The sequence below is a fragment of the Dipteris shenzhenensis genome, chromosome 20 (genome assembly GCF_047967505.1).
Source record: "Dipteris shenzhenensis isolate YYH24624 ecotype China chromosome 20, Dip_SZ_1.0, whole genome shotgun sequence".
NCBI lineage: Eukaryota > Viridiplantae > Streptophyta > Polypodiopsida > Gleicheniales > Dipteridaceae > Dipteris > Dipteris shenzhenensis.
The window spans coordinates 6503438-6564385 of record NC_141615.1 but is presented as its reverse complement, the minus strand read 5'-3'; the positions used below and the strand labels follow the sequence as shown (position 1 = coordinate 6564385).

Genomic DNA, 60948 nt, shown 5'->3' with positions numbered 1-60948 from the left:
GTTTTTTCCCACAGAACCTTCGAATTTTGAACTTTCAAGATGCACTTACCGAAACCCAGATTGCAATCAATCAATCATTCAGCAATTGATAAGCTGTACCTTAGATGCAGAATTCAACATGAGGCATTGCTCATAGCAAGTACTTCTAGTTAACTGTGTTTTAATTTTACATTTTCAATTGAGACCCTATACCTAGAAAGAACTTACTACAGAGGTTAAAAAGGGATTGACTGGATACCCATCTTGCATAAAGAAAGAACAACCTCACAGCTCCTTTACAACCTCCTACTCTGGCCAAAAGGGGGGGAAAAGCAAAAGATTACTTGAAAATTATAATTTTGCTTCTAAAAATAGCAGGGGAAAGACAAATGTTGAGCTTATTTAAATCCAGCAATGAATTTCTCATGCAAACTAGATGTTCCCTGCTGGTGAGATTACAGAACGTAGTTCTGAAGAGTGTCAGGGATACATAAAAGACAGGAAAGTACAATATGGACAAATATTACAGTAACAGTACCATATCCGCATGGCTGTGGTAAGATGGAATCTTGGAGAAAACATTTTCAAGGCAACATGCATGTATCAGACACATGCTTGGAATCTCTAACGGAGATCTACCCTTTCCAACCATCTTTCCAGCGTCTCAATGCTCCCATCACCTCAACAGGATTGGTGAGGCCAGTCGCACCCTGTTGTCAATTTTTTCTAGTTAGTTGCAGCATTGTCTGTGTACACAGATGGAATGTAAAGCTTTGAGTTTGAATTTTTCACAAAAAGGGAGCATAACTTTCCTAAATAGTAGTTCTTACAGCCTGAAATATGCTTTAAGAAGGACACATAGTAACTGCAGTTACTTCTTTTGACTAAACTTATGAAAGGCCACTTTGCATGCATGGCCACCGACCAACCCACTCACTCACCAACACTCGCCCCCAGACCGACATGCACCCCACATTACCCACACAACCACCCACACCTGCACACACATGTGACACCTTCCATGCACCAGGAGTAGGGACCTGAGTGTGGTGTGGGAGGAATATACTTGCATGCCAAATTTTCTAAAGAGAAGGGGCTAAGAGTGAGCTTTTCACTGTACCTGAATTGACTTAGTGTTGACACGCATAAAAGGATTTATCTCTAATTCTTCCCCAATTGTTGATGGTACTGTGGGTTTGTTCTCCATGCGCTGTTGTGTGGCCCAAGCTAGCTTTTCTTTGATTGCAGGGTTGTCTGGCTCAACCTCCGAAGCAAATTTAAGATTTTTTACAGTATCCTGATGATCTCGTGTGCAAAAAACACCAAAAAACATAAAAACCAGAATGTTGTGCAATCCACGATTGAAAAGTAAACAGCAACTCAAAAGCTTCAACAAGACAACAAATATGAGCCCCATTACTAAATCAGTTTGAGTTTGACCGGACTTTCAACACAACATCCTTTTCAGGACGTTTCCCTCTCTGAAAGAAAGCTTCAGTGTTACACGGATATAATATAATATGTGAGCATGAATCTTAATAGTAACCTTCACGGGATGAAGATACATACCTTTGTAAGACTAGAATAAGTCCAATCATACAAATTTAGATTTTTTGTTGTTCTAAAGACCAAAAATCTACACAGAAAATAATAAGGAAAATGAAAGAGAAGAAAAAAGAGGTAAACAAAAACTTTTATGAAAAACAAAAGGAAGACATACTTAGCAAGCAAAGCAACACTTATGTCGTCATCAGTGCCGAAGCATAAGCATATTCACGGGATGAAGACCCTGAAAGATGCCTAATGTGGTTAACAGAATCTATTTGGTCTGTTGTGAGGGGCACCTTGCCATGCAGGCTCCTGGCCTCAACATGACTCTCCAGATACCTTACTCTCTGCGACCATTTGAGCCTCATTTCATAAAGGAATATGCCTGATGTGTCTCTTATCCTATCATAGATCATAGTCCTGGGTCTTAAAAGAGTAACAATTTAGTGGAGGCACACTTACCATCTACACTGCACAACTCGCTTTCTTTCAGAATTGCATCTGAAACTTGCGATGGGCTGCCGGGGGAAAGGAAACAAGCGAGGGTCATCTGCAGATGCTCTATAGAGCAAGTGTGCTTCCTGATAATTATTTGCGGTTTGTAACATAATATAGTGAAATGTACCTTGAAAGAAGTATCCTCAATGGCAAGAAGACTCCGTAAAGTACCTTGTGTACACTCTTGACTTTGATCTAACTTTGTTGGGTCAATGTCCCACCTGAGTCCCCAAACGAGGAGTGTGCTACAAGGGCACATGTAGGGGGAGTGAGAAAGAGATGCTTTTTGTGAGTGCGCCTCTCAACTGCAAAATTGGAGTCCTATACTTCATTCCTTGACTCCTTTATCGAACTAAACAAACCCCTTCCTGGGCAGCCATATGGGCCACCAAAACCACCAAAGCTGGTTGTCCCACAGGCCTCCATCAGGGCTGTGAACATGTCCATCTTCAGGGCTGGCTTTGAGGCACAAAGATGCTTAGCCAGGGGCCCATTCAGAAGGCAGAAGAGCTGGTACAGACCCAGAAACGAGCAGAATCCTAGAACAGTCTGTTTGCAGGTCAGCAGGTTGGCAGAGTCTGGCAGCAGTGTTGCAGACATGGTTGGACCAGTGGCAGACTGCCATGTGGCATGGTCAGCCAGTAACTGCAGTAAACATGCACAGACTGGTTCGCCCAGTCTGTGGCAGGCCGGTTGGACCTGTATCTGTTTGGCCAGATCATCAGTCTGATTGGCCAGACTGGATGGCTTCATAGCCTATTAAAGGCCCCATCGAGGGGGCATCCCTGCTCTACTGGTACATACATATATGCAGTAGGAGAGTACATGTGTGAGCAGGAGAGAGCAGCGTGCAGAGCTCACCATAGAACAAGCTACCGAAGCCTATGAGAGGCACGAGGTGATCTAGGAGGGGTTCTACAGTAGAGGAGCATACAGAGCTCGTATACCTTCGCGGATGTTAGCTGAAGGTATTGGTACACTTTTGGAACGTCTTTTGCACAGATTTCTAGAGCTGTAGGTGAGATCTATTTTGGCTGTACATCTGTGTACTCTCTCTGATCTGAAAGTGCTCTCTATATCTTCTTATGCCCAAGTCTTGAAGTGAGATAACTAGGTGTTGCACTTCTGCACTAGATGTCATGCTTTCTTAGTTGGTGATTGCAAGGACATTCATTTTCTACCTCTCCTGTTCGGGCAGATTTTGCATATTCTTTCTTCTCTTCGGACCCTCGGTCTTGTCCACCTTCCCTTTTCAACTTCCACGTCATGTGAGCTGGTTCTCATTTTGCATATTGGATGCCTTTTGAACATGGATGTCTTCTCCAAGGTATTTTTGCATCCCACGTGGAGGGTGAAAGCCTTCCAGACATACAAAGGGAGAAGTCTCAAGGTGGAGGCATTCGGAGCTATCTGCATGTCTTCTGAACACATCAGTGCCTCAGGCTCAGCAGAGATTGAGATACTCATAAATGCAAGAGACAAGGAGCATTCTACAAGATGGTTCATTAGCATGTTGCTGAACAGGGAACAGGGGGGATTACATAGTACCTTGGCAGGCTCAAGAGTTAGACCTGAGTGGAGTTCAATGAGAGTTCAGTACCTGAGGAAGCTGGGTGCAGTTCCAAAGGATGATCGAGTTGAAACAAACCCAAGATGCTTGATACTGTGCAAGGTCTGGTCTGTTCTTGGATTCTAAGGAGGACAACTACATAGACATATTGGCGCCTGGGTATCTCGAAGACTCTGGAGTGCATGTGACTTAAACCAGTGACTGTACCAGTGTTTCAGACTGGATTCGGTTGTTCAAGTACAATGCGGAGCAAAACCTAGAGATATGAAAGTGCGACTTCATGAACCAAAATGATGAAGACAACCTCTACTTGTTCCTGAAAGCTTCTGCATGGGAGCTAATGGAGCGGTTCTTCAGCCTGGGTATTGAACCACGGTGTGTCATTTAGAGGGGGTGTTGGAAATCTAGGGTCCTCCAAATGAGCAGTGCAATTGGGCTTGACATCTACCAAATGTTGGGTGTAGATTCTGCCACACGACACATGAAGGGAGAGTGAGAGAGACTGCCACGTGAGCACATGGTGAAAAATGTATGAGTGTATATATCATTGAGAGCTAGCTGTAATGTGATGTGATTAATGCATCAAATGTGATGTGCCAGCTCATGTGCAAAAGTCTTGTCAACAAAAAATTCACGTGTAAATCAAAAGTAAAAGGTAATGGTATATCATGATGGTTTGAGCTAGTTTGTTACCTATTCCTCTTCTTAGGATTATAAAGATTGTATTGTAGGCTCATTAATCATGAAGCATGTCCAGATACATGCACACTTATCAACTATTACAAATCCATTGGATTTTGAGTCAATGATGCAGATACAGTAGGATAGGTGATTTGAGCTTGGTTTCAGATGGATAGAGAGGGGTGCTACTAGATATTTGATATGCCAGGTAGCATAGACCTGGAGAGGAGGAAATTACTCTATTGGAGTTCCACTACCTTAGCCCTAGCTAGGCAAGCTGGTTGTTAGAGGACTTCTTTCTGGCAATGAGCCTTGTAATATCTTTTTCACTCAATAGATTCAGAGGTGCACGTCCCTTAGAGACATTGAAACTCCGGATGCAAAGGATAGGCGGATTTCATGTGGAATGAGCTAGTTGTTGTGGCCACTTCAGGCAGAATTAGGGTTTCCTTATGGGACGCAGTGGCTAGGAGAGCTTTCTTCATTAAGGGAGTGGGATCGTGGTTTATCTTTCACATATACAGCCACAAGGCCTTTATGGCACTTCCACTTTTCCGGATTAGTTATGCAGCCTCATTTCTACATGATTTTGTATGAGTCTTGTACACGATTTTATCCTAAATTTTATGTAATTTGGCTTAATGGATTTTTTTATTTTTTCGGTGGAGGGAAAAAGTATATCCAGATCTTTCTTGCTATTGTACTTGTGAGAATTCTCCCTTATTCAAGCCACATCAATTTGTACACCTACACAATAAAAATTATGAATTATAGAGTCTTTGCACAACAACCGAACCACTTCAAAGTTTGCCATGGAGCTTCCCTTAGAGGAATACTGAGAGTTGTAACAAATGTGTTATTGTTGAAGGGATACCAATTGCTTCTTTCAACAATGTTAGTAACTTGATCTTACGTTATATATTCTTTTGTAGTGTTGTCATTCTCTTGTATTTTCAAAACATTCAATTGATTTTACGATGGAGTTGTGATGCTTCATTGTTTGCATGATAATGCATGGCAATGTCTCAAAAAGGGATAAAGTTTGTTGATTTCTTCTATCCAATTGCTTTTGCTACTCAAAGGGGCTAGTATTTGCTCAAGTAGAGAACTTGTGACTTGTTAATTCAATATTATCATCAAGTGGCCTCCTTTTATCTCAAAATATGTGTCTTATAAGCCTTTGGCAATGAGGATGTTCTTGAGCATAAAGGCCTAAACTGAAGGGTTGGCGTGATTCAACTTGTCCATCAATGCTCATAGAACCAAAGCTCCCTTAATAGGTGCGATGTCAAGAAGCAAGTAAAGAAACCCAAAAGATGACAAATACACATAGAGTGACTTAAGTAAAGAGTGCACGTGTGCTTTGCTAAAAACATGGCTGAAATATGATAGCAAAAGGCACAAACAGGCTTTAATTCACTATATGCCAACCCCATAAGCATAGTCGTGCATTCAAGTCCATGTCCTTTTAGAATCAGCCCTTTCTTTCCATTACATACACACATATTTAACCTTAATGTGGCACAAATCTCTAGGTTTGAAGGAGCAATCTTGCATTTTTTTGCAAAAAGAGTCCATGCATGGGTATGAACAAACTCAATAATTTCAAGTAGGACCAACCTATGATCAAATCGTCGAGGAGAGGGAGGGATCCAAAACAGACAATGACCAAAACGGCTAGAGCTTCCATACTCAATTTGGAATCAAGTATTAGGAATGGTCATAATACGTAGGAGATGATTTCATCTATTTACCCATCCTTAAGAGTTTATGAAGATTCCAGACCATTTAAATAGAGTTTCTCTCCTCGTGCAAATTCCACCTTTTTGCAGCGTGGATTTACATGGTTGTAGTTGTATCTTGAGCCCTTTTAATGCTATCATTTGCTACTTGTAGATCAGAGAATACATGCAACTACGAACAAAAGTTAGGTTGTTAGATGCTGGTTTGGGAGAGACTAAAATAAAATCGTATAGTCTTCACAAGCAGTTGTAGCTTGAACAAAGAGAATGTGGACTATTTCCTTCTGTTAGAAAATACCCAACAGAGGGTACACGTAGCGGAAGACTTATAGTAATGCCCTGGAGCTCACACAGTGTGCGGTGTCGGTGTGGAATCACAGACTTCTTTACTTATGTGCATACAATAGGTGTGCAGACTCATCAATAGACAATGAACCAACCAGATAGAGAAACCACCAAAAATATATATTTCCGTCCACAAATATGGACACAATACAAAAGAGACAGATCCAGAGTCCCACCAATGATGTGGTCCTCTGATCTTACCACAAGGTCCTTCTCCTATCTGCTGGCTATCTCTAGACTCGAGCCCGCGTGCTCCACCTGGAGCTTCTGTAGACTTTCCGTCTAGATCCCTTCCACCTTGCTGTCTTTGCACCAGCCTAGGTGGGCAGCACTCTGAGCTAGGTCTGCAGCTCTACAGCTCTCTTGTCACCTTCTGGATAGAGACCCGCAAGTGGCTGATCTGCTGCTCCTTCTGCTCCCTGAACTGCTGCACCAAGTGATGATTGAATGAGGCCCAATGGCCTCTTTATATAGGCCCCAAGGGGGCTGGCAAAATACCGACCAGCCTGCTACAGACTGGCCGACCAGTCTGTGGCTGGTCCAGCCCTAAAAGGGCACACCCCCCAGGGCTTTTGGCCCAAACTTCCAAGGCCCTTTGGCCCTCCATTCAAGGCAAGGGTCCAGCCTATATAAGGCCTGCCTCCTGCCCACTGACAGCCACATTTCCTGCTCCACATCTGGGCCTGCACATCCTGCCATATCTGTGCCTCTTCCCAGCCGCGTGTCCTGCGCTGTACACCTGTACATCCTGCTGTCCTGGACTGCCTGTACTCTGCCATCATCAGGATCTGTTGCAGGCCCTTCACCTGCCCACTATCCTCGCCATGCTGACGCCATCTGCAGGTTCCAATCCTGTGAGGTGCTGCCCATGTGGCAGCCCCCTCTCTTTCTTCTCTCTTGGGCACATCCTGCCCTAGGTCTCCCTCCCCCACGCACTCCTCATTTGGGGGCTTACAGATGGGGAGGTGACCTTTCCAACACCTTCTTCTTTAGTCCTAGCCTTTGTCACAGTTGAGTCTTCCCTTCACCTCCAGAGTACCGATAGAAACTCTGTACGAATACCTTTGTATTAACGGATGCTCATGTATGTGTGGGTGTGTGGATTTGTATTTGTATTTGTGAGAGCATATGTTTATACTATGGTCTATGCTCATCGTTGGGTGTTGATGATGTCGCTGGAGATGTCATAGTAGGTAGTCCCTCATATACGTGATAGATGGTGTTCAACCTTATGAGTGACTAGCATGAGATATAAACAGCACTATGTGTTGTGTTCCTAGAGGATGAGTTTGGCCATGCTCCTGGATTCATCTAGATATACTTTTCATTGCAGCAACATGCTCATGTGTACAAGAGGACCAAGACAATGTCTTTGCAGTGGTGGAGCCATTGGCGCTATTGATTGTAGGAGGGAGCCACCTGTCCATGTTAGAGACACCATCTCCTATGCTTCTACTTTAAATAGGAGAGCATGTATGTATTTGATTATGATGCCTTATTATCTCTTCATTCATGGTAGACACGTTGCCTCTTCAAATGATGCTTCTTAAGCATCATGTTCCTATCCATTTGAGAAACCACAAGAGTCAATCATACTTTAGCGTATTGAATTGAGAATCAATCTGATTTTTGTTCCTTCCATATTATGTGACCTAACATATATGATTCAATTTCAAGTTAGAAAGTGTAGGATTAAAGACCCATCAAGGGATATGCTCAGCATATAGTATAGCATGCTTTGATTATGTCGAAATTTTCCACGAGTATAGATTTGCGGCAAGTCAACTATATAATTTCCATTTTTGCACGATCATTTAGTGGATTTCAAGAAAATGTGATACCTTTGTGATTTTTCATTTACGGTGAACACCTCGGTCACACAGTCTAATTGTATGTGAAAAATAAGTATTTAGCTCCACCATGGTTAGGAACATTCATAGATTCACATACATACCGGACGTAAGCCGCAATATCACTTGCACACACACACTAAGCCTTTTTTCGGAAATGGAAAACGATGCAACTTTCTTTACGACACCCTCGCAGAAGGCTTCTCTTGAAACAAATTAAAAAATAATTTGAGTTAGGCTTCTCTATTGCAGAATCTGAAAGGGACCGTCATACCGCATACCAAGCTTTACATACAGCCTGTCCTTCCCCTTCTTCTTTTTCAGCCGTGAAACAAGAGGGACGAATTCAAAATGTCAGAGTGACAAAGAAGGAGAGTATGTGTCAAATGTTTGCAAGGATACTTAAAATACGATGGGATTGCCTAACAATTCATATTGGAATGGTGTTGCCAAAAGGAATGACACAACATTCATGGAAATGACTCCTATATCATAAATACAAACATTGGTAGATATCACTCTTTCTTGGGCATTTGTTGGGTATAAGCCCAAAGACACTCCAGCATATTCCCCCCCCCCCCAAAAAAAATAAAGGTCAAAGCTTGACGGCAAGGGGACCCACTGTCATACCACATAAGAATTTCAGACTGTAGAATCCCACCAGTAGACATCTTATCTTTCAGGAGAGTGAGGATGCAGCCCAACATGCCACATGAAGATGAGTCACGACTCCTTTGGGTATCGTGATTGTCTTTCGGCTTGACTAAAATGCCACATGAGGATGAGTCATGATTCCTTTGGGTATTGTGATTGTCTTTAGGCTTGATGAGCAGCCTCAAGTTCAAGAAGATGCTATTGCTTCAATTTTATCTGATGAGCACCCTATATTCTAGATGGACAACCTCCACTTGCTTCACATGATGCTCTTCTTTTGCAGCCCATTGTTGGGACAGCAAGAAGAGAGAAGGGAGTGCCAAGATGGTACTATACCAGTCATGCAGGACAGCGCAAGTCCATAGGCTGTTACAGGGCCAGGACAGGAACAGGCGCCTTTAGAGGGCCCTATTTATAGGCTGCACTGGTCGGCAGTACAGCATGTACTGGTCGGCAGTACAGCAGCCAGTACAGGGGCAGGTACTGGTCAGCAGTTGGCAGTACAGTGCATTAAGTACTGTGCACAGGCTGGGTCGGCCCAATCTATGGGGTCTGGTCAGCTGCAGCAGCAGTCTGTTCAGCAAGTTTCCAGCCCTTTCATAATTTATTTTGGAGCAGCAACCCTAAACTGTATTGGGCATCATCTGGTAGATACCTAAAGCCTGTAGCAGAGTACATGTGAGTGCAGCCAGACGAGCTCAACATAGAGCAGCTACCAAAGCCTGTATGAGGCATGCAGTGATCTAGGAGGAGTCTAAAGCAGGAGGTTCGGCAAACAGAGCCTGAGTTTGGTGACCTACCTCAGCGTAGGTTTGCTGCAGTGTTGGTACAGATTTGGTAGATTTTGTACTTGGATTTGACATCTATATATGACATCCTGTTTGGGCTGTACATCTATGTGTACTTTCTTCATATCAGAAGTGTTCTCTATCTACATCTGTGCACAAGTTGAACTGAGATAAAGTGGATGCAGTGTCCTAGCACATCTACTGCTCATGTCTTGTGTTCTCAGTTGGTGATTACAAGGACATTGATATACCTGCATGTTGTTTTAGCTTTGCTACGCGATAGACAAGCGTAGGTTGTTTTCCAACAGTTTGGTTCATCCACTTAAAGGCAAAAGTGTTGTTGGAACAAAATGGATGTACATGATGAAATAGTGCTCAAATTAGACAATGGACAAAGTATAAAGCCCGTCTTGTTATTAGGACAAGTAGAGGTCTTCTCTCTAGCGGTTAGGATGCGACAATCTCTCCATTGCTTCGATAGTCAATTTATCAGGTTGATGTCAAAACTGCCTTCTCAATGGGAATCTGCAAGAGGAGGTTTATATGATGCAGCCCCAAGGTATTGTGGTATCAAGGAAGAGCCTAAGGTCTTTATTGGCTGAAGCAAGCACAAGAAATTATTGTAATTCAGTATAGCTGATATTTGTTTTAGGTTTTTTTGATTTTGGACAAGGATTTTTTAGAAAATCATTATATTCACAAGTAAAGTACCATTGAGTAAAGAATTATTCTAGGAAGTATTCTTATTAGGGGGCGGTCCTCATTCACACTCCATGTGGTGTTGCTTATTGCTATATCCAGTTTTACTAAACCCAACTCCTTCGATGCATTGCTTCTCTCCAATCTTTAATCCCTTGGTAGAGAGATTACCACATGCAAAATGAAAAAGAGGCATGGGGCCCAAAGCTTAGTTGACTAACTGAGTGTACTAGATGAGATCAAGAAATTTTTAGCCAATGATCAATTTCTTGATAATGTCCATCATCTTTGCCAATCTCCCAATTAAGCATGTCCCCTTCAAAGGGTCTTTCCAAACAATAGAGAAATGGGAGTCATGCTCTTAGCCATGCCTCTAGCAATAATCCTATAAGGCACATTGAGGAGGGTCATGGGTCTCTTGTCTTTGATATGCTTATATTTCTGTTTCTTTGGATCCAAGATATAGATCTCACTCACATTTTGGGATAACCCCATCAATTTAAGTTTCATAGCCATTCTTTCTAGCAATGTCCCAGCATGCATCGTGCAACTCTGTTGGTATCCCATCAAGACCTGGAGCCTTACCATTTAAAAGGTTTGGCAATCAAAATTTGTGAGCAAAATATATTAGCTTTTCCCATAAAGTCGCTTAAACTAGCATATGCCCAAAGCAAATTTTGTATTACTGAGTGACCTATTTTGTTTGATCCAAAGGAAAAATAGATGAGGGATGCTCTTGATACTTGTTCAATGCAAACAAAGCCTTTCAAACTATAGTTTCACATTGCAATTTCTATTTAACGTGATGGTATAGTTATTAGGGAAGAGTCTTGGCATGATGGCATAGTTACTAGGGAAGGGTCTTGGCATACTTGGGGAATGGAAGCCAACTGGGTTGCTTCTTAAGTTGGGTGCCCTTGTTCTCAAGGCAGGTTAAATCGACATGCGCCAAGGGGTGTTGGAATTATCACCATAATTCATGGTAGTGACCAATGTATGACCAATAAGTGGGTTAGGGGCACTTTTCCCTCATTAGAGGTTTTTTCCCCTAACCACAGTTAGAACCCCTAACTACAGTTAGTAGTTAGGATAAGGTTTTGTCAGTAAGACAAAACCTTAGTCTTATATCTTCTTTCTCTCTTTTTCAATACACTCGTGTGGTTTGCTCTCTCTTGCTCTCACCTCCATTTCCTTTCATTTGGTATCAGAGCCCGTGTGCTTTCTTGCAAGCCAACCCACTGTACAGCCTGCTTCTCTTCCCTCTGCCAGCCCGCCATCATCTTCGTTTGCACCAGCTCCCGTCTGTACGTTGTACGGTCAACCAAGCTGCTCCGTCCATACGCCGACCGTACAAGCTCCATCCATACGACGACCGTATAAGCTCCGTTCGTATGCCGACCGTACAAGCTCCTACACCCTACGTACCTCTTGCGCTCTCATCCATACAACGTCTATATGTTGTACGACGCCCGTACCCTTCTGCTCATGCCGGCCTGCTGCTCTTTTCGGCCGTATAGTACGGACATGTTGCCGTACAGTATGGATTTGCCCGTACGCTGTACAGCACCCACACGTAGCAGCTCAAATTTATAGGATCCAGCTCTTGCAATTGGTATCGCACAGGCATCTTCAATTTCGAGCATTGCACATGTGCCTTGCACTAAAGTTCTGTTTGCAGGTGAAATTTGCAAGAACAGTGTGGGATTGGATGCATTTTAGCAAGAAATTGCTTTGTGAGACAGTGCTTAGCTGATTTTTTTGGGGGCAAAAGTATTTTGCATTTGGGCCAGTGTTTGGCACTGCATCAAGCCAATGTCTGGCTAAGCATTAAGCAAATTTTGGGGCCAGATTTCAGCATTGGGCATTTTGCAAAATTTGGGGATTTTTGTGGATTTGCCCCAATTTCGGGTCAATTTTACCCCGCAATTTAGGGCATTTGGTCTTGGACACTCATTTTGCAGGATTTGGGGCATTTGGCCAATTTACATGAGTTTTGCAGGCACATTTGACAGAGTTGGTGAAGAATTTATGCTTTTGGGCCGATGCATTTTAAGCCATTGATTGGCTAAGTCAGTGAGCATTTTGGGGCTGCCTCAGTATGCCAAGAAGGGACATTTCCTCTCACGTTTGCTGCATTTTGTTTTCTTTGGCAGTTATGGCTCAAAACAATCCGAATGAAGTGTTTGGCGTCCTCACACGGGAGGATAAGTTGCATGGTACCAATTACTCTTTATAGAGTTTTATGGTACGCAATCTTTTACTTGGCAAACATTTGTGGAATTATGTCACTGGGGATGAGACACGGCCAGAGCATGTGGTTGCACCTGCCACTCCTGCTCAACAAGGTGGAGGCAGGGGTAGAGGACAACCTTAGGGTGTAGGACAAGTGCTAGGTGCAGTGGCTGTTGCAGTTGTGCCTCCCACACAGGAACAGAAAAGGTGGGACTCACGTGATGCACAAGCACTTTCAGTAATCTCTCTTTCTGTCAAAAGGTTTATTATTCCGCACATTCGGTCATGCAAGACCTCAAAGGCAGCTTGGGATATTTTGGAGAGTATGTTTGCAGCCCGCAATGATGCCAAGGTCTCTTTCCTGAAGAGAGAGTTGACTAATATTCATATGGATGAGGGTGACTCTATGTCTGAGCACCTCACCAAACTCACGATTTGCGAGAGCAATTGTTGAATATTGATGAGATCATTCTAGATTCAGAGATGGTTACTACCACTTTGAATTCTCTTCTCGAGTCTTATCTTGGTTTTCACACCTCATTGAACTTGTCTTTGAGGGGGGGTGGCAACCCTCTCACCTTTCATGAGTTGATAGGACTTTTGTTGCAGGAAGAACATGGCTTCATAGGCTGGTGAGCATGCCATGCTTTCGAAATTCAAGCCCAAAGGAAAGGCGCAGCATAAGCAGCATGCAAATCAGCCTACACATCAGCAAAAAATTGACTCTGGATAGCCTTCTCAGAAGGCTAAGAGTGATGCAAAGAAGCCCAAGAAAAAGGGCGTTTGTCATTATTGCAAGAAGCCAGGGCCCAGATCACTACATAGGAGAATGCAAGAAAAGAATTACCAAGGAAAAGAAAAAGAATTCAAGCATGGCTGTCACAGATTCAGCTCCTCATGCACATGATGGTGGTGATGCTTCGGCCAACTTAGTGGAAGAAGACTATGCCTCTTTGACTTGCATTTCTCATTTTCAGGTGGCTGCTCCGGATACTACAGCCATATCTAAGGATGACTCTTACGCTTTTTTGACTTGCAGTTATAATCCTTCTAAGGATACATGCACTTTCAATGTTAATGAGACATTGAATAATTGGTATTTTGATAGTGTGCCATCAAACATATCACTTCCAGAAAAAGTTTGTTTGATTCTCTTCATCCATCACCCGCTGGCAAAAGGGTGTCTTGTGCAAATGATTCTTCTTATTCAGTTTGTGGTATTGGTGTGATTGTACTTATAGTCACAGATGGCACAAATTTCAGAATTCATGATGTGCTTTATGTACTTGGAATCAAGAATTTGCTTTCAGTGTCCTCTCTCAATAAAAGAGGATTTTAGGTTGTCTTTGAAGATGACAAGTATGCAGTTCAAGATAGACAAGATGATTATGCCTTGAGACTATTTGGCACGCTGTTTTGTGGTCTTTTTCAGCTTGATGTTTTTGGAAAAAGATCAGATAATGCACTTGCAATTTCCACTCCCACTGTTGCTATGCAAAATGCGGAGTAATGGCATGCCAAATATGGACATATGAGTTATGGCAGCTTGATGACACTTCAAAACATGTTATGGTTGATGCTTTGCCTCCCTTGAAGTCACCTCCCCCTCATGCCTATGAAGGATGCATACTTGGAAAGATACACAGGTTTCCCTTCAAAAAGAATGGTGCAGTAAGAGCTATTCAGCTCATTCATAGTGATAGGAATGAGCTGAACAGCAGAGATAGCAGAGACACTCTCATTTCTCTCCCTCTCTCCCTCTCTCAACAGATACACTAGGGCTCAGGACAATCGTCGGGCTGGACCCCCCCGAAGGTTTTTATTCATCAGAGAGAAATCAAGTACATGAGTTCAGCGTGGAAGCTGTTCATACCAAAATCCAAAACGTGACCTAATTACATGCCACCAAGGGCAACTCTGGAGTCTTCGAAGCACTTGGTCACGCGAACCGCCTCCTAGACTCTTGTTAGGCTCCATTGCGCTTAGGAAAATCACTCTTCCTAGTACCTCCAACAATTAATTAAAGCGCACCACCATGGCACCCATTAACTGTTAGCGCTTTGCATGCAAATAACACACTGTGGACTAATTCTAGTCACGGTGGGCATCCCCATTGAACACATGTGCACACATAACAAATATAAAAATATATATTTATTCTCTCGTTGACCAAAGTCAACGCTCTTGATCATAATTAGGGGCTTTGGCCAAGGGTCAAGGCGCCTTAGTTATAGTCAAGTCTCTCCAACCCAAGTTGGCACATCTTGGTTAACCGTAGTTAACCCTCTTGGCTTCATTGACCGAAGTCAGCTCTGTGGTTCTCTGGTTAACCGCAGTTAACCCTCTTGGTAATAAACCAAGTCTCCCCAACCGAGGTCAGATTTACTTGACCAGAGTCAAGTATCTTTGACCGTAGTCAATTGTTTGACCATAATTAACACAAATGGAAAACTCTTTAATTATGATCAAATAAATGGTCAATTGTACTTTAACTTAGGATACTTGCATTGTGGTGGCATCCCCTCGGCTTCTATTCAGTTGACCTCAACTAAAAAGCTTCCTTGTAAACATCCAAAAGCTGTGGATGATCGGACAACATGCCTTCATCCATCCACTTGGCATCCAATGCCGTATAATTCCTGAATTTTACAAGATATCTGTAAAACTCTTTGCCTTGAGGGCCTTTGTGTACAGTATGGTACACAATCTGTTCTGGCTGAAGGACCTCTTCCAGCTCATCCACTTCTGCCGGATCCTTTGATACTGGCTCTGTAGGCTCTGGCCCCTGGAATTTCTTTAGAAGACTCACATGGAATGCATTGTGAATCCTCCAATGCTCTGGCAATGCTAATCTGTATGCAACGTCATTTATTCTTTCTGTTTGCCTTTAAACTTGCGGAGCCTAGCTTTCTCGAACTTCAAAAGTACCCAATCCCCTTCCTTGAGATCTAGCTGTCTCCTATACTTATCTGCAGCTCTTTTATGCTTCTCTTGAGACCTTTCAATTGCTGTCTAGACTTGGCTGTAAACTGTCTGGCAGTCTCTCACAAACTGATAAGCTGCAAATATTTCATCCTTGGTCCTCAGGATAGGTGGCAAAATCACCTTCCCATAAATGACCTCAAAGGGGGCTTTCCCTATAGAGCTGTGTACTGTATTATTGTAAGCAAACTCTACAAATGGTAGGTACTTTTCCAAGTCTGAACCTTGGTCACCCGCGTAGCATTTCAGCATATCCAATGCTGTAGAATTCGCTACTTCACTTTGACCATCTGTCTGGGGATGAAAAGAAGAAGAAAATTTCAGATTCGTTCCCATATTATCAAATAAAGCTCTCCAGAATAGACTGGTCATTCTGGGATCTCAATCACTGACAATGGACTTAGGCATACCATGGTGCTTAAAGATCTGTGCCATGAAAAGCTTAGCCATATGATCTGCCTTTATGGTTTTGCGAACCAGAATGAAATGAGCTTGCTTACTGAATCTATCAATGACAATCCAAATCCCATCATTCCCTGACTTTGATCTTGGCAAATCAAAAATGAAGTCCATTGTAATACTTTCCCACGGTGCCTGAGGCACGGGAAGAGGTATAAGTAGGACTTTCGCCTTTCGTCTATCATACTTAACTTTTTGACACGTAAGGCATTCAGTAATAAACTGATGTATATCTTTCCGCATCCCTGGCCAAAAGAAATCTCTCTCTAGTGCTAGAGTTGTTGCTGTAATTCCTCTATGTCCAGCATAAGGAGGTGCATGGCATTCCTCCAAAATCTTTTTCCTCATATCCTGGGTGATGCATAGGCAGTCATCTTTCATTAGATACCCATCTTTCAGGGTATAGTGACTGGTGGACTGCCCCTCTTGCATTTGCTGTAAAATCTCGCCAAAATCTGCATCATTAGCATATTGCTCCCTCATGCCTTCCAGGTCCTGATGATAAGCAATAGTTACATTGTTGACGTGGGGTCTTCGAGACAAGGCATTTGCCACTCTATTCCGAGTCCATGGAGTATGGACAATCTGAAAATGATACATTGACAGCATATTTGCCCATTTCATATGCTTCTCGCAAAGCTTTGTCTGAGTCAAAAAGTATCTTAAACTTTGGTGATCTATTTTAACTGTAAAATCTGCACCCAAAAGATAATGCTTCCATGTATGGATGGCATGGATTACAGCCAATAACTCTCTCTCATAGATTCCCAGATCTCTTTGTGCATCCCGGAGTCTCTTGCTCTCATAGGCCACTACATGACCATTCTGATGCAATGCAGCCCCAACACATTCCCCACAAGCATCACAATCCACATCAAATGCCTGATACAAATCTGGAACTATTAAGATTGGCTCTGTGGTCACCCTCTCTTTGAGTGTGATGAAGGCTGTCTTTTGAGGAATTCCCCATCTGAAAGCTGCATTTTTCTTAGTAAGATCGTGGAGAAGAGCGGCTATATCCGCAAAATGCCTGATAAATCTTCTGTAGTAAGAACACAGGCCTAGGAAACTTCGAACTTCATGGACAGTTTTCAACTCTGGCCATTCGTGAATGGCACGGATCTTTGCCGGATCCATCCGTATCCCATCTTTGGATATTATATGCCGCAAGTAATCTTTGGATATTATATGCCGCAAGTAATGGATTTCTTCCAGGAAGAATTCACTTTTCTTGCTGTTTGCATAGAGCTGATGATTTCTCAGCTCTTGAAACACTATAGCAAGATGTTCCTTGTGCTCTTCTTTGGATTTAGAAAAGACAATTATGTCATCGAAGAAGGTACCAGTGAACTGTCTGTAGGGTCGGAAGATACGATCCATCATCCTATTGAAAGTAGCTGGGGCATTTGTCAATCCAAAAGGCATCACCAGATATTCATACAACCCAAAGTAGTGCGGAACGCTGTCTTGTGCACATCCTGAGGCTGTATCCTCACTTGGCTATCCTGCTGAAAACTGAAGCTCCATTCAACTAATCATAGGGAATCTATTCTTGATGGTCATTTTGTTCAGTGCGCGGTAATCAACCCACATACGGAATGAACCATCTTTCTTCTGTACTAGCAGTATAGGGGAACAAAAAGGAGAAGAACTAGGTTGAATCAACCCCTTGGACAACAAGTCCTGCACCTGAGTCATAATCTCTTCTCGCTGAGTTGCACTAACTCTGTATGGGGGCCTATTGGGTGGCTCGCTGCCAAGAATGAGTTCTATGCCATGATCCTCAAGTCTCTCAGGGGGTAGCTTCCCTGGCAAAGAGTCAGAAAAGCAATCTTTAAAATTTTCAATAAACTGAAATTTATTCTGATCTGCCTCACTTATTTCAGCATGCATTTCCACATCTCTCTCTTTTACAAAAATCATGTAAGCTGAAACTGCAGACTTTATTTCTTTTCCAACAGAACTATTTGATACAATAGGGATAGTTTCCCCTCTATTCCTAGCAACCACACGATGTACTTTGCCCCTATGTACAAACTCCAGCACTCTTTCAAGAAGAGTCAACTTCACTGCCTTGCGATACCCAAGACTACATCATGATGTTTCAGTGGAGAAATGAAGAAGTCTTCCTCATCCACATAACTCTGTACATGAAGACGGAGCTTCCCTATCAAGGGAGTGACTGGCACAGGGTTCCCACAGAACATCTGATCGGCATCCAAAACCCTTCCCAACTCCTCCGTCTTTATTCCCAGTCTCAGGGCTAGGTCCTCTGATATGAAATTATCAGTAGCCCCTAGATCAAATAAAATCAGCGCTTGCTGGTCTCTGACTTTGCCCCATGATAGCAACAATTCTCGTTCTTCTAGGTTTGAAACATGACCCAGTATGTCAGGAATTCCTCCTGCCATTGGCTTTTGCGGTCCCCGTGGCTTCTTTGCCTCTTTTCCCTTCGAAGTTGAAGGCTTTTCTGGGCACTGGGCAGCCACATGCCCCTCTTTCCCACACTTAAAGCATTTCCCATCACTGCGGAATTCAGCTATCTGTTCAAAAGTGAATGGGGATTTGCCTTTATATTACTTTGAAAATTGAGTACCCCTCGGCTTCTGAGACAGAAACCCTTTCTTTTCAACCTTGGGATACTCTTTCTTTTCTGATTTTGAAAAATCAGTTTTCTTTCTTTCAGCACGTCCTGCATGCAAGGATAGTACCGTGGATGGATCTTGTAACGGCACAAGACTAGCTACTAAAGCTGAATGCATAAGGTCTTGAATGTTCTTTGCCCCCAAAGCATTCACTACTGCCTGAATTCTTGGACTCAGACCTGCTCTGTACTTTCTCATTTGGATTCCTTTGATGATCTTTTTGAAAGGTGCAACCTGCAAATAAGCATCCCAAAACTTTTGGTTGTACACACCCACTGTATCTCCTGCATCCATATGCAAACTGTCCCAATCTTGAAGAACATGGGCTCTAAATTGTTTAGGCATAAACTGCTGATAGAAGGCTTTCTTGAAGTCCTTCCACCTCTTTGGGGCTGACCCATCTGTGGTCTGTGCACTCCACCATGCACTAGCTGTCGCTGTCAAGTGCAAACTGACCATTCTTAACTTGGAGGATTCTGAAAACTTTTATGTACCGAATGCAGCATCAAACTGCCTAATGAACTGCAATGCTTTGTCTGTATGACCATATTGTCCATTATAGGTCATAAACTTGACAAATTTACCTCCCTCTTTGAATTCCTTGGTCTCTCTGAAAGACTTTCTCTTCCTAGACTTCTTGTGTTTCCTTCTTTTCCTGGATAGTTTATCTGATAAAGAAGAAGATACAGAAGTCGAGCTCGAGGTAGACAGTGAAGGGCTGGGAGATCGGTGATGATGCCTCGATCTCTTCCTGCTATGAGACTGTCCCCTATGAGATCTCTCTCTCTCTGGTTGTACACAAGAGTGTGCCTCTCGCATTGGCACATGATACGCTACATTAGGCATAGCTTCTGCTTGAAACAAATGCTGAGCTCTTCGATCCTTTTGAGATTTTCCATCTCCTCAATACGAGTGCGTACCATCTGCTCAAATTCTTGCTGATTTTGCCGCACACTTCTCTGTCTTGGATGTGCATCCCTATCTTGTGAATCCCACTGGATAGGTGATTGGGCCATTTTCTTACAACTTGTCTGACATCTGCAAGTTTCTCACACACACTGTGTATGCAACTGATGCACGCAACCTTTGCTTTTTAAAGAGAAAAATTACCTCAACAAGAGGTGTCTTGCATTCACAATCTATGCCAATACCGGGCTGTCAACTCAAGGCATATACCCACAAGGTTGCCAAGGTTGCCCCTTTTCTAGCTGCTGCAAAAAGCAATGAGTATGCATCCGATTCCCTTTTTCTGAGCACAAAGGCATGCATCCCTTTTTTTTGTGTGCAAATCTCGGATTTCTGCTTTTTCTGACAGTAAATACTCTCTCAGATAAGTGAAAACTGCTAGCAGAAACAGTCTATGCAACTGTCCTTTTTTTTTTGGGGGGGGAATAGTAACCAAATGGGTAACTACTGGTTACTCTAACCAGAGTGATTGGTTCTGGTTTGGTTAGTCTGCAACTAGACTAACTGGACTGGTCACAGCCTGGTTACAGTGACCAGACTGGTCTGGTTGGGTCATCTAACTGGACCTCTAACCAGTCCACTAACCAAAGTTAGGTTAGGTTAACCTCAAGTCTGCCACCTCAGCTGTCTAGCTGGCACTCCAGGTCAGCTGCCACATGTCCTGCCACGTCATCCACTGAGCTGTCTGCCAGCATGGACTGCCATGTCATCCACACGTGTGCCACGTCAGCACCTACACATGCATGCCACCTGGCTGCCACGTCATCCCGCACGTGTGGTCACCACGTCACCTGTGTGCCACGTCAATATCTGAGCTGGCTGCCACGTGTACTTCCACGTCACGTGCCTATTGTTCATCTGCCACATCATCTCTACTACTTGGCTGGGCGCCACGTCAGCGCCAACGCCAACGTAGCAACCCTGCAAACTCTCAGGAAGAATTAAACGACGCCATGACACCTGCCGGAGATTGACGTGACGCCTTCTGAATCCCGTCGGAGAGAACCTTCCGTCAACCTCTAGCCGTTTCCAGCCCACACCTACGTGAAGACTTTGCCATAAGACCACGTCAAGTTGTTCTCTCCAAAAGCGCTCACTCTGCGTAGACTTCTGTAGGTGCTCAATAGTTCCACCGGTGCTCACATGAGGCGGAAAGTTATCTTTCTATAGGTAATTTTATCGCCATAGCGTAGCCTCCTCGAGTGCTATCGCCTTCACCAGGGTATGCAAATTGACACAGGAAGCCAAAGATCACCTCAAGCGTTCACGCGATACCCAAGCAGCTACTTCGCTCATTGGCAATTTGATCACTTCTATTTGCTTTGACTCTCCGTCAGAAGAGTCATTATGCCGTCATAGACATGAGGCCCCAGGCCTACCAGCTAGCACCCCTTGTCTCCACGCCATCACCAGCATATCTTGCCTCAGGTCACCGTACGCTTTGCCTTAATTCACGCCTTGCTATTGGATCGTCACAGCCTAAGAAGGCCATGAACCTTGGCTCTGATACCAATGAAACCTTTCCCATAAAAGACAGCAAAGAGACTCTCATTTCTCTCCCTCTCTCAACAGATACACTAGGGCCTAGGACAATCATCAGGTTGGACCCCCCCGAAGGTTTTTATTCATCAGAGAGAAATCAAGTACATGAGTTCAGCGTGGAAGCTGTTCATACCAAAATCCACAACGTGAATTATTATTACATGAGCTCTCAGGCTCCCCTTCTTGGCAACAAGCCACTTGTCAATTTCTACATTACTTTCCTACTAAGGGCATTTCTGAAGTCTTCGAAGCACTTGGTCACGCGAACCGCCTCCTAGACTCTTGTTAGGCTCCATTGCGCTTAGGATAATCACTCTTCCTAGTACCTGCAACAATTAATTAAAGCGCACCACCGAGCACCTATTAATTGTTAGCGCTTTGCATGCAAATAACACACTGTGGACTAATTCTAGTCACGGTGGGCGTCCCCACTGAACACATGTGCACACATAACAAATATAAAAATATATATTTATTCTCTGGTTGACCGAAGTCAACGCTCTTGATCATAATTAAGGGCTTTGACCAAGGGTTGAGGCGCCTTAATTATAGTCAAGTCTCTCCAACCCAAGTTGGCACAACTCTCCAACCAAAGTTGGCACATCTTGGTTAACCGTAGTTAACCCTCTTGGCGTATGCCAAGTCTCGTTAACCGAAGTCAACACTCTCTGACCGTAGTCAACTCTGTGGTCCTCTGGTTAACCGCAGTTAACCCTCTTGGTAATAAACCAAGTCTCCCCAACCGAAGTCAGGTTTACTTGACCAGAGTCAAGTATCTTTGACCCTAGTCAATTCTTTGACCATTAAAAGAACTCTTTGACCATAATTAACACAAATGGAAAACTCTTTAATTATGATCAAATAAATGGTCAACTGTACTTTGACTTAGGATATTTGCATTATGGTGACAGATGTCTACGGTCCCATAAGGACTCTTGCATTGGGTGGTTATCTCTATTATGTCACATTTATTGATGACTACTCAAACTACACTTGGGTCTATGGTTTAGAGAAAAAATCAGATGTGTTTAAGCATTTTTAACAGTTTGTGGCAAAAATTGAGAATGAAACACGACTCAAGGTGCAGATTCTACGCACGGATAGAGGGGGGGAGTCTATATCTCATGAATTTGAGGCTTATTTAAAGGCTCACCCCTCATCAAAATGGCAAAGCTGAGCAGAAGAATAGAACTCTTATGGAGATGGATAGATGAATGCTCACAAGCAAAAAGTTGCCTCACAGGTTTTGGCTTGAGGGTCTCATGTGTGCCAACTATGTTTTGAATCGGGCTCCCACCAAGGCATTGAAAACAAAGACTCCTTATGAAGTTTGGCATGGGAGAAAGCCTTCAGCGGAACATTTTTGTGTCCCATGTGCTTGTTGAGTTTCGACATAAGCTGTCAAACAAGGCACTTAAATGCACATTTGTTGGGTATAGTGCAGAGAGCAAAGGTTACCATCTCTACAATCTTGCTACATGCAAGATTTTTGTCAGCAAAGATGTAATCTTTTCAGAAAATTCAGCACATACACAAGCTGAATTTAATGTGCCAGATTCTTCTACATCAGATGATGTTTTTGAGGGATTACTACCCATTAATGGCTTTGGGTTCCGCATCTGACATCCCTGCTCAAAATCGGCATTTACAGCAAGCTCCTCCTGTTCCACATGCCCCGATTCAGCCACCAGCTGATTTAGTCCCTACACATGCAGTGGAAGATTATGTCAGGCAAGAGATTACAGAAATACACGCAGCCAAAACTGTTCCGAATTGGCTGCTCCAAAACTCTCAGGGCAAGAAGACTTGATGCTCCTTTGCCTGGCAGAGCTCGTAGTGTAGCAAGGCACTAAGGGGGGGCTCTTTCTGTTGAATCAACTTATACACGTACTCTTCGTGATGAGAAAGAGCCTGATACTTTTGAAGAAGCCAATGACAATGTGCATTGGATGCATGCCATGAAAGATGAGTTGCAGTCTATTGAGAAAAATCAAACCTGGAATCTTGTGGATTTGCCACCAGGAAAGAATGCCATAGGTACCATATGGGTTTTCAAAAGTAAAAAGAAAGTCAGAAGGGTCCATTGATAGGTACAAGGCACGGCTGGTTGCAAAATGCTATGCTCAGAAGAAGGGCATCGATTATGAGGATACATTTGCTCCTACTTCCAGGATGACCACTATCAGTATGGCTGCACATTTTGATTGGAATGTTCATCAGTTGGACATAAAAAGAGCCTTTCTCAATGGAGACTTGTTGGAAGAGGTTTATGTCAAGCAACCTCCTGGCTTTGAGTTTTCGGGTAATGCACATAAAGTTTGCAAGCTAAATAAAGTTTTGTATGGGCTGAAACAAGCACCACCTGCATGGTACTCCAAGATTGATGCCTTTCTGACCAGCAAGGGGCTTCATAACAGTCCAACTAAAAGTACCCTCTACATCAAGAAGGATGGGGGGTTAGTCATCAATCTTTATGTAGATGGCATGCAACACTGCCACCAGACTCTGCCCACCTGCCAACTTTGCAAACAGACTGTTTTCTGCAGACCCCTCATGTCCATCCCAAGACCTGTACAGGCTCTGCCATGTGGTCACCTCTTTGATGGGTCTGTACCAGCTCTTCTGCCCTCTGAATGGGCCCCTGGCTGAGCATCTTTCAGCCCTACAGCCAGCCCTGAAGATGGGCCTATTCACAGCCCTCATGGAGGACTGGGGGATAACCAGCTCTGGCTGGTTTGGTGGCCCATGTGGCTGCCCGAGGAATACGTTTGATTGCTGCCCACATGGCAGCCTGTTTGCTGCACACACCAGTGACCTATTTGTATGCATTTGATGCTATGGTGATCAGATATTTGCCATCCTCCAATCTATGATGACACCTATTCTTCTGTTCTTGTATCAACTTTCATCTGCAAGGGGGAGCCTAAGCTAATGTATGTGATGCATATTAAAATGGCAGCGGAAGATGCAAACAAACTGAAATTATAGAGCCACACAGAGAACACTAGAGATAACAAAATGTACCACCACTGGTCTGCTGTAAATCAGCCCTTAAACCAGGGCAGCAGCTGAAATACAAGATATCTTGAATAAGATAAGAAAACAGGAGCTGCAGGAGAGGCTGAACTGAAGCAGAGAAAAAGGGGGGGACACAAGAAAGCTGAAGCCTGAGAGCACGGAGGCAGGAGAAGCCTGAAACGAAGAGGCAGGGGCCTGGAGTGAAGAGGCTAGAGGAGCCTGAACTGAGGAGGCAAGAGCCTAGAGAAGAGGAGGCTGAAGGAGCCTGGGTGAAGAGGCAGGAACCTTGGAACAAGGGAACTGTAGAGGCCTGGAGCGGGGAGGCAAGAGCCCTGAAGAGGCAAGATCTGCTGCGGGAGTGTGGGCAGCCAACTGAGCAGCTGAGAGGGGGCTCTGAGGGGATGGTCAGGAGCAGGCTGTATGCTGGAGCCTTGAGGAGCTGCAAGAAGTGATGGAGGAAGTGAAGGGAAGGAGGCCCTTTTATAGGGCAGGCCAGGGGGGGAGTCGGCCAGTTTGGCTGGACCGACCAGCCTGGTCGGTCAGGCCAACTGGGCCGACCAGCTGGTCGGCCAGCCTACCCCCTCTGGCCCCCCTTGCTGCATGGGGGCTGGTCGGCTGGCCACGCCTGGAGATGCTGATTCTCAACACCCCCTCTCAGCTCCAGGGTGTGGCACAAGACCCAGAGAGCTGGTATGACGTTGGAGAAGGGGAGGAGAAACAGATTTGGTAAATATGTCGACGACGTTGTCGGAAGTGGTGCTGAATAGGAGCACAATGGTACCGTCAAGAACCTTCTCTCGCATGTAGTGGTACTGAATTTCAATGTGTTTTGTCCGAGCATGAAAGACCGGATTGCGAGCAAGGGCAATACAGCTTTGATTGTCACAAAAAAGTGTGGTAGAAGTGGATTGCTGAAAACCACAATCGAGAAGAAGGCGCCGAAGCCACACAGCCTCACAGGTGGCACTACACATAGCCCGATACTCAGCCTCGGTGGAAGATAGGGCGACCGTGGGTTGGCGTTTACTGGACCAGGAGATAGCCGCAGAGCCAAAGGAGAAAACATAGCCCGTGGTAGAGCGGCGAGAATCGGGGTCGCCAGCCCAATCGGAGTCACTCCAACCTCGGAGAGTGAGCGGGGAAGGAGAGGAACCACCGGCGGCATAAAAGAGCCCGAAAGTAGAGGTCCCCTAAAGATAGCGGAGGAGACGTCGAGCAGCTTGCCAATGAGAAAGCGAAGGGGTTTGCATGAAGGTACTGAGGGTGCCGACAGAGAAGCCGAGATCCAGTCGAGTGTTAAGTAACCAAAGAAGAGATCCAACAAGCTGGCGGTAGAGGGAGGCATCAGGATAAGCAGTGGACCCAGAAGCAGAGAGTTTAGCGTTGGGATCCATGGGAGAGGTGATGGGCCGACAGTCAGCCATGTGGAAAGTTTCGAGGAGCTCGTGAACATAGCGTTGCTGAGAGACAAAATACCCCCTCTTAGTCTGCCAAATCTCAAGACCCAAGAAAAAATGGAGAAGGCCCATATCCGTCATCTCAAATTCAGTTTGAAGAGCAACTTTAATGGCAAGGATATGATTGGTATGACTCCCGGTGAGGATTAAATCATCCACATAAAGAATGATGAAGGTATGAAGCTGTCCTTCATGAAAAAGATAAAGATTGGGATCAGCCAGAGAGCGAAGAAGTCCTTGGCGGCAGAAGAAGGTATCAATACGCTGATTCCAGGCTCGAGGAGCTTGCTTGAGACCGTAGAGAGCCTTGCGAAGGCGACAGACCATGAAAGGAGAACGAGAATTAATGAAGCCGGGCGGCTGATCCACATATACCTCTTCATGAAGATCACCATTCAAAAATGCAGATTTGACGTCCATTTGAAAAATGGGCCACTGATGGTGGGCGGCAAGAGCGAGGATCGTGCGGATGGTGCTCATCCGGGCGGTAGGTGCAAAGGTCTCCCCATAGTCGATGCCGGGTCGTTGGGCATAGCCTTTAGCCACCAGCCGAGCTTTATACTTGTCGACAGAACCATCAGAGGCGTATTTTGTTTTGAAAATCCACCCGACACCAATGACGGAACGATGTGAGGGACGAGGGACAAGGTCCCAGGTGTGGTTCCGAAGAAGAGCATGAATTTCCGCTTCCATAGCCTGTTTCCAATGAGGCTGGGCCAGAGCCTGAGGAACGGTAGTGGGCTCACGAGTGGCGAGGATGCGAGACATAAGGGCATAATTGACATGAAGGGGATCAGAAGAGGACGGTGGGAGATGGCGATGAGAGCGACGAGGTCCATCATCAGGGGGTGGTTCGGAGTAGGGATCCTCAAGACCGGAGGAGCGGAGAGTATCAATGAGCCATCGCGGAACACATACCGAGCGGGGTTCCAAAGGAGGAGCAGACGAGGGTGGAGCCGGAGAAGGAGGCGGAGGAGAGAGAATAGGAGGTGATGTACCGGGGGACGAGGCAGGTGGAGGGAGAGAGGGCTTCGGGGCATCGGACGGATCTCCAAGAACAGGAGGAGAGTCGGAGGATGTCGGAAGAACCTGCTCGTCGAAAAGAACATCCCTGCTCACGGAGATAATGCGGCGGCGAGGATCATAGAGGCGATAGCCAGTGGAGACGGAGTTGTAGCCTACGAACAAGAGCTTGTGGGACTTAGGATCAAGCTTTCCACGATCAGATTTAGGAATATGAACATAAGCATCACAGCCAAATACCCGAAAATGGGAAACATCGGGCTTAGATCCATAGTAAGCCTGATAAGGGGTCATGCCTGGGACTGCTGATGTCGGAGAGCGGTTAAGAGTATAGATGGCGGTCATCATGGCCTCGGCCCAAAGAGACTGAGGGAGTTGACTGTGAGTGAGCATGGTCCGAGCCATTTCAACACCGGTACGATGTTTACGTTCAACCACACCATTATCAGAAGGGGTACCTGTGTTGGCAAATTCCCGTGTGACACCATGACTACTCAAGAACCGATCAAACTCGAGAGAGGTGAATTCACCACCTTTATCAGCACGAAGAATTTTGAGGGAGTGATTGGATTCTTTTTCCACCATGGCTAGCCAGGTCTGGAAACGACTGAAAGCCAGATCCTTGTGGGAAAGAAAATAGATCCAAGAGTAGCGACTGAAATCATCAACAAGGAGCATGTAGTACGAGGCTCCCCCAAGGGACATAATCTGCATAGGGCCACATAGGTCGAGGTGAACAAGACCAAGCGGAACAGTGGCACGGCGAGAGGCATGATGAGCGAACGGCTCGCGATGTTGTTTGCCCAATATGCAAGAGGGACAGAGACCTTGGCGAGTGCCGACGTTAGGGAGGCCGAGGACAAGCTGATCACGGAAAGCATGATGAAGAGCATCAATGTGTAAATGACCAAACCGATAATGCCAAAGGTCGCCAAGAGAGGTTCCTGTAAGGGAGGGAAGGGCAACAAGCTTGTAGATACCATTAGTAGAATGGCCGGTCCAAACCGGCTGTCCGGTGGCACGATCGCGAATGGTGACAGAGGCTGCTTCAAACTCAACTTTCATATTGTTTTGACAAATCTGATGAACCGAAAGGAGATGAAAGCCGAGAGACGGAACATAAAGAACACGAGAAGAGTGTTTACCCCCTTTGCCATCAGGAATAATATCAAGAGAGCCCTCTGAATGAACAGGAATAGAGTGCTTATCGCCGATGCAGACACGACCAGAATGAGGAGTGAGATCCTGGAGCAGTGAGGAGAAGGGGGTCATATGCCGAGAGGCCCCACTATCAACAATCCATTCACGAGCATCAGAGCTATGGAGAGCCAATGACTCTGCTGCAGGAAGGGGGACCGAATTTAAGAGCTCAAGGTGAACAAATGCAGGAGTAGGGGTAAGGGAAGCATCAGCCGCAGCGGCCAGAGGTGCGTCAGCTCGTTTGTGTTTGCGGTAGGGACAATTGCGCCAATAATGGCCAGGAGTGCCACAGTGATTGCAATTACCTTTAGGAGCAGGACGGTCACTGGAGGGATCTGAAGGAGGTGAGTTATTGGCAGAGGACGGGGCATTCTTGGATCGTGATTTGGGACGATGGGCCACAAGAGCCTCAGAAGAACCATCAGAGGTTTTAGTGAGCTGTTCCTCCTGATCCATCATCATGGGGACAAGTTCCTTCCAAGTGATGGTGCTGAGGCGGCCAGAGGTAATAAGAGAAGAATAGAATGCTGCATATCGACTGTCAGTAATAACATGAGATAAGAGAGTAATAGCCATATCTTCGGAGGAGATAGCCTTGCCTGCATGGAGGATGTCCTGATGCATGCTCTGCATTTTGTTGATGTGGTCCCGTATGGAAGGAGAAGTAGTTGGATCGAGGCGACGAAGCTGAACTTCCAAGGAAATACGTTTCATGGGAGTGACGCGAAGATACATGCCATCAAGAAATTCCCAAATAGCACGTGCAGAAGTAAGATGCTTGATATGATTGAGAACCCCTGGTTGACAATTGAGAAAGATGAACGAGCGTACACGAGCATTCAATTTATCCCAGATAAGAGAAGCATGTGGCTCCTCCTCAGGTGACGGACGAGGGATCCCAGGATCAACAAACTCAGCAAGATCATAAGATTCCAATATACAGACGCCATCTGAATTTTCCAAAGAGAATAATTGGTCCCATCTAACTGCCGAGCATCTGGAAATGTAGGAAGAGTGGGAATACGTACAGGCTTGTCAGACTCTTGAAAGAAACTGGACATAGGGGATACGCGAAGATCCGGAGTAGAATCCTTTGTTTCATCAGCCATAACTGAAAACAGGGAATGGACAGCAACAAGGGGCTGAAGAAAAGATCAAGGTCTAGAACAGGGCTGCCGACAGGCAGCAAAAAATATATATATAGGGAGGGGAGAAGAGAGCTCTGTAGTCAGTGGGAAGGAGAGTTGCTGACGAGGACAAACTTCTTCAACTTCATCAATATAGAAGTTCCCAGATCAGAGAGTAACCTGGTGCTCTGATACCATATTAAAATGGCAGCGGAAGATGCAAACAAACTGAAATTATAGAGCCACACAGAGAACACTAGAGATAACAAAATGTACCACCACTGATCTGCTGTAAATCAGCCCTTAAACCAGGGCAGCAACTGAAATACAAGATATCTTGAATAAGATAAGAAAACAGGAGCTGCAGGAGAGGCTGAACTGAAGCAGAGAAAAAGGGGGGGACACAAGAAAGCTGAAGCCTGAGAGCACGGAGGTAGGAGAAGCCTGAAACGAAGAGGCAGAGGCCTGGAGTGAAGAGGCTAGAGGAGCCTGAACTGAGGAGGCAAGAGCCCAGAGAAGAGGAGGCTGAAGGAGCCTGGGTGAAGAGGCAGGAACCTTGGAACAAGGGAACTGTAGAGGCCTGGAGCGGGGAGGCAAGAGCCCTGAAGAGGCAAGATCTGCTGCGGGAGTGTGGGCAGCCAACTGAGCAGCTGAGAGGGGGCTCTGAGGGGATGGTCAGGAGCAGGCTGTATGCTGGAGCCTTGAGGAGCTGCAAGAAGTGATGGAGGAAGTGAAGGGAAGGAGGCCCTTTTATAGGGCAGGCCAGGGGGGGAGTCGGCCAGTTTGGCTGGACCGACCAGCCTGGTCGGTCAGGCCAACTGGGCCGACCAGCTGGTCGGCCAGCCTACCCCCTCTGGCCCCCCTTGCTGCATGGGGGCTGGTCGGCTGGCCACGCCTGGAGATGCTGATTCTCAACAATGCATCAGTCTCATACCTACTGAGACCATAAGCTTCCGTACTCCTCTGAACTCCTGATTCAGCTTAACTAGATCATCAGGTCGGTTGACGAACATGCACTATGAGATTAGATTGCTCTACTTTCCCACAAGACTTCCATGTCCACACGCCATCTTCAACATCTTCAGAGCATAGCATTGCTGTGTGAAATAGAGAGACAAAAGTACTTAGAAAACCATGCAACTTCCAGCCGATGTGGCAAATTGCAATCAATCGTGTAGCATTTCTCATTTTCACATATTGATAGATCTTTGGTCCAAGTTTCAAGTAAAATCTAGCTTTAGTTATGTGACCTAGAAGCATGCATGTCTAGGACCCAATTAATTGATTTGGCTTATCGACAGTGATCGAGGTTTTAAAGATACAACTAAATTTCACTCAACTAAATTTAATAAGTGCGTCATATGTCAAAAGTAGCGCACAGTTTGTCTTGGTTTAGCCCTTTCTTTTTGCTTTTTTGTGATAAACCTGGCTAGCCTACAGGTTGAATGACTATCCAGGAACCTTTTCTCCCACCCATACCCCCTCCTTTCTTCAAAGCATGCCAGGATAAATTTTGCCACCTAAACTCAGTGTTTCCCTGATTTCCAAATTCCACGTGAAAATCGTCAGTCTCACTGGAAAATTGCTTCCAAAAGAATGATCTTATCCAATGCAGCTATCAGGATATTGTAAGCTCACAATATTGTTGAGAGATTCACTCTTATGGTCCAACGGAAGAAAGAATCCTGACAAATAAAATCAACCTTTATCTCCTATATTACTGATACTCCATATAGATAACAAATACATCATGTATGTGGAATGTATTGCAAAGCATCCTGCTCCAAGGTCACACCAAATAACTACAGTCACCATACGGCATTAACGTATCATCACTATTCAATGGCCCCCATCGATCTTTCACCAGAATCTCTTGGTGTGAGATAAAAGATGATATTGCATTAGCATGTAAAGAAGAGAGAAAGTATTTTACGTGAAAAAGGATAGAAAGGGAAGGAGAAACCTCATGCCCACAGAAAACTTGGGTGCTTGGAGATAAGACAGCCAGCTTCTTACAAAGAGAATAATGCATCTGCTCTGCTGTGCCTTCAAAAAACTTGCCGCAACCTCCAATAAACTGCAAAAAAATATAATGGAATGAAAAAAAATACAGTATATATCTAGATGATTCCAGGAACATGCCCAAACTCATCCTCTAAAAACACAACATAGTGCAGTTTCAATCTCATGATAAATCACTCATAAGGTTGAAAACCATAAACTCCATCACGCATAGCAGGGACTAGCTACTATGACATCCCCACTGACACCATCAGCACCCAACAGTGGGTGTAGACCATAGTATAAACATATGCTCTCACACATACAATTCCACACACCCACACATACTTGAGCATCCATTTATGCACAGTCTTCGTACTGAGTTATAAATCAGGACTCCGGAGGTGAAGGGCAGACTCAACATATGCTCTCACACATACAAATCCACACACCCACACATACTTGAGCATCCATTTATACACAGTCTTCGTACTGACTTATAAATCAAGACTCCGGAGGTAAAGGGCAGACTCAGCCATGACAAAGGCTAGCACTAAAGGAGGAGAACAAAGTTTCCAAGGGCACACAAGTACAGCTTTCACTCATGCTTCTTTCTTACCTCTTCCCATGCTTTCCAATCACTCCTTAAGTACCCCTATCCCCCCCACCCCCCCAAAAGAGAGAGAGAGAGAAAGAGAGAGAGAGAGGCTCCTTCAGAATACTTAATCCAAGGTTTGACCATCAGGCCCATGAATCGCGAGCCATGGATTCTGAAGCACCTCAACTCTTGGTTTCCGCAGCTTACAAATCTCTATTGCCTCAACACTCATGAAATGTTGAACTCGAGGCAAAACTCGAGGCAAGAAGAATCAGATGGTCTTAAACATGCTTCTGGTTCCACGATTTTAACCACGTAGCCAAACAATAGAACATAATTAGCTAAGATGGTGTGTTATTTTATAATTGCTAGATAAGGGGTGCCCAAAAAGGTTAGGTGAAATCCATTCAAATTCAAATTTGTAGCGATTCAAGGGAGAGGAAGAGGGGAAGGGGGAGAGGGGGAGGGGGAATTCACTCCTCCAATCATTACTCTTAAATACAATAATTACATGGCAGCTTGGCACAAAAAGTCTGCTAAAAGATTGTGAACTAACAACAATCTCACCAAGGTATCCCCAGTGAAAACAGCTGTCTCGCCTCCACGATCATTGGTTACATTGTAGCAGATGTGACCCTTTGTATGACTAGCAGAAATTACAGAGCCAATAGACACTCAGTTGCATTTCCATTCAAATTCTTAGCTAAAAACAATCAGTGAAGGCTTGAAATCAAACAGCACTCTTGGAAAGATTTAAACCTCCTAATGATTTTTGAAGTGCTTAGTACATAGGAAAAAAAGCCTGATGCATGTCCGTCTTGATTATGGCCTGCTGAGCTAGGTGAAAAGGACACTATAACCAGGCAGAAAAAATGCAACAAAAGAACCAACACAAAAGTGCAAAATGGTAAAACATTCCCTATTGTCCTAAATGACGATCCACACAGTTGCTTACTTGTTGATGAGTTTCCTAATCCTATGCCTTTTGAAATAAAAAACACAAACATTTCATACGCCATGAGTAAGAGAGTTTCATCTCTAAAGTGGAAACTTTGAACAAAACGTGATGTCTATGCTGCTGCATACAAACATAAAACACATGTGCTTGAATATGATACAATCAAATGTTGAGAAAAATGAGACTGGTAGAGCATCCTTTCATAAAGGGATACAATTTTAGGATAAGAAGGAGGTACCTCAAGGCCAGATTGTATAGATAAAATACATATGTACATGCATATATTTATGTGTCTACATATACATGTGTGCATTATGGATGCATGCATGCATGGATGGGTGGGTGATGCAATGATATGCATCCATGCATGCATGGGTGGATCTATGTATGTGCGTATGTATGGATGCATGGATGGATGGTTGACGCATGGACAGATGCACACATGCATGGATCGATATACATATCAAATGCATGTATGCATGCATAGATGGATGGATGGATGCATGCACGCATGCATAGATCTATGTATGTATGTGTGTATATATATGCATATGTATACATGCATGGTATGCATGTATGTAAGCATGGTGTGGATGTATGCATGTATGTAAGCATGTGTGGATGTATTGATGCATGTCCGTGTATGTGCACACCCAAACGTGTATGCACACACTCCTATGTAGGATGGATGGATGGACACGTGCATAGATGTGTGTATGTACACATGGTTGTCTATACCCAAGTGTGCATGCACACGCTCGTGTTGTAGAATGGTATAGATAGATGCATGTATCAATATACATATATGTGTGCTCGTGTTGTAGAATGGTATAGATAGATGCATGTATCAATATACGTATATGTGTGAATATATGTATGGATGGGTGAATGTATGCATGCATGAGAATGTAGTATGTATGCATGTATGTATGTGTATGTATGTCATTGTACAATATGTGTGCACATGTATGTCTATCTATGTGTGTATGCACGCATGGTAATGTAGTATATATGCATCTATGTATGTGTGTGTTGATATCATTGTATGTGTGTGCTTATGCATGCATGGTAATGCAACATGTATGTGTATGTACGGGTGCCATTATATGTGTATATGTGCTATGCGTGCACATGTCTTTCTACCTATATATATGTAGTTGTGCCTGCACATGCACATTTGTGTGTGTATTATCGTGTGCGGTGCGTATTTATTATCATATGTCAACATCTAAGAATATATGGATGGATGGATGGATAAATTGATACATACAAGCATGTTATCTCTATTTACGTGTTTGCATGTCTAGATGCATGCATGTGTATCTTCACATGTATTTGTCTTGTATATATGTACGCATGTGTGAACATATGTGTGTATGTTTGTAAGTTTCTATGTACATATTTGCAAGAGTACAATACATGATTCCCAACGTTTAGCAATTCCCATTTAGTCCAATATTTACAATGGAAAAACCCTGTATATATGTATGTATGTATGTATGTATATAGGTAGGTAGGCATGTATGTATGTACATACGTATGTATGTAGGTAAGTACGCACACAGCATGAAGTCCATATGCATCTTTACATGTGTGTGTGTGTCCCTTCAATCTGAAATAAAGAAGTCACTTCAAGATGGATATGATTGAAATTAATAGCAGATCCTGATAGGAAAGCTGAAGCAAGCCCCAAGGTACCTTTTTGAAAGCTGGTACATCAACTAGCTTTCTCTCATGAAGATTTTGCAGAAGAACCAATATGAGAAATGAAGAGATCTTTGGGTGCCGATCTTGCACGTGGCTGCTATGTTATTCACATAACAAGCACAATGCAGAAGCCTCTAATGAATGGACATACGTTGGACGAGAACACACAGAGATCGTTGGGAGTGAAATTGTGCGAATTGCTGCTGTGTCAATCATTGACAAGCACAATACCACAAGGTTGGTGAACACTTTCAACTAGTCGAGCCTAACAAAACATGTACCTGCATAGTGCATAATACAGATATTTGTGCCTTCTAGAAACTAAGACTATATGCATCTTTCTGTACACAAGCAGCTGAACAACACCACTTGAATGGGACAGCAGTCCTAAGAAGATAACCATGCAAGAGTTTGTTGAAGTCTTGATGACGTCAATTGTTATCCAGTCATATGAGTATCCCAGCAGATACTATAACGTGATCATTTTCTCAACATACGCAGTATCACAAACAAATTCTTCTTGCAAGGTCTTAAAGAAAGTGAACCGTTTAATTAAAACCAACCAAAAACTAGCTGCAAATGAATTGTTTCTATGACTGGGCCATGCACTGATAAAAACAATCCATGAAAGGTCCCATACGTTTCCAATGGCAACATCAACAAGAACAGAAAAGTAAATATCAATACAAAACAACAGCACACCATGGTGTATGTAAAGCCTTTATCCTAATGGTGTTGCCCAAAGAGATTTCATCTCCATCTTGTACTTCATCTGTCTGACCCTGAACATTGTCCTTTGAGCCTCCATATACTTTAAGGCCAGGAATTAGCTTCTTTATTTTGTCATTGCCTCCAGCATGATCCCTATTATCACCCAAATTATAATGAAGTGTTAACAGAACTGTAGGCCATCTCTCTCTCTCTCTCTCTCTCCCTCTCTCTCTCTCTCTCTTCCTGAGAGTATTGGTGGATGGAGTGATTATCAGACCCCATTACTTGAAGGACATACGAGTCTCAGACACCTTGAGGATCACCATTGGGCAGATGCGGCTGTCATCCTATCAGCTGAGGATTGTGCAGAAGAGCCACAGGTACACCCAAAGAGCAACGTATCTGTAGACTATGCACATTGGAGGATGTGGAGACAGAGGAGCACTTCCTGTGTACTTGCCCTGTATATTATGAGATCCGAGGATGATGTCATTGCTTGTATCACGAGGGACACACGTTTGGGCCCCTCTCCCGACAGATTCCAGGACCATGTTGGCATTGGTCTCTATCTGATAGAGATGCAACGGCATAGAGAGACCTTGTTGCACCATATCAGTGAGTAGGAGGAGAGACTGAGCTAGATCAAGCCCAGCGACATGTCACAGACTTTCACACATTCAAGTCTGCCCGGAGTAGAGGAGGAGGAGATAGATGATATGAGGGCTGATTGGTTCAATGGGATGGGACAACGACGAGCAGAGATGCAGCCAGAGATACAGGAGCCACACACAATGCAGAGACGGCCCAGAGTGCCCATCACAGCTATATTCCGGGGTATTGCATGATCAGAGGTGTTGCTAATCGACATGACCTGCTGGATTCAGAGATCACGAAGACCATGCGCCCCCCGCCTGCAGAGAGAGATGACCCAGCAGACACAAATACAAGACATTTCGCAGCTCATAGGAGAGCCACCTAGGCAACGGGTTAAGTATTTTGACTCTCAGATTGAGTACTAGTTTTGATTCTTGTATTTTGAGTTTGGTTTAGCATAGTACTCAGCAAAGGACCTTGGCGAGCTCTCTGCTTCATCCCACCGTGGCTTGTATGCATAATCTTTATGATTGTATTTATGCCTCATAGGCCCGTGAGCCTCTCGAAGACGGTAATACCCCTCTCTCTCTCTCTCTCTCTCTCTCTCTCTCTCTCTCTCTCAGTGGTAAACCTCTCTTTCCATATGCAAGAGGTTGCGAGTTCAATTCTTGGCAGGTGCAACAAAGAACATTCTTTATTATATGCGGATGACATAGTCCTTATGTCATCTTCAGCAGAGGGGCTGCAGAGGCATCTAGAGGCCCTACAGGTGTTTTGCAGGAAGAGAGACCTGACAGTCAACCTTGGGAAGACCAAGGTCATGATCTTCAACACCTAACGTGTTGTGCTGCACCGACATAGCTTCACCTACAATGAGAGCACTTACTCAGATCACACAGACATGGACGGGACACACAGGGAGCCTCATCTCAGAGTATGATTACGGAGTTCTTCCAGCCATACCACACAAATCACCATACCACTGGGAGTCGATGAGGTAGAGATCCAAAGCCAACGACACAACACACAGATTATGCTTGGAGACATCCCTTCCATGTTCAGGAATACAGCGCAACCAACAGAGGCTATTGTGGCCCTTGTCAGAGCTACCGTTAGCAGACCACACCGGACCACATCGGACATCCACAGATCTAGAAGGGATTAGGCTGCACTGGGCAGGAGAGAGGGAGGCTGTTTTGAGGGGAACTAGATGAGGAATGAAGGCAGCCCGCCCCTCCTTTTATAGGGGGCTGTGGGAGCGTGGTAGGGCTGCTGACCAGCCAGTCGGCTGGTTGGCTGGCTAGTTGGGCTCACTTCCCCGTCCTTTTGCTACCTAGGGAGGGACACAAGGCAGCCTTCTCCCCAACCCTTTTCCCTGATGAAGAGCTGCCTAGGGGCCCTTTTGGGGATCCTTCCTTGGCTTCTCCTGCCCCCAAGCCTTGGTCCAGCCCTTGGGGGCCCTTTTGCGATTCTACCCGAGGCTGAGACCTAAGACGGAAACACTAGCCTACTGTTCTTCAGTGGGTACTAGTGAGCAAGGACTTAACTTCAGACTTGACGTAAGGCTGAGAGACTAACCTACATAGCTCGTGCTTGACTGTCCCTAGACAAGGGCGCACAATGGGGTCACGACATATGACAAAATATCCTATCATAGGAGCTATTTGCACTTTGTGACAACACTGGATTTGACGTGATATGATGATGATGATGGCGTTATGACTATGTAGCACTTAGAATTTAGCATGGATGATGATGCTTGTTTTAGCAACTCCACCCTTTCAACTTGTTGTATCAGGTTCTCATAGTCTCATAGACCCATTGGTTACAGGAGATGCAGATTCCAAAGATACTGATTTGGGGGGTGATGATCCTACACGCGTCCATCAGAGGGAGAGTTTGTGCCCTAGGAGGCAATTCAGATTAGGTTGAGAGAATGATCGGGGTGAAGCAAGGATGCCCCCTCTCACTGACTCTCTTCAGCCTTTACATTGATGAGATCACTTCCTTATAGACCACCTAGGAGGCGAGGGATCACTACTGACTAAACTAATGATACAGAGACTGCTATATGCTAATGACATAGTCCTCATATCAACGGAGGGACTACAGAGACATCTAGAGGTGTCCTGCAAAGAGAGAGAGAGACTTGACAATTAACCTTGGGAAGACCAAGGTTATGATCTTCAACACCTTAGGCGCAGTGCTTCACCGACAAAGCTTCACTTAGGTAAGCCAGAGGAGATAGTGCAGTCCTACACATAATTGGGAGCAGTCTTCACACGGAGCGTTTTCATGATGACTCATGCAGCAAGGGCACGACTCACAGGGGGTAGGGTGCTTTGACCCGACTAGAGAGACACTGCTTCCACGCGCACTTTCAAGATCCACTGACGAATAGTGAGGCCGACTACCATGTATGTAGCACCTTTCTGGGGGAGCGATCTCTCGGCAACAAAGTGGAGAAGATTTGAGCGGCTATAGGTGATTATGAGGTAGATCTATTGTCACCAAGCTGTAAATATTCTAAAGTCAAAGCATAAGTTGACCATTTATTGATCGTAACTAACGAGTTCTTCGTTTATTTAATAATGTTCAAAGAGCTACTTATTTGGTCAAAGTCTTGACTCCGTTCAAAGATACTTAACCTTGGTTAAGTAAGCCTAACCTCGGTTAGAAAGATCTAGCTTCGGCCAAGGTGGTTAACTATGGTTAACCAAGCAATTAAAGTACTGACTTCAGTCTAAGAGTGCTGACTTCGGTCAACGAGACTTGGCTCACGCCAAGAGGGTTAACCTCATTAACCAAGATGTGCCAACTTCGGTTGGAGAGATGTGCCAACTTCGGTCGGAGAGACTTGGCCGTAATTAAGGCGCTTTGATTGTCGGTCAACGCTCTTAATTATGACCAAGGGGGTTGGTCTTGGTCGACCAAAGAAATTGTTCTATGTTTATGTGTTGTTTGCCTAGTGGGGACACCCGCAGTGACTAGGATTGGGCCAACGATTATTATTTGCATGCGAAGCGCTAACAATTAATGGGTGCTATGGTTATGCGCTTTACTTGATTGTTGCAGCTATAAGAAAGGTTCCAGACTTGGGCATTGTGGAGCCTCGCGAGCGATTAGGAGTTATTCGCGTGACCAAGTGCTAAGAAGACCCCAGAAGACCTTACCCATGGAGATGGGATTAGAATAAGGCTAGAAATTAGACAAGTGGCTTGCCAAAAGAATGAGCTTTGAGCTCCCTTGTATTTTTTGGATTCACGTTTTGGAAGTGTTTTTAAAAAAAACACAGCTCTAGCTGGAACTCTATAACAAATTTTACTCTCAAATAATAAAGACCTTCGGGGGGGTCCAACCCAACATGTTGTCCTGGGCCCTAGTTGCTTGTAGAGAGCGAGAGAGAGAGAGAGGTTGAGAGAGTTTGTCTACAGAAATGAATACTAGTAAAAGCGAGTGGTGAATCGACACAGGGAATCTCTAGGAAGATTGCATTGGCATCAGAGCAAGGTTTGCTCTTTTTCTCAAAGGAGCACGGTTCGAGATTGCAAGAGTGGATTGCTGTACTTTGACAGCCCATGAAGGCCACAAAGCACTTGACGGAGATAATATCTAGGTCGCATAATTTACGTGTGTACACCGTGCACGTGCGACACGGAACAAGCTAAGAGTATCGTGAAGGTTGACGTAAACCATGAGGTAGTGCAAGGATTAACCTTGTTGGCGAGTGACGAAATTCTCTGTCAAGGTTCATGTACTCGTGAAATTGTGTGCGATTCCTCAAACATGGCGATAAGGCATGTGCATACAACGGACGGCTGAACGAATGCCTTTCCCACAAGAATCACATTTTACCTTGAATGACTGCTAACTACTAAGATTGGCTCTGTGGTGAGCCTCCCTTTGAGTGTGGTGAAGGCTGTCTTTTGAGGAATTCCCCATCTGAAAGTTGCATTTTTCTTAGTAAGATCGTGGAGTGAGCGGCTACATCGGCAAAATGCGTGATAAATCTTCTGTAGTAAGGACACAGGCCTAGGGAACTTTGGACTTCATGCACAGTTTTCAGCTCTGGCCATTCTTGAACGGCTTAGAATTCACTTTTCTTGCTGTTTGCATAGAGCTGATGATTTCTCAGCTCTTGAAATACTGTAGCAAGATATTCCTAGTGAACTGTCTATAGGGTCGGAAGATGCGATCCATCATCCTATTGAAAGTAGTTGGGGCATTAGTCAATCCAAAAGGCATCACCAAATATTCATACAACCCAAAAGTAGTACGAAACGTTGTCTTATGCACATCCTGAGGCTGTATCCTCACTTGGTGATAGCCACTCTTTAAGTCTATCCTGCTGAAAACTGAAGCCCCATTTAACTGATCCAGCACATCATCAATGTGTGGAATAGGGAATCTATTCTTGATGGTCATTTTATTAAGAGCACGATAATCGACACACATACAAAATGAACCATCTTTCTTATGTACCAACAGTACAGACGCCCATACGAAATGAACCATCTTTCTTCTATACCAGTAGTACAAGGGAGCAAAAAGGAGAAGAACTGGGCTGAATCAGCCCCTTAGACAACAAGTCCTGCACCTGAGCCATAATCTTCTCTCGCTGAGTTGCACTAACTCTGTATGGGGGCCTATTGGGTGGCTGACTGCCAGGAATGAGTTCTATGCCATGATCCTTAGGTCTCTCAGGGGGTAACTCCCTTGGCAAAGCGTCAGAAAAGCAATCTATCTTTGGAGTGAGTCCCCTGCCTGGTACTTCCTGAGCTGAGCCTTGTCAGAGATTTTCTTGAAAGGTGAAACCTGCAAGTAGGAGTCTCAAAATTTCTGATTGTAAGACTCAATTGTATCTTGTGCTTCCATATGTATACTCTCCCAACCAAGGAGGACATGATCCCGAAACTGTTTGGGAATAAACTGTTTATAGAAAGCTTTCTTGAAGTCCTTCCATTTCCTAGGGGCTACATAATTAGCTGTTTTAGCTATCCACCATGCACCGGCTGTACCAGTCAAGTGCAAACCAACCATCTTCTTCTTCTTCTTCTTCTTCTTCTTCTTATGCTTTGGCTCTGAAGATCTCAAAGAAGAAGATGATGTTGAGGATGAAGAGGTAGAGCTAGAAGAAGAAGACGAACTGGATGAACTGTGATGATGCTTCACCTTTTTCTTCTTGGGAAGAGGACCTGCTCTTTTCCTCTTTTTGCTGTCCTTTTGGCGAGACTTCTTACTCTTTCCCAATGTATCATCTGTGGAAAGAGGAGTAGGACTCGAAGATCTCTTTTTGCCCATCACTTCCTGATTTGCTCCAGAGGGAGGCTTCTCTGGCTTTTCCTCAAAGAGAGGTTGTACCATCCTGCGAAACAAGGGGTCGCTTGTTGCCTCTCCCAACTGAGTAATCAGCTCTCTGTAGGCATTCTCTTTATTTATCTACATAGCCTCTGCCTGTTGTACCTGATCAAACTCTGCCATTCCCTCATGGGATGATTGGGCTTGCTGTTGTGAAGCCATTACTGCAACCAAAGTCTGAGAATTGCAACTCTCTCGCACACACCGTGTATGCAACCGATGCACTATGCCTTTTCTTTCCTGAGAGGAATACCTTAACAAGATGTGTATTGCATTCACAACTCGTGCCAATGCCGGGCTGCCAACTCAAAGCATGAACCCACAAGGTTGCTAAAGCATCAACACTGTGTTTTTTTCCTTTCCTGGCTGCTGCAAAGAGCACTCAGAATGCATCTGTTTTCCCTTTATTGTGCACAAAGGCATGCATTTCTTTACTTGAGCAAATCTCTGATTTTACTGATTTTCTGATGTTTTTCTGACAGGAAAAGTCTGACAAGTAGGTGGAATTATTTTTTATTTGCCAAGATCAAAGTCAGGGAATGATGGGATTTGGACTATCATTAATAGATTAAGCACCATGGTATGCCTAAGTCCATTGTCAGTGATCGAGATCCCAGAATGACCAATCTATTCTGGAGAGCTTTATTTGATAATATGGGGACGAATCTGAATTTTTTTTCTTCTTTCCATCCCCAGACAGATGGTCAAAGTGAGGTAGCAAATTCTACAGCATTGGATATGCTGAAATGCTATGTGGGTGACCAAGGTTCAGACTGGGAAAAGCACCTACCATTGGTGGATTTCGCTTACAATAATACGGTTCACAACTCCACAGGGAAAGCCCCCTTTGAGGTCATCTATGGGAAGGTGCTTCTGCCACCTATCCTGAGGACCAAAGATGAAATATTTGCAGCTGATCAGTTTGTGAGAGACCTCCAGACAGCTTTCAGCCAAGTCCGGACAACAATTGAAAGGTCTCAAGGAAAGCATAAAGAAGCTGCAGATAAACATAGGAGACAGTTACATCTCAAGGAAGGGAATTGGGTACTTTTGAAGTTTAAAGGCAAATAGAAAGTGTATGCAAAGTTCTCCCAGATATTATGGCCCTTTCAGGGTTACAGAAAAGATTAATGAGGTTGCATACATGTTAGCATTGCCAGAGCATTGGAGGATTCACAATGCTTTCCATGTGAGTCTTCTAAAGAAATTCCAAGGGCCAGAGTCTACAGAGCCAATAGTAGAGGATCAACCAGAAGTGGATGAGCTAGAGGAGCTCCTTCAGCCAGAGCAGATTGTGCACCATACTGTACCCAAAGGCCCTCAGGGCAAGGAATTTTAGAGGTATCTTGTAAAATTCAAGAATTATTCGGCATTGGATGCCAAGTGGATGAGGCTGATCTAAACCCCCAAGAATTCCTATATTCGTGAGTCACTCTATTCATGGCTTATCAAGAGAGCCTTTGATATTTGAAAATCCATGAGTGGCTTGGGAGTCGGGACAATATTATTTTTTCCAAAAAAAATGGATGATGCATAACTCGCTTTTAAGTCAAATTTGATAAAATCTACAGATTAGGTTGTGCCATATAAATGAAGAACACATGCTCCTTCAAGAAAATGCATAGCCTGATGGATGCCTGCAGCAAGGTGGGGGTGACCTTCAAGTGCAATTGGTAGCAAAAAACATACCAATGATGATGTGTGGTAATCACAAACTTGATATTTGCTCCATGTCCCTGCGCTGCCTTTAGAACCCGATCAGGCTCTACAGGATCAACGACTGCTGCATCTTTGGTTGAATCATCAACTAGGCTGGATCATTCACATAAGTAGAAAAGTTAGTGCAATATAACCTCCACTTACACAGAGGATAAAGAGATTGCAAAAGATCTTAACCAAATAAAGCAGTAAAACAGAAGAAGTCCACAATAAGAGAGTACAAGTACTCATGAGCGCTGCCTTCGATAGTGTTCGCTGGGAATCATTTTGCAGGTGAGGCGCATTTCGCAAAATGCACAATTCTTAAACCTTCCTTCGCGATTTCACAGCGCAATAACATGCCCAGTATTGTTCTAGGTTTAGGGGGTCTTTGACAACATTTCTAGAAGGGGTACGTGCGGCGACGCGAAGAAGACTCACAGGTAGGCATAGTTGTCTTCGAGGCAGGGTATCGGCCAAATCTTCATCGCAGCTTGTGATGGTCTCGAGGGCCGAAACTTCAAGTCGAAAGCCGCAGCAAGTGTTCCGATGTTGTATGTTGGAAGTAAGACATAACTTTTTCTTCCTAGAATATTGTACCAAAATATTCTTTCAAAATTCCATTTACGAGATCGTAATTTATGAATGAATACAAGCATCAGCAAAACAGTCTCCATAGAAACATTATTCTCAACAAATCATAAAACATGAATTTTGAAGGCTTTTCCAAAGAATTTGCCGATTTTTTAGCTCAAATATAACTAAATTGCCTAAATTTTTGCAAATTTTACAAAATTGAGAAAATATTTTTTATGGGTGAAAATCAAAATGTTGCAGGTTCATTGTATATAGTTTGCAGGTTTTCTGTGAACACTAGGCACAGGAGAATGCTCCACTCATGATTTACGCAAGAGGTGTCAAGGGCAAGGCATAAGAGAAGCTTTGTGTTTTTTGGCATGCCCCATGGGAAAGAAGCTAAAATTCCAAATTGCACAAATTCTCATGCCTAATTTTTCTCTTCCCGCTATTTTCGTTGGTTCACTCAATAACATGTCATATCGTATGCTCTTGTCCTCACGCGTGTTTACTTATGCTTGGTTCATGCATGCTGTCTACCTGCCTTAAGATCACCTTTGTCTTGAAGGCAATGACAATGTAGCTTGGTTTTCATTGGCTCCTTTCCGATCTAGCTATGTAGATTCCTCTGTATGTAGATGTTTGGGGCAGAGGCCTTGGGATCGACATGGGCTTCCTATGGTTGTCCCAAGTAGGTGGGCTTGCGGATTTCTTTGCGTGCAATTGAGAAGACGATACGTAGCATAAGGGCTTGCAGATTTCTCTGCGTGTAAATCCTTGGGACAGACATCTCGGGTTTGATTGCCTATGGCTGGTTGGCCTCGATGGCATTGGAGTCTTGGGGATTTCTTCATGGTATTTGTCCTATAAAGTTGAAAGCAAAGTGTGTAGGTATTTGCATCGTTTCCTTCATACGGGACTTGGCATTTTACAAGTAAGTTTTTGCGAGTTTTGCAAGTTTTTATTGAATTTTTTCTATAGCTCATGGCATGCCATTAAAGATCGTATGGTGTAGAACTCTTACAACCGCCTTGATCTCTAGCTACAAGGATTGATAAACCATAATGATTTTTTTTAATGGGAAAATTTAAGCAAAACTACGCATTTAGCATTGGGAGAAATTTAAAATATTGTTATATGCACAACTTGTATTCTTACATGCAAAGGACCCTAGATAAACAAACACATCTCCCACAAAACTAGAAATTATAGATGTTCAAATATTTGACCTATGGATGACCATCGTTACTCTCCTCCATTGGTACAAATTCCTTGGAACAAAACAAAACTTGAACTATGTTGCCATAGAGATATAGATTCCTTGGAAAAACAAAAACAAAACTTTTGATACATGCACAATTTGACCTCTTTGACACTAGAAATGAGCTCAGAAGGCCCAAAAACCTTGACAACGACTGCAAACATGGGTACCTTTAGATAAAATCCCAAAATGCCTCTAGGAAAAATGTTTTTGGCACCTTGTCTTTATAGCTCGCCGGTGAGCTATTATTTCAAGCTGTTTGTGCTTGGCTCAACCACAAATGCAATGATGCTTCGCTACTGCTTGCTTGTCTTTATAGCTTAACGGTGATCTATTGATCCAAGGTATTTATAATGAGATCTTGTTCTCTAATAGAACTAGCTCCATGGTTTCCATTAAGTGTTTCTTATGTTTACGGTAGGTAGCCTAAGGAGATGTTTGGGTTTTCTCACAACCCCTTGAGCCACGTGTCATGAATCTAAGCCCTTGATCTGGCTTCATCTTATGCCCTTGATTTCATTTGATGTAAAAGCTAAGCTTTGGACTAAATCTCCTAAAGCATATAGGTTCTTTTCACAATAACAAGACTATATAAATGTTTCAACCCTATTCGATTTGAAGAGATGGTCTACTTGATTTGCAAGTTTGGGCTTATTTGCATGTGAAGCTTTGGAAAGCCTCACGATGAGCTTATGCTCTACTCTCATAAGCATAAAACCTCGACTTACTACAGTGATCAAACTCCCATTTTCCCAAGGTTGGAGAGGCATGTAACGCTGGCTAAGTGAGAGTGAGAATGTTACGTGCTCTACTTCGAACTTCCTCTTATGATAATTGTCATTTTGTGCTGTCTAGAGTCTACTGAACGATATGAGAATGTTGGAATCATCCCACTCAAGGACACACGCAGATCCTCTCAAGGTCACATTGGCAAGTTTTTTGGATATTGTCTCTCAACATTCGACTACGATTATGACTATTGACATTCAGGTTGGTGCTAATATTCTTGGCGTTTATATTCTCGGCATTATCTCAGTACCTAGGGAAGGGCCCGTTCCCTCGGATTATAACTCTTGGGGGGAGGAAGCATGTCGCCTCCCTGCCCACACTATGTGTGGTTATAATAATTATATACTATATATTATAATATAAATATTTTCAATTACTGCTCCATTCAAAATTTCATGTTTTTAATCTGAATTCTTACAACATTCCTCTCAATTATAGTCCATGTGACAATATTGTAAAAACTGCAACGAGGATCAATTATTGTATCGCCTTATTCATGTATTTGTTGGACTTCAGCTTCCAAAATATGGACATCACAAAATCAATAATAAATCACCACCCCTGACATTTGCAGGAAGGATCGGGTCCTAACGAACCTTGTGTTGCATCTCATGTCCACTATTTTACTCATTCTCTTTTTTCCTTAAACAATTGATAAAATAAAAGGATTCAGCTTCAATTTCGAGTTAGTAGTTACTTGCTCCACAATGGAAAGACTGCCTGCCGCTAATCTAGCTATGAAATATATTCTTTGGCTTTATTATTATTTATACTTGCATGGTGATATCCAAGAATTATAGCTAGCCACTAGCTATAAAATTAACAAATAAAAATACTTGAAAAACTCGCAAACTCACAAAAAAATTTAGTCGCAAAATGTCAAAACCTTTTCGTATTGCCTGAGCTCATTGGTAACATACCATCTGCAGTCATGGCTGAGTTTGAAGCTTGTGGTGATTCTATGGACTCTGAACGTGGAACCTTCCAAAAAGGTGTCAATTGATTCTTCTGTCTTCAAGCACGTTTCTTTGTAGACATTCATTTTCACTTCTATTCATCTTTTTTGCTTCTTTTCTATTCATGCCCGTCTCTCGTGCCTGTGGAAGCAAAACTCTTAAAGTATGGGGCCTAAAGACAGATGCATGTGGTGATGAGGCTATCTCTGGTTCATATTTCTTACTTCATCTTTTCTTGCTTATGTTTAGTTCGGCTTTTGCATGCTTATGTAGCGAGTTCATTGCTCGCAAGTCAATGGAAAGCAATGGAGGAGGCCCCCAGCTGTTCGCATGAGATTGAGGATGATGTGTTACCCGAATCGGTTATCGATGGTGGGCCATGCTGTGGACATTGTGTTTCACGAATAGAATATTCACACTAGCAAGATGCAAGGTATTGGGGTGCCACGTTCTTTTATGTTGTGCCTTTTATCACTTTCGTGAGGTTTCGTAACCTTTTTGTCACCCACAGACTGAATACCTTTGAGGGTTCTACATTGTCTCATGGGCTTTGCCTTGTGTTTCGATTTGAGATGGTTACGCATGCTTGATGACCTTGAGTTCGATGCTTCATGTGCCTTAGGTAGCGAGTCTGTGCCTTAGGTAGCCAATCTACTTTGTTTGTCAATGCCCTTTGGAGAACAAGCATCATGTTAATGGTGGGCCACTTGGTACACGCTTGCCCCAGCATACCGATTGCAAGTTGTACTTTTTGCTCTGACTTTTGAATGATCGCTTTGAGGGAGTATTCATTGCAAAATAGTGGCTCCAAGGCATTAGCATAGCTATTTTGCGATGTGTGCTACCCTGTGTATTCCTGCCATCTGCAATATAGGTGTTGGATCATGTTACAGCATGGGTTAACTTTGGATTGCTAGTTCTACTCTCTTGGTGGTGCCCCTAGTGGAGCTAGAACCTCTTGTCCAATCTTTATTTTGTGTATTTGACTTTTCTATTCTTAAAGGTGAATTGGTTGTGTAAACGGCTTTTACCCCATAGAGAGTGACTCATTAGCATTGGGTCTTGTGAATGCAATAAATGATGATAGAGGCAAGAATGTAGTAAATGAGTCAAGGGCATTAGTTCCAGCAGAGTATAGGTTTTGTAATACAAACAACCTTCCTATGCTACGTATCAAGGACCTCTTAGAATTTGTTGCTTATCATTTTGCTTCTGAGGGAAAGGCTCTAGCCAAGTATGGGACCTTTAGAGCCCCTAACCCCTCGCACTCAATTTACATGAGAGTTGATTTCATCAACATTGACTACTATGGGAGACGATCACACTGCAAGTCCCTCACGTGCATGTCCTCCAGTTGAAGGATGTGATACAGATAGATAACTTTTATAGGATTGAAGTGTCAACTATATCAAAGAAGAGCATAGGTGAAGGTGGTACATGCTATGTTTCCTTACGCATAGATGCAACCACGTGATGAAGGTAGAACCATTTGAGGGTGAATTGTGCTTCCACCCTGAGAAGTCCATATGTGATCATGTCCCATGGGCTGTGGCACAAATGCAATCCAGGAGAGCAAGCTTCAAGTTTGTGATGGAGACTATAGCGTTTGTTGTCAATAAAGTTGATCTTGAGAGCCCTACATCAAATTAGATTATCGTGGCAGATCGACCAAACCCTAAGCATCAAGCGACATTAATTGTGAATATAAACTCTCTTATTTGCTATGAACACTTCTAGAAAGAAACTCACACATTCATCTTGCTTATAGCTATCATTCATGGTAGCTGAGCGGAGGCAAACATTGTCTTCCTTAATCAAAGCATTGACAATACGTGATGGGTCACAAGTGGCTATACAGATCAGAGGTGGCCATTTGAATTAGTTATTGGGTATGCATTACTGCTTTGCGGACCATTACACACGTAGTGTGGTGGCTATTGAGAACATCCTCATGGAAAGTAGACCATCTGGTCACTTCACCATCAACAGCTCCAAGCACGTGATTGCTTTTGAGGAGAGTCGATAGATTGCGGTGTAGGAGGGCTATCCTTTCAATTTTCTAAAATGTCAATAGGTCAATAGGTCCTATAGGTAGTTTCTTTATGTGAGGAATAGAAAATCAGATAACATCAACTTCAAGTGACATTGTAATGTAGCCTTCTTTTTTGAAGAGGAAAATTTGGTGTTTCATGCTTTTTTGAAATGGACTCATGTGAGAAATTGGATTTTAAGACCACAAATTAAAGACAATGTTTTTATGTACTTTGAGATTGAGATTTTAAAGTTACTACATTTCTTATTCATGGCATCTTCTCATGTTTACTATCGTTTCATTGCTTAATTTATTAAAGATAGACTGAGAAATGGATTCGCATATGAGACTCTGAATTCCATGACCATAGATTGAACCGAATGTTTTTATGAATTCTAAGATTGGGTTTTTAAAATTCACATTTGTCATTCATGGCATGTTGTCATGTTTACTCTCATTTGATGTTTTTAATTTACGCAAAATGAAGTGAGAGGACTTGAGATGGTGTGATTTATAGTGTAATTTTATACACGATCTTGAGCCACTTTGACCTTCAGCTTCTCCTATGAAGTGCACACACGTGGTGTCAATCGTCTACTTCTTATAGCCTCCCTGGAGGACCTCCTCGAGTTTGTACTTGGATGTTTGTGGTTTCAAAAGTTTTCCCTACTTATCCAATTGTTTTTCTTCTCTTCTCTACCACAACCAGTAGTAGTTGCTCTGGAATGGCTTCTTCTACTTACAAGGTGTCAGCTTTAGCCATAGGCAGTAGTAATAGCTAGCCTATTACGAAAATTAAAATTAGACATGATCACAAGTTCATGATTTACCCAAACCATAGAAACCAAGAATAAGGAAACAAGTGGGGGAGAGAAGAGAACGAGAGAGCGACACTACATGGGGTCCAATCTTACCCCCCTAGATGGTGGCTCTTGCTTCCCATTTAGAGTATTTATATTGTCATTCCAAAAAGCAAAGAGTCAATAATAATTGTCATTCTCTGTTGGCAGTAAGTATTCCTTGCAGTGGGCTTTGAGAAACATCGTCAAAGAAGGTGATCACCTCATTTTCGTCATTGTCAACAAAAAGCACAATGGGATGGGTGAGATGCATTTGTGGGAAGACACTAACACTCTCACCACTATTTCATTTTTTCACTTCTTTTGCATGTCGAAAGCTGCAAATGATGTTGTTCCTACCCCGTTTGGGTGCTGATCTGTTCCTTGGTTTCCCTTCCTCAGCTTTGATCTCTCTCTTCGACACAGGATCTTCTAAATGCATTGGAGAAACATCGGCGTGCTTTTCATCTATCTTTCCCTTCCCTTTTTCCTTAGATGTCAAACCACTTGTTCCAAGCATTCCCTTTATCTTTATTTGAGCGATTATTTAAATTTCTTGGCAAAGGGAACATATCTCCTCCTCTACGTGGAGGTTTATCACAAATTGGACTAGTATGGCCCCAATCCCCACAATTATAACAATGATAGGGTTCAAACCTCCCTTAATTTGCACCTCTACCTGCTCCTAGATCCTATCTATTTCTTGGACTATTTCTTGGATTCTGATATGGTGGCCTTGGTCCTCCTTGTCCTCTTCCTGCTCCACCCAAAAGATTTAGATTGAGATTTTTGAACATGTCAACCATCTCATGCATATCTTTACGTAAACTGTCATTATCGGTATTCTTTGTTTCTGGCTATGCAACCAAAGTGTTCATAGAGGGTTGTTCCTCTCTCCTAGGCATTTGCTGAACTCCCATGGTCAACTACTCCATTCTAATCATCTTCCACTCTTTTGCCTTTGCCAAATCAACAACTTCTTAAAAATTGGCTATAGTTTTCAGTTCCATCTTCATCCGTAAAGGGCCTCTAAGTCCAGCAATGAATTTCTCCTTTTTCAGCATGGTAGGTGGTTGCTCATTCCCTAGTGACACACACCAACGATCCAACAGGCGGCTGAAAACCTGAATATATGCATCAAGGGGACCTTTTTGCATGATGTTTTGTATTTCATGCCATAGTTTATCCGGATCTTCCATGAATTTCTTAGCATCCTAGCTCGGCGTTCCATGGAACAACAGGAAGTCTTGAGCCATGACTTCTAATTATTAACCACCAATGATCTTAGTCTTGTAAACTGAAGGTCCTGTTCCTGCATGGAGGCACCAAAAACATGATGAGATTGGCAGAGCTAACCTGAAATGCCTTTATAGCTGGGACAATAGTCACGTTCACAACTAGATTGAGAAGAAACACAATCCCAAGATCAACTCAAAACACCACAACCGAAAAACACCATAGCGAACAACAAACACAATCACAACTTACAGTGGAAGCACCACTATAATCAATACTACTCATAAGAGAAACCCCTTGTAGGACCAGAGAGAAGAACTTTGCTACCAATATGACAACCTGGATGCCAAGAAGGAACCTTAGACCTTGCTCTCTTTTATCTGCAGTGCAACTTTTATCATGGCTGCAACTCTTGATACAACCAAAGAAAATCTCCCTTACAAGAAGTTCACCTTTACTACTTGCCAAGAAGCCAGCTTTCAATACATCACCATATAGGTCCCAATCCTGTGGCTAATCACAAGAAACTTTCAAATACATGCTACTGAGTGCATGGCTAACCACCAAGGAGCCGCCCTTTCACCCAGTTCCCTCCAATCCACACACGGCCAACACTTGACTGTGTATCTCTTTCAAGTTCTTCCACAAATCTTGAGCCATGACTTCTAATCACATTAACCACCAATGATCTCAGTCTTGTAAACTGAAGGCCCCGTTCCTGCATGGAGGCACCAAAAACGTGATGAGATTGGCAGAGCTAACCTCAAATGCCTTTATAACTGGGACAACAATCACGTTCACAACTAGGCTGAGAAGAAACACAATCCCAAGATCAACTCAAAACACCACAACCGAAAAACACCATAGCGAACAACTGTTAAACACAATCACAACTAGCAATGGAAGCACCACCATAATCAATACTACTTATAAGAGAAACCCCCTGTAGGACCAAAGAGAAGAACTTTGCTGCCAATATGATAGCCTGCATGCCAAGAAGGAACCTTAGAACTTGCTCTCTTTTATCCGTAGTGCAACTTTTATCATGGCTTTCTAGAACTCTTGATACAACCAAAGAAAATCTCCCTTACAAGAAGTTCACCTTTACTACTTGCCAAGAAGCCAGCTTCCAACACATCACCATATAGGTCCCAATCCTGGCTAATCACAAGAAACTTTCAAATATATGCTGCTGAGAGCATGGCTAACCACCAAGGAGCTGCCCTTTCACCTAGTGCCCTCCAATCCACACACAACCAACACTTGATTGTGTAACTCTTTCAAGTTCTTCCACAAATCCAAAGGTGGAGCCATCAAGAATGTCACAACCATCCCATAAGCTCGTTATGACTAAGCTTGTTGTGACTAGCATGTAGCTTTTCTGAGTTCTTATGCATGCCTTCAAATCATACAAACACCAGGTGCTGCTAGTCCTTTCCAGAAGCTATCTTTTGATTTCAGCCCACTGCTCATATTGGCAGCCACACAAGATCTTCCTTGGCATCTTGTGAGTAGAGTGCCAACACACTTTCTATGCCAAACTAGCCTCGGAACATACACAGATAAAGGCTCACTGTGACAACTACACTACTACAAAACTAGGTGAAATGGTAGCCCAAAAGTGACATTTCTACATTATTAAATGGCACTTTCATTTCCACATGTGCCATTTTTTGGAAATGGCAACCAAAAGTGCCATATATTTTTGCCATTTCTATGTCCATAATGGCAACCAAAAGTGCCATATATTTTGCCATTTTGACATATGAAATGGCAACTAAAACTGCCATATAGTTTTTCCATTTCCACATAAAAAATGGCAACCAAGAGTGCCATATATTTCTACCATTTTTGTGTCTAAAATGGCAACCAAAAGTGCCATATATTTTGCCATTTTTACGCATTAAATGGCAATTAAAAGTGCCATATAGTTTTTCCATTTCCACATGCAAAATGGCAACCAAAAGTGCCATATATTTTTGACATTTTATGTCTTAAATGGCAACCAAAAGTGCCATATATTTTGCCATTTTTTTGTATGAAATGGCAACCAAAAGTGCCATATAGTATTGCCATTTCCACATATCATTGAGTGCAAATTGTATTTCCTAAGTACCCAAGTTTTGCATCGATTTCTCCTTAGCTTCTAGGATTGACCAACAAGCTTCCATTTTGTTTGACTCAGACAAACTACCAGCGACTAATCCCACCCCTTCTTTAGCAAAAGATAAATATACTCTGGTGAATGATGACTCAAAACGAGTAATTGTCAAATTTGTAGACCCTACCACAATTTACTTGCTAGTTGTCATTGCGCTACTAGACAAAACATGAACAGACTCTAAATACCATAATATGAGAAGTTGTATTCAAGTTAATCAATATCATCGCTCAATAGTGAGATGCCATGAAACAGAGGGAGAACTTACAGGATGCAAAATACCATTATTTGCCTATATGATGGTGACGGATACTAGCAGAAACATGATACTAGCATTCCGTCCACCCTTAGCAATTGCATTGAGTTATCAAGGGAGATACAAATTGTCCTATATTTCATCGTATGAACATCAGTGCTTTGTTAAGAACATACTAACCGTCTAGACCAGTGAGTCGTAGTGGAGTTGAGGAGTGACATCGGATTTCTTGCCTTTTCCCGATAACAGCAGCCATTCCAGTGCTAGATAGCCAGGTGTTCCACGCATGTTTGTCACCAACCGACTCTGTTCTCTTCCCATGCTTTGTGACAGCCCAAAATCTGACACCTTTGCTCGAAATTGATTGTCCAATAGGATGTTCTCGGGCTTTATGTCCAGATGCAAAATCCTTTCCTCGCATTCTTCATGCAAATACGCTAGAACTCTCCAGCGCGATGCGATTCTTAAGGGGGAGAAAGGGGATATGGAGGGGCACCGATTCTGTCACATAAAGATATCAATTGATTCTGTGGAAGACGGGGGGGAATTGCAATTTAGCCCCATTTGGCACCCCATCTTCCAACTTGAGTTGCACAAGAGTTCATCCAAGGGCAGGGCAATAGCAAGAATATCCAAGATGTGGAAGACAGGGGGAGTCAATTTTGCCCCACAAAACCATTTCCTCCAAAACATCTAGATATCCAAAACTGACTCAAACAGCCTCATAAACCCTCTAGTTTTTTGGCCTGCCCCTAAAGAGAGAAATTTGAACATTGAAAATTCTACCTAAAGGATAGTGCTGACATGTACTAGAAATGTAGAGCTAAGAATTCAAAGATTAGTATATATTTTTATGGGAAAGCATACAATATATGGACATTGCATTATTGTATTGATTATCATAGAGAAAAACCTATTGATTCTTACTTTCTTAAAATTTTATTGAAAGAAATATGCTTTAGACTATAGATGGAGCAAGTTATGAATTCAACCTTTGGCTTTGAGTCATTCAAAATGGACTCTCAAGATTGGACTCCCAAACTCAAAATAAAATCATACAAGTGAAAGCTATGTGTGTGTGTGTATCAACAAAAAGGCCATAGCCCGTCGTTCTAGGAATAATTAAAAGAGCCAATATTAAGATGTATCGAGAGGTATCTAGAGGGATTTGATCAAGCATATCAATTCAAAAGAAACCCCACTCTATAAAGCCTCACAGAAATAGTTTCTGTGCCTGTTGGGAATGGTGGACAAGACAATAGTTCAATTGATTTTGCCTTCACTCACAATCAAAGATTCATGTTGCTGAATTTGGATCTTGAAAAGGCCTATGATCAGGTTAATTGGGCATTTATTCTCAAGGTCATGCAAAGGATGGGGTTTGGGGGCGGCTTTTACAGGTTAACAGAAATCCTCTTCTCCAATACTTTGGCTACGGTTTCTATCAATGGTTATTTGTATGACTCCTTTCCTCTTAAATGCTATGTTCGCCAAGCGTGTCCCTTTGCCCTCCTTCTTTTTGCAATTATAGCAGATCCCCTGCTTAGGATGCTAGATTATCACCTATCACAGGGATCTATCAAAGGACTTCCTCTTCTGCAGAGTACTTGTTTCTCTTCATAGTTTTTTGCTCATGATAATACACACATTTTGGTGGCTGAAAGGGAGAATTTGGATGCCCTACTAGGTCTATGTTCAGAGTTTTCTCATGTGTCGGATTCTCAAATTACTACGAGCAAGTCCACAGTTCTATATTTGCATTGGGATAATGTACCTGATTGGCTTGCTTTGTATGATTTCCATTGCATTCCATTTGGCACTGTCTTTCGGTATCTTGGCTATCCCATGGGAGTCGGGATTACTATGAAGCAATGTCTTGACTAGATTCTTCAAAAGGTGTAGGGTAAATTCCATAAGTGGCAAGAGAAAAAGCTCTCTTTATTGGGCCGGTTTACAGTTTTGAAGCATATACTCTCACCATTACTTTCGGGAGTAAGCTTTGGTGTATGCAAAGCCATTCTTGGCAGCCACCTGAGGAGGTAGCTCGGGAGTTCACTTTGACAGCTGGGGAATGGGATTTTATTTCCTTTACTTTATCCAGGCTCAGGGATGTTGGCCAACCAACCCTTTACTCTTACAACGTTCGGATTTCACAGATTGGGTTTCAGCTTTAGGGAAGCCTTTATCAAAGCTTCAGCCTCGTCCCTTCATGTATACTCAATTGTCATCTACTCCTTTGCTTACAAGAGCTGCTTGGAAGAAATGGGCTCCCTTTGACTCAGTGGACATTTGGGCCCATCGGCTGTCACGCATATGGATCTCCATGCCTTCGAACCGCTTGAACTTTCTACTATGGTGGGTGTTGGTCGCTAAGCTCTCTACCAAGGACCGCATAGGCAAGTGGAAGCGCATCTCCCTAACTTGCTCTATGTGCAGGGTCGCACTTGAGGATCATTTTCATCTCTTTTTGGGAGTCTATTTCCATATTGGTTGATGCAAGTGGCCCGCATCTTTGTATGTGTAGCATGTTAGGTCTCATGCTCACATCAATGGGGGGCTGGGGCTCTACAGATGTGCTACCACCTTTGTTGCAAGTGGGTGTTAAAGGTTCATTCTTCTCAGCCAATCATATGGTGTTCTTGTGGCGGTCTAGAAGCAAGTTTTTGGCCTCACATCAGGAGACAACTTTCATCAGTAATCTGCTTGCTCATCTTCATTTTGCTTGATTTAAGGTGTTGGGTTACGAATAAGGAAAATAGGCTCACCGCTTGGCTCTAAGGATGACAACTTATCAGCTTAATGTTTGGGATTTGGTCAGATCGGTTGTTATCCATTATATTTAGACAATATTTGTTAATCAATTCACACACATTGAACAAAAGCTCACACTTGAAAGAAATGTATTTTTTTATGTCCTTGATATTCCACACCCTTACTTGACAAGTTTGTCTTCTCTAGCAATTGAAGGATAAGGATATCTTCACTAAACTACCATACATGTGCCCAATCCTAAGCCCAATGCCTTGCACTACTCCTATCAAGCTATCATTTCTAAATGAACAAGCCTCAAACTTGTGACTTCAAACATTGGCAACCAATAGTGTCTGAGATGGGAATGTGTAGATTTAATGTATGTATTTCTATCATGAGCATGACCCTTATGAGTATTTTTGTATCCAAGCTAGCACCAGATTGTTCATCTACACCTAAAAAATAATTCTATCAGTTTTCATTTGCGTTTGAAACATACCTACTGCTTGTTGATTTTATGTCTCTACACAAAACCCCCCAAAACCCACTTGATGAACTACATTGTTGGAAAAATTCTTGCTTACGAACAAGTGATGAGGAGAAGCATTGATTGCCCAAATGTTTTCTTAGCTCAACTGGTCAACGAAATCTTCTGGCAGTGGATTTTAGGTAAATTTGCTATCGGATTTTCAACTATTTTGTCGTGAAAATGTCCAAAGCGACTATGATGTGACATCATTTAATCCCTGTAATTCAAGGACCTACACAATTGGGATTCAATCACCAACACAAATAAGTAAATCTGTTTACAAGGCCAAGCATCCAAATCAGGGAGAAGAGATATCAAATCATGTCTACTTATCACAAAGAACCAAAGAAATGCTGGAAGGATCAAAGAATTATGGGTGTTCAAACATAACCTCGCATTAGGCAAAGCTGTTTTTAGTACGTGATGCATACACACGACCTCTTCCAAGACATAAGGCCTAACACTAAAATCTTTACTAGACAAGACTAGTCCATCGAGCATGTCAAGACTCATCCATCAAGCATATCAAGAGTGAATCTAGCATTGTCCACATTGAAGTAGCGCACTACATGAATTTTACTAGATAAGACTAGTCCATTGAGCGAAGTAGCGCACGACGTCTACTTCTGGACGAAATTTGTAGTATTTGCTGGAACATTTGCAGGAGTCGATGGAAAGCTTTGACTACGTGTAGGACTGGACGTAGTGTAGGTGGATGGAGTAATTAGTTGTGTGCAAGAAGGTGAAGATGGAGTGTACATGAAAGCTGATGGAACGGGAGGAAAGATCCATCTGGGGACAAGACTACAAGAGTCCGGTTACAAACTTGATTCTTTCTTTTCTTTTTTTACGTGTGAATAAGAGATTTATATTAAGAAAAAATAAGAAAAGACATACAATTAAACCCTAGGAAGGGAAGCTTAAGCTACTCTAAGATCTACTAGTAGTTTATTTTTATTGCAGTAATGCAGAACTGAAAGCAATTCATCCAGCACATGACAACAAAAATGCTCAGGAAAGGCAATCTGTCTAAAAACCACAGAATTACGAGCGAGCCAAATCCTATGAATAACCATTGTGCGAAATCTTTGACAATTCGTCATCTTCCCCCAATCACCTGATAGTGCATTCTTCCATCTATTTATAGTAGACAAATGCCCACAATCCTAAACCATGTGTGTGCCATACAAGTCTTATGATAGCATAACCAGGAAACCAATGCAAGTGTGTTTCTAAAGAAAACTCACAAAGAGGGCAAATAGGAGACATATCCTCACCCCACTTAACAAAATCTGACTGAAATCATCCTCCACAAGTAGAGAAACTAGAAGACCAAGCATGCCATAAGCATAATCTCTATATGAGAATGCCATCATGTGAAGCATAAGAGCTCAAGCCAAATCAAAAGAATCATCATTGGAGAAATCCACGAGTGCAAGATGAGGGGTAGACTTAGCACCATAAATAGTCACCCCAAATCAAAGATCCAAGGATGTGAAGATAAAAGAACTAGTCAACTAGTCATCATGGATCCGAGAAAGAAGGGTTTGCAAAAAGCCCAACTCTATAGTTGTTGCCGATACTAGAGTACCAAAGTATCCCAATTATGCCAGTGTGAAAACCTAGCATCCTAGATGTCTTTGTTGCTATCGACGATGGTTTTGTAATCATTTGAACTTGAAATCTTTATTGATATGAAATTTCTCTCTTGTATGAGAACAAACAATCTCATCTAGCTCAACTTCTTTACGTTAGTACATAGTTAGCCTTGGTCTCATATTTCATGCTATGTAGTAGCCAACAAAGTTGTTTCCCAAGGTGGGTTTTCCCCCAAACATTTCAAATTCCCCATGCTTGCCTCCCCCCACCCCTTTTACACCTTTTATTATTTTTTGCTTAAATAAACTTGACGACTAAACTTTTGGATGAAAAACTACAAAGTTTAGCCCCACCTAGGAATCCTACTTTCTCAACCCCACCTAGGAATCCTACTTTTTCAACGCTCATGGATGGTGCATGGTGAAAAACAAGGAAATATCCATTTGAAGGCATGAAAATGACATTAGATGGCCATAATACTTTGCACAGTCTTGAAATCTTGTAGTTTAAGTCTTGTGCAACATATTATGCCCAGCCACTGTCATTTGCATGGCTAGACACACACCAATCCATGTTTTACAACGCTCATGCATGATGCATGGTGAAAACCTTGGAAATATCCATTCCAAGCCATACAAATGAAATCAAATGGACATGATACTTTTCACACAATTTTGCAAAGTATAATGGCCTTTGAATACCATTTTCATGGCTAGAAACACAATGATGTAGCTTATTCAACGCTCATGCATGATGCATGGTGAAAAACTAGGAAATATCCATTCCAAGCCATGAAAATGACATGAGATGGTCATGATACTTTATACAAGCCATGAAATCACCTATTTCAAGGCTTTTACAAAGTTTGATGTCCATGAAATACAATATGCATGGCTAGAAGTACATCAATGCATGTTTTTCAACACTCATGCATGATGCATGGTGAAAAACTAGGAAATATCCATTCTAAGCCATGAAAATGACATTAGATGGCTATGATGCTTTGCCGAGGCATTAAAATTACCGAGTTTAAGGCTTGATCAAAGTATTTTGTCCATCAAATGCTATTTTCAGGGCTACAAGCACGCCTATGCATGTTTTTGAATACTGATTCATGATGCATGGTGAAAAACTAGGAAATATCCATTCCACATGAAAATGACACCAAATGGCCATGATACTTTGCACAAGCCTTGACTCACTTATTTTACTACTTGCATAAAGTATGATTCTTATCAAATGTCATTTGCATGGCTAGAAGTTGACAGGAGCATGTTTTTCAATGACCATGCATGATGCATGGTGTGAAACTAGGAAATATCCAATCCAATCCATGAAAATGACATCGAATGGCCATGATTCTTTGCATAGGACTTGAAATCACTTGGTTTGAGGCTTTTAAAAAATATCATGCATATCTAATACCATATGCATGGCTAGAAGTACAATGATGTATGTTTTAAAAGGTGCAAGGTCCACGAGATATGATGAAAAAAGTCAACATGCACCCTAAAATAGGGCCTCCCAGGCTACAAGATTTTGTAATCTAATACAAGCTATCATTTATTAAACCTAGTAAGAAACCTATAAGAAACCAGAAGTGAGAGAAGTACTAAAAGTTTTAGGAAATGCAAAAACAAAGGAAAACTCTGTTTTCATTAGGATAGGTGCCGATATATACCGATGCCTATACTGACTTAGATAAACTTTCAAAAAGCAAACCCAAATGCCTCCTTTTTTCCACACCTCTCTTGTTTGAGATCTTGCCAACTTTTTGCCTCTTCCTCATGACCTTTCCACCATCTCCCTACCCTCCCCTGCCATCCCTACACCACCCACACCACTGTTGGCCCACTCCCCTCCTCCAAGCTTGAAGAAGAAGATTTCTATTTTGGAAACTAAAGAAGTGGATGATATTTTGAGTGGTTTGTCTTCAAATTTCTTCTTCTAGGTAAGCTTCCCAACCCTTTCATCTGCATTAGAATAATCTTTGGAATCTACATTGTATGTTTACACGTTTCTTAAGTCTTTGTGGTTGCATGAAAGGCAAATATGAGATTTTTCTACGGCCCAAGGGAGATGCTACAAAAATTTTCCAATTACTTGCTTGCTTGATATGATTGCATCTTGTTGTTTGCTTAAGTTTGTTTCTTTCTTGGTATCTTGTTGTCTTGTTTGTATTCTTTCATTTCTCTTGTTTGTTTTGATTACTTTGTTGCTTGACATTGTTGCTTTTTACTCATTGCTTGATTTGTAGCATAATTTTTAGCACTCATGCACAATGCATGGTAAGAAATTTAATGCCTGATCCCCATCAAACTTTGAAAGCACAAGGGTTTTTATCTCATTGAAGCTATGTAAAGTATCATGCCTATCAAACACACATAGATATGCTAGAAGCACTCATGCATGATGCATGTTTAAGAATTGTGAAAATACGTCTGCCCAACCATGCAAATGATATCTTATCAACTCAAAATTTTACAAGGATAAGGGTATTATTGGCATTAAGACTTTGTATAAAGTATCATATCCATCAAACCCACACACATATGCTAGAAGCACATCAATGCATATTTTTAACACTCATCCACGCTGCATGGTAAGAATTGTGGAAATACACATTCCTAGCCATGAAAAAGATACATGATCCATGTAAAACTTTTGCAAGAACAATTCCATTACTTTCATTAAGGCCTATACAAAGTATCATACCCATCGAGAGTATTGATGATGCAATCATTAAGGATGCTTGTATATTTAAAGAAAAGTATGAGATTCAGACATTGGGTCAAACCATAGGCTTCAATGTTTCTTGGAAAACTCTTCATGTAATGTCTTTATAATTTTATATTTTATTTTGCTATGTAAAAATTGTATTATTTATTTCTCAATCAACTATTGAACAATATTTGTTATCAAGTAAAATGTGTGTGTTATAAAAGGTAAACGTTATTCGTTAGAATTTTAGATGACTTCTTCACACTACATACTATGAGTATTGATGCACTCAGAGACTTTTGATTAATCTTTCATACTTGGACAATACAAAAATAGCGACAGTAATATCAATGTTGTGAATGGTAGTACTGAATCTTTGGCAACAATAAGATACTTTGCAACAACTGAATGGTCAACCATTGTGTAACCCCCTGCGACGATTGGCCACCTTGGATGTAGATGGTGACAAACGAAAATCTAGTGCTAGAGAAATTCACTGCTCTTTCCAAACCAAAACAAAGCCAAACAAATTTATACACGAAGCAGATCAACTTTCATGACCTCTAAGCCAAGACTAACAATCAAGGTGGGCAACTCCCACTATGAACTGAG

The 60948-nt window shown here is 42.9% G+C and overlaps 1 protein-coding gene across 1 annotated transcript; it reads right to left on the bottom strand.

Annotated features, from left to right (window-relative positions):
* Positions 1 to 275: 275 nt before the first annotated feature.
* Positions 276 to 43332, bottom strand: GLY2 (Metallo-hydrolase/oxidoreductase superfamily protein). Its single transcript, XM_087391482.1, has 7 exons — positions 43072 to 43332; positions 42622 to 42744; positions 34972 to 35133; positions 32172 to 32250; positions 30969 to 31082; positions 1100 to 1276; positions 276 to 689 (listed from the first exon to the last, which is right to left on the bottom strand). Exons 1-7 carry the CDS (start codon positions 43305 to 43307, stop codon positions 615 to 617), a joined length of 966 nt encoding a protein of 321 aa, XP_087247608.1. The 5' UTR covers positions 43308 to 43332; the 3' UTR covers positions 276 to 614.
* Between the last annotated feature and the right edge of the window lie 17616 nt (positions 43333 to 60948).

Bases quoted from the DNA above. Each gene is read 5' to 3' on its own strand.
- GLY2 (XM_087391482.1), bottom strand. From the start codon at position 43,307: ATGGAGACTGTTTTGCTGATGCTTGTATTCATTCATAAATTACGATCT. The intron at 32,251-34,971 runs GTGTGCTGTTGT...AATTTCTGCTAG, and splicing joins AAGGCTTTACATACACCATG to TCATACAAAGGGTCACATCT. The intron at 690-1,099 runs GTACAGTGAAAA...AATTGACAACAG, and splicing joins TCAACACTAAGTCAATTCAG to GGTGCGACTGGCCTCACCAA.